Raw genomic sequence first — 72,089 nt, forward strand, 5'->3', positions numbered from 1 at the left:
CTACCTCTTTTGGCCTCTGGTACCTACAAATCTACTAGCTTCATGGGCTCCGCCATTTTGGCTCCCACATATGAATGAGAACATGCAATATTTATCTTTCTGTGCTTGGTTTATTTTACTTAATTTCAGTTCTATTCATGTTGCTGTAAATGACAGGATTTTATTATTTTATGCTGAATTATATACCATTGTGTTGTATATATCAATTCTCTTTAATCCATTTAACAACTGATGAACACTTAAGTTGATTCCATAGTTTGTTCTTATGAATAGTTCTGCAAAACACAGGGGAGTGTAGACAGCTATTTGATATGTTAATTTCCTTTTTTGGATATATGCCCAAAAGTAGAATTGCTAGATCATATGATAGTTGCAATAAAACCCTCAATAAACTGGGTATAGAAGGAACATACCTGAAAAAAAGTAAGTCACCTCAATAATGTTTCCTATAGTGGCTGTACTAATTTTCACTCCCACCAACAGAGTACAAGAGTTCCTTTTCTCTACATCCTCACCAGCATTCATTACTCTCTTTTTGATAAAAACCATATTCACTAGGGTGAGATAATATCTCATTGTGGTTTTGATTCGCATTCATCTGATGATTAATGACATTGAGCATTTTTTTTATATACCTCTTACCCATTTTTATACCTTATTTTGAGAAATACATTTTACACTTTTGTTGATGTTTAAATAAAATTATTTGGCCTTTTTGCTGTTGGGTTTGAGCTCCTTTTATATTCTGGTTATTAATCCCTTGATGATAGAGAGTTTGCAAATAGTTTCTTTTATTCTATAGTTTGGCTCTTTTCTTTGTATCTTTTGCTGTGCAGAAGCCTTTTCTTTTGATATAACCTCATTTGTCTATTTTTTCTTTTGTTCCCTTTAGCTTTCTTGTATTAGTTTTATAATTTCAAGCCTTAGATTTAAGACTTTAATCTATTTTGATTTTATTTTGTATATGGTGAGAAGAGGGATATAGTTTTATTCTTCCGCATATTAACCACCAGTATTTATTTAAAAGACTGTTGTTTCCCATCGGATGCTCTCGGTACCTTTGTCAAAACTGAATTGGCTGGAAATGTGTGGATTTATATCTGGGTTCTCTATCATGTTCCATTGCTCTATGTGTCTGTTTTTATGCCAGTACCATGTTGATTTGGCTACTATAGCCTTGTAATATATTTTGAAATCAGGTATTGTAACACCTTTCCTTTTGTCCTTTATGTTCAGGATTGCTTTGGTTATTTGGAGTCTTTTGTGGATGCACATAAATTATAGGCTTTTTTTTTTTTCTCTATTTCCCTATAGAATGTCGTTGGTGTTTTGATAGGGACGTCATTGAATCTGTAAATTGCTTTAAATAATATTTTAATTTTAACAGTAAAATTTTCTATTAATTAGCATATACTACCATTTTTTGTTGCCTCTTCAGTTTATTTCATTATCGTTTTATAGTACTTTTGTATAGTTCTTTCACATCTTTGATTAAATTGAATCCTAGGTATTTTATATTATTTGTAGCTCTTGTAAACAGGAATGCTTTCTTGATTTCTTTTCAGATTGTTTGCTTTTGGAGTATATAAATGCTACTGATTTCTGCATCCTGAAATTGTATTGAAATGAGCAGTTTTAACAGTTTTTGGTAGACTCTACAGGTTCTTATAAGATCATGTCATAGACAAACAAGGTTAATTTGACTTCTTCCATCCCAATTTAAATTTTCTTTCTTTTATATGATTGATTGCCCTGGTGAGGAATTCCAGTATGATGATGAATAAAATTGGTGCAAGCAAAATTTTCTTGTTTCAGATCTTAAAGGCTTTCAGTTTTTCCCAGTTCAGCAGGGCACTGGCTGTGGCTTTGTCACATATGGCTTTTATTATTTTGAGCTACTTTCCTTCTAAACCCAGTTTTTTGAGGGTTTTTTTTTTTTTAATCATGAAAGAATATTGAATTTTATAAAATTATTTTTAGGATATATTTGAAGTGATCATATTGTTTTGTTCTTGGTTCTGTTAAAGTGTTTTATCTTGTATATTGCATTGCAATTTTATTGCACTGTAATCAGTAATAGTGTAATTATTGATTTATTGAGCCATTCTTGCATTCCTAGGATGAATCCCACTTAATCCTGGTGAATAATCTTTCTAATATGTTGTGAAATTAAATTTCCTACTGTTTTTGTTGAGGATTTTTATATCTATGTTAATCAGTGATATTGGCCTGTGGTTTTTTTTTAATTAATGAATTTTGTTGTTTTTGTTGTTGTTGTTGTGTCTTAATCTGGTATTTGTCATGAAAGAAGTGTTGGCTTTGTAGAATGAGTTTGGAAGTATTATCTCCCTGACATTTTTTTTTTTTTGAAGAGTTTGAGTAGAATTGATATTCTTATTAAATGTTTGGTATAATTCAGTATTAAAGCCATCAGATCTTGGACTTCTCTTTGATGGGGGACATTTTATTGTAGCTTCAATCTTGTTTTTATTGATTTATAGATGTTTTTTATTTCTTCATATTTCAATCTTGGGGGATTTTATGTGTCCAATAATTTATGAATTTCTTCTAAGTTTTCCAATTTGTTGGCATAAAGTTGTTCCCAATAGTCTCTAATGATTTTTTGTATTTCTGTAGTCTCAGTTTTATGTCATCTATTTTACTTCTGATTTTATTTGGGTCTTCTCTTTTTTCATAATTAAGTTTTTCCAATTTTACTTATTTTTTCAAGAAAAAAATCTTTTTATTTATATGGGTTTCTGTATTTTTTAGCCTTAATTTTATTTATTTCTGCTCTGATCTTAATTCTTTTCTTCCACTAATTTTGGATTTGGTTTGTTCTCAATTTTCTAGTTCCTTGAGAGGCGTCATTAGATTGTTTATTTAAAGTCTTTCTATTTTTTTTTGCAAATATTTTTTGCTATAAACTTCATGCTTAGTACTACTTTTGCTGTATCTCAGAATTTTTTTTTATGTTGTCATTTAAGAAATTTTAAATTTTTCCTTCTTTACTTATTCATTGACCCATTGGTTATTCAGGAGCATGTTTAATTTTGATGTGTTTGTGTAGTTCTTGAGTTTTCTCTTATTATGTATTTCTAGTTGTATTAAAATGTGTTCAGAAAAAATAATATTATTTCTTGTTTTTGAATTTATTGACACTTGTTTTGTAGCCTAAGATATAGCCTGTTCTGAAAACTTTTCCATGTGTTGTTGAAAAGAAGGTGTATTATGTTGTCATTGGGTAAAATATTCTGTAAATTCCAGTTACTCCTATTTGATCTAGTGTGTAGTTTAATTCTGATGTTTCCTTGTTGATTTTTTGTTGTAATGATCAGTCCATTACTGTAAGTGGGGTGTTGAAGTTTTCAACAGTTATTAAATTGAAGTCAGTAATTCCCTTTGGATTAATTAGTGTTTCTTTTATATACTCGGGTGTTTCATGTTGTGTGCATTAGTATTTATAGTGGATATATCCTCTATGCTGAATTTATATATTTATCATTATGTAGTGACATTTTTGTCTTTTACAGTCTTTGACTTCTATTCTGTTTTATCTAGGTATAGCTACTCCTAGTTTTTTGGTATACACTAGAATGGAATATATTTTATTTTGCATCCCTTTACTTGCAGTCTATGTATGTCTTTACAGGTGAAATCGTTTTCTTGTAGACAGTATAGCTGGATCTTGTTTTTTTATTCAGTCAGCTACTCTTTTTTTTATAACTGGGAAATTAAGTTCATTTACATTCAATGTTGTTAGTAGTAATAAAAAAGGACTTACTAGTGACATTTTGTTGCTTGTTTTATATTTCATTTGAAACTCCTTTTTTCCCTTTTTTCATTTTTTATTGTATTTCTTTGTGATTAAGTGATTTTCTCAGGTAGTATGTTTTAATTCATTGCTTTTTATTTCTAATGTACCTATTACAGGTTTATGCATTGTGGTTAACATGAGGCTTACAAAAACCTATTATAGATGTAGTAAGTCATTTTAAATAGATGACAACTTATACCATAAAAAAGAAAAACGTGTTTAAAACTAACTATGTATTAACTCCATTCCCCTCCAACATTTTGACTTTTTTTGTCTCAATTTACATATTTTAATGTTGCGTATTTCTGCACGGCTTTCTCTAACTATTTTTGGTTTTGATATATTTGTCTTTTAGGCTTCATACTAGAGATAGGAGTGGATTGCATTTCACAAAACACAGCATCAAAGTATTATAAGGTGGTCTATTTAGTTAACTTTTTCTGTGGGTTTTATACCTCTAAATTTTTTCTTTTTGCACATTAGTGTTTTTTGTTTTTTGTTTTTTCCAGATTGAAGCACACTTGTTAGTATTTCTTGGAAGATGTGTCTGCTGGTGATAAATTCTTTCAACCATTTGGCTGCAAGAGGTTTTCTCTCTCCTTTATATTTGAAGGCTAGCTTTGCTGGATACAGTATTTTTGAATGGTAGTGTTTTTTTCTTTCTTTCAGTACTTTGAAAATGTTATCCCATTCTCTGCCTGTATGGTTTCCATGGAGACATCTGTTGCCACATGAATTGGAGCTCCTTTATAGGCTATTTGCTTCTTTTATCTTGCTACCTTTCAGATCCTTTCTTTGTCCTTGACTTTCAAGGGTTTTTTGATTATTAGTCTAAGGCATCTGCCTTGGGGTCATCTTATTTAGGATGACTCTGTTCGGTATTCTCTGATCTTGTACCTGAATATTTAAATCGTTCTCGAGTTTGGAAAGGTTTAGTTATTATTATTTCTTTGAATAACCTTTCTTTTCCTTCCTGTTGCTAAATTCCCTCGAGTATTAATTATTCTTACTTAGTTCTGGTCTTTTTGAGGTATTTCTTCTGTATTCTATAGTCAGTCTTTCTACTGTTTTAATTTTTTTTTTTGTCCTTTTTTCTTATATGTGTTTTCAGATATCCTAATTTTGAGCTCACTGATTCTTTCTTCTTAATTCATTTTGATATTGCAGGCTTTTAATATATTTTTAAGTCTAGCAATTGTATTCTTTTGTTCTAAGAATTCTGCTTTATTTTAAAATAAAATTATTTTAATATCCTTGTTAAATTTCTCTGATAAATGTATAAATTGATTTTCTATGTTACCTTGGGGATCACTGAGTTTTCTTAAAATTGCTACTTTGAATATTTGGTCAGAGAGCTCACATATCACAATCTCACTAGGGTCAGCCACTGACTTCTTGCTTTGTTAATTTGAGGAGATCCTCCTGTCTGGTTTATTTTGAGTTTTACTTGGATATGTTTGCATAGAGAGTTTTTGTAATTTACCAGTTGAGTTTCTTTCTTTTCCCCCCTGCTGGGTCTCTATCTCCTTTTTGGCACTAGATGTATGTTTCACCCAGGTTTGTCTTGGCTCTAGTACCTGATCAGAGTACTCACGGTTTCAAATGATAGAAGTCCCTAAGAAGATACCCCAGTAGTGTGGGAAGGCTCGCTAAGGGTTCATCCCCAGGGAAACTAAGGAATGTGCCTTCTACAACACAGTGAAGCTGAAAAGTCTATTTGATTTCGTGTGTCCCTTGCTTATGGATAGAGCAAAGTTTCCAGGGCTGAGGATAGTAGTGTCACTCTCTGTCCCGTCTCTATATGTCCAAATGGATATTTTGCACTTCAGATACTTCTGATACTTCTTGTGGATGTGGCAGGAAAAGGTTTCCTGTCAGGTAACCAAGATGGCTAGAAAGCTGGTTGTCACCAGAGTTTTACTTTTTGTAGTGTAAAAATTGTGAGTCAGGGGAAAATGCCTACATACTTGATGCCAAGCAGATTGGAGGAGTGATACCATGAATATGAAAATCCAATTATTTTACTGTCTGCTTGGAGACTTTTTACTTCTCTGTGGTTGTGAGAACTGTCTCATCCTCATATTTCAGATTTCGTATATTACTGGTGACAGCATTAATGCTGTATTTTTGTTTTTGTTGATCTGTGCTGGGGAATAAAGCCAGTTTGCATATATGCTGCTACTTTGTAACTTGAAAGTTCCAGTATCTTCATAAAATAAAATAATATAAATGTTTTGAGAAAATTCTCACATTACCTTTTAGATAACATTCAGAAGATGTTTGGGATTTTAGAAATAAATCCATTCTTTTTTGTGTCATAGAAAATCATTCTTATTTTTTCTATAGGCCCTGAGAAACATTTCATAAGAGCAATTAGTTTTGTTTTGAACAATGAATTAATGAAACATGTTTTGTAATTTCAGTGGCAAAAGTTAGTTTAGTATAGAACATCCTAATTGATGTTTGACAAAGAACAATTTATTTAATTCCCATAATGTGAGTTAAAGATCTTGTTTTGATTATGTAGCAACTGAGGCTAAAAAGAGTTGAAGCAATTCACTGAAGTCCCACAGTGATCAAAGGATATAGTCAGGAGCCAAATCCAGGCTAATGTAACTCCCAGACCCCTTATCCTCCGCTCTAGCAATAGGTATGTCCAATTTTTCCAGACTATTTTTAATAGGATGCTTATCTCTAACATGTTAGATCTGGTGTGTTAACTATAACATTTTTCTACTTATTTTAATAAAATACACATACACACACACATAGAGAGAGAGAGAGTAAAAAAACTGTGAAATCAATTATAGTATCAAAACTTCTAACAGCATCTTTGCATCCAGATATGTAACTATTTTATATGCTAATCTAAATGAAAGGAACATGAAACTCTATTCAACTGAAACCCTTCATGGTCACAAATATAAGAAAGCATTTTTGGTACTTGCCATGAATTCCTAAATCTCCTAGAGATATGAAAGCATCTTCAAGACATCTCACAAACCTCCCATTATCTGTTAAAGATGAAATCCAAAATTTGTATCTTTGGGTTATTTTTACAGTGACATTTTCTAAACATATAAGCAGATGTGCAGGGACCTTAGGGAGGAAATAAACTCCACTCATAATTACCTTTCCACTGCGAAGCCAGAGTACACCTGTGAAAATCTTTGCAGAACCAAGTTTATAAGCAGGAAATGTTCAAATTTAGAATGAATTCATATATATCTATATGTTTTATCTTTTCTAAATGTTAGGTGACAAATTAAGCACTAAATTAATAAATATTTCTATATTAGTATAAATGTTACTTAAAATTATTTGTAAATAAGATATTAGATAGCTAGTGCGAGCCCTCATTTCCCTATAGAGATACCAGCATAAAAATAACATATGGACCAAAATACCTTTTGAGAACACCAAAACCTAATTAAGTTGCAGTACCCAAAGTGTAGTGTAAAGCTACAAACAGCCACATTGAAATAGATAAGAAGAGACAATTTGATTTACCTGCAATTACCTTACCCCCAAACTGGCTTGGCTGAATTTCATCAGGATAGAAGCCCAGTATGCAGTTTCTTCAAGGGCAAGGAAAAGAAAATTGGAAGGTGTATTATGGCTTTTTGGAAGGCTGACCTTGTGACCAGTTTCTGCCTTACCTGACTCAGAAAATTTATGGAATTATGAGAGTTTGGGTGGCTGGGAACACCGAAAACAAGGGAGAGTGGGGGTGGTATAGTGCAGAACCAAAGAAATTGGAGTGCCTTTATAAACACACTAGTACAGCTCAGCACAACTGGGAGGATGTACCCAATTTGAGGTTTCTACCTCAGGAGGGAGAGGGATGAGTAGAACATGTGTCTGGCCTTCTGGTTTTCCAAAGGGCTGTCTAAAGAACTGGTTTCTGTCTTGCCTGACTTAGAGTATTGACAAGGAGCCAACATACTTTGGATGTCTTAGACCACTGAGAATACAAGAATACAGGGACACTTGTTGCTGCAGCACCACAGAACCTGCAGTACTGCAGGCAAACACCAGAAATAGCAAGAGATTACCAGCTCCTGAAAAGAAAACCGGCAACTCCCTCTAATTGGGGTTGCATGCACAGGCCCAGAAAAGTTAAAACCCCCACCAAAAGGTTTTATTGGTCCCCAGAATCTCTAACCAGATTACCTGCTGAAGATATTACCAAGTATGAAGCCACCCATAAGAACTTGCAGAAGAATATATTTTTCTAATGCATAAATCTAAGCAACCAAAAGAATAAGGCAAATGAGAAAAATCAACAACAACAACAAAACAGAGAAACAAAGCCTAGCAAAAAAAAAAAAAGCAACAACAAGTCTCTGAGAACTAAACCCCCAAAATGGAGATCTCTGAATTACTTGACAAGTAATTCAAAATATTTATCTTTAAAAAATATTCCATAATCTATAAGAGAATACAGATCAGCAATTAAACAAAATCAGGAAAATAATTTAAAACTAAAATCAGATTATTAAGAAAATGGAATATATGCAGAAGAACCAAACAAATTCTGAAGTTTAAGAATACAATAAATGAATTTAAAATTTTACTAGTATAGTTCAACAGCAGATTGGCAGAAATCGGTGAACTTGAAGATAATTCATCTGAAATTATTAAATCAGGGAAGAATAAAAAGGATAAAGTAAAGAAAGGCTAAAGAATTTTTGATCATCAAGCCAACCAATAAATTGATTATGAAAATTTCAGAAAAGTGAAATGAACGGAATGGTTATTTTAAGAAATAATAGAAACTTCAGAAAGAAATGGACATTCAAGGGATTTTATGATATGAGTTTTATGTTTAAATCTTTAATCCATCTGGAGTTAATATTAGTGTAAGGTATAAGGAAGGGGTCCAGTTTCAGCTTTTAAACCAGCAGCCACATAATGGGAAAAAATCTTTGCAATCTACCCATCTGACAAAGCCTAATATCCAGAATCTACAAAGAACTAAAGCAGACTTACAAGAAAAAAAAAAAAAAAAACAGTTCAAAAGTGGATGAAGAATATTAACAGACACTTTTCAAAAGAAGACATTTACGAGGCCAACAAACACGTGAAAAAATGTTCATCATCACTAGTCATCAGAGAAATGCAAATCAATACCACATTGAGATACCATCTCATGCCAGTTAGAATGGCAATCATTAGAAAATCAGGAGACAACAGATGTTGGAGAGGATGTGGAGAAAAAGGAACACTTATACACTGTTGGTGGGAGTGCAAATTAATTCAACCATTGTGGAAGACAGTGCGGCGATACCTCAAGGATCTAGAAATAGAAACTGCATTTGACCCAGCAATTAAATTACTGGGTATATACCCAAAGGAATATAAATCATTCTGTTATAAAGACACATGCACATATATATTCACTGCGGCACTGTTTACAATAGCAAAGATCTGAAACCAACCCAAATACCCATCAATGATAGAACGGACAAATAAATTGTGGCACATACGTACCATGGAATACTACACAGCCATAAAAAAGTATGAGTTCATGACCTTTGCAAGGACATGGATAAATCTGGAAACCATCATTCTCAGCAAACTGACATAAGAACAGAAAACCAAACACTGCATGTTCTCACTCATAGGTGAGTGTTAAACAATGAGAACACATGGACACAGGGAAGGGAGCATTACACACTGGGGTCAGTGGGAGAGGGCTAATAGAGGGACAGTGGGGAGGGTGAAGAGGCTAAGAAGGATAACACGGGGAGAAATGCCAGTTACAAGTGACGGGGGATGGAGGAAGCAAACCACCTTGCCAAGTAAGCACCTATGCAACAATCCTGCATGATCAGCACATGTACCCCAGAACCTGAAGTACAATCAAACATAAAGAAAAGAAATGAACATTCAAATTAAGTAATCTTAAAGAATTATTAATAGCATGAATACACAGAGATTCACACCTAGAAACATTATAATCAAATTCACAAAAGTCAAAAGACAAATAGCATCTGAAAGCAACAAGAGAAAAGTGACTCATAACCTAAAAGAGAGCTTCTATATAAGTAACACAAGATTTCTCAGCTGAATAATTTCAGGCTAGAGGAATTGAAATAAACATTCAAAGTGCTGAAAGAAAAAAATAAATTTTCTACTAAAAATAGTATATCCAGCAAAACTGTCATTCAGAAAAAAAGGGGAAAATAAATACTTTGTTAGTTAAATAATACCTGAGAGAGTTCATCACCAACCACTGCACTTGTATTATAAGAAATGACAAAGGCAATCTTACAATTTGAGGCAGAAGAGAACTAGATAGCAACTTAAAATCTCATGAAAATATAAAACTCACTACTACAGGTAAATATGTAGATAAATAGAGAATATTGCATTATTGCCATAGTGGTTCATAAAATATTTTAAATTTTTATATAGAATCTGAAACACAAAGGCATAAAAATAATTTACTCTAAATATATAATTAGAAGTACTACATATATAGATATAATTTGTGGTATCAATAAATGGGAGTGAAGATACATGAAAGGGAAGATGTTTTGTGTATGATTGAATTTTTTCTGCTCAAAATAGTTATATCTTTAAAATGTGTTAGGTATTCTCCATGGTAGATCCAAAGACAATATCTACAGATCATAATTCAAAAGGAAATGATAAAGAAATCAAAACATGACAACAGAGAAAAATCAATACAGCACAAAAAATGCAGCAGGAGAACCAAAGAAGAGCAAAAGAAATAGAAAAATATTTTTAATGTAATAGTAAGTTCTTTCTTAAAATCAGTAATTACATGAAATGTAAATCAACTAAACTCCCCCATCAAAAGAAACAGAGTGGCTGAGTAAATTTTAAAAGAAGAAGATGCATTATATCTATAAGAAACTCAATCTTAAACATAATACATGGAGACTAAAAGTGAAAGAGTTGGGGAAAGTTCCTGTAAATCATGTAAAACCAAAAGAGATCAGGGATGGTTATGTTTATAACATAAATAAACTTTAGCTAAAAAACAATCACAAGGGACAAAGAGTGACATTATATAATGAGAAAAGAATAAAGATACCAGAAAATATAACAATTATAAATGTATCTCCATTTACAATTCAAGCAACTGAAATTTAAGAAGCATGTTTTGACAGAATATAAGAATAGAAGAGTAGTAACACAGTAATAATAGGTTAATTCAGTATCTTGCTTTCAGTAATGGCTAGAAAAACCAGATAGAAGACAAATAAAGAAATGGAAGATGAGAAAAATATAGACAAAATGGACCCAACAGACATATACAAAATCCTCAACTCAACAGTATCGGAATATACATTCTTCTCAAGTATACCGTACATGAAACATTCTTAGAGATGGACCTCGTTAGAAAACCAAACACATCTTAACAAATTTAGGAATTTTGAATAGTATCTAATCTGACTTCAGTGGAACCAAACTAGAATTCAATTGCTGTAGGAAAACTAGAAATTTACAGGTAATAGAAAGTTAAACAATGCCCTCTTAAATAATCAATGAATCAAAGAAAAAAAAAAAAACAAGTAAATTAGAAAATATCTTCAGACAAGTAAAAATAAAAACACAATAAACAAAAACTTATGGGTTTAAGAAAGAAGCAGTACTAATAAGGGAAGTGTATTACAATAAATGCTTACATTGCAAAAGAACAATTTTTATTTTATTTATTTTTATTATACTTTAAGTTCTGGGGTATGTGTGCAGAACATGCAGGTTTGTTACATGGGTATACACGTGCCATGGTTGTTTGCTGCACCCATCAACCAGTCATCTGCATTAGCTATTTCTCCTAATGCTATCCTCTCCTAGTCTCCCATCCCCTGACAGGCCCTGGTGTGTGATGTTCTCCTCCCTGTATCCATGTGCTCTCATTGTTTAACTCCCACTTACGAATGACAACATGCGGTTTTTGGTTTTATGTTCTTGTGTTAGTTTGCTGAGAATGATGGTTTCCAGTTTCATATATGTCCCTGCAAAGGACATGAACTCATCCTTTTTGTGGCTGCATAGTATTCCATGGTATATATGTGCCACATTTTCTTTATCTGGTCTATCATTGATGGGCATTTGGGTAGGTTCCAGGTCTTTGCTATTGTAAACAGTGCCACAATAAACATATGTGTGCGTGTGTCTTTATAACAGAATGATTTATAATCCTTTGGGTATATACGCAGTAATGGGATTGCTGGGTCAAATGATATTTCTGGTTGCAAATCCTTGAAGAATCACCACACTGTCTTCCATAATGGATGAACTAATTTACACTCCTACCAACTGTGTGAAAGTGTTTCTCCACATCCTCTCCAGCATCTGTTGTATCCTGATTTTTTAATGATCGCCACTCTAAATGGCATGAGATGATATCTCAATGTGGTTTTGATTTGGATTTTTCTAATGACCAGTGATGATGAGCTTTTTTTCATGTTTGTTGGTTGCATAAATGTCTTCTTTTGAGAAGTGTCTGTTTATATCCTTCACCCACTTTTTAATGGGGTTGTCTTATTCTTGTAAATTTGTTTATGTTCTTTATAGATTCTGGATATTAGCCCTTTGTCAGATGGGTAGATTGCAAAACTTATTTCCCGTTCTGTTGATTGCCGGGTCCCTCTAGTGATAATTTCTTTTGCTGTACAGAAGTTCTTCAGTTTAACTAGATCTCATTTGTCAATTTTGCCTTTTGTTGTCATTGCTTTTGGTGTCTTAGTCATGAAGCACTTGTCCATGCCTATGTCCTGAATGATATTGCTTAGGTTTTCTTCTAGGGTTTTTATGGTGTTAGGTCTTACATTTAAATCTTTAATCCATCTGGAGTTAATTTTAGTGTAAGGTGTCAGGAAGGGGTCCAGTTTCAGCTTTCTGAACATGGCTAGCTAGATCGCCCCTACAGCCATGCTTTGGTGGCTGGAATTTACCGCTGTCCCCACAAAGTGACAGCTGCCATGGGCAAGAAGAAGATCGCCAAGAGGTCAAAGATCAAGTCTTTTGTGAAAGTTTATAACTACAATCACCTGATGCCCACAAGGTACTCTGTGGACATCCCCTTGGACAAAACTGTCGTCAATAAGGATGTCTTCAGAGACCCTGCCCTTAAACACAAGGCCCAACAAGAGGCCAAGGTCAAGTTTGAGGAGAGATACAAGACAGGCAAGAACAAGTGGTTCTTCCAGAAGCTGCGGTTTTAGATGCTTTGCTTTGGTCATTAAAAAATAAAAAGAAAAAAAATGATTCTGCCATCCAGGGCATTGTAACATCATTTATTAAATAGGGAATCCTTTCCGCATTGCTTGTTTTTGTCAGGTTTGTCAAAGATCAGATGGTTGTAGATGTGTGGTGTTATTTCTGAGGCCTCTGTTCTGTTCCATTGTTCTGTATTTCTGTTTGGGTACCAGTAGTACTTCACACCTCAATAAAGTATAATGAGAATAGCAATCTATACCCATAGTTAGAAGAAGGGAAACAAATATGAGAGCAGACATAAAGAATGAAAAAAAAAAGAAACAGTTTTTTTAAATTCAGTTTTTAGATTCAGGGTTACATGTGCAGGTTTGTTACATGGGTGTATTGTGTAATGCTAAGGTGTGGGAAATGAATGATTCTGCCATCCAGAGCATAGTAACTAACAGTTAGTTATACCACCCCTGCCTTGCTTCCTCCATCCTAACTTAGGTGGTCCAAAGTGTCTATTGTTACCATATGTGGCTATGAGTGCCCAGTCTTTAGTTCCCACTTATAAGTGAGAACATGTGGTAATTGGTTTTCTGTTTCTTCATTAATTTATTTAGAATAATGACCTCCAGCTGCATCTGTATTGCTGTAAGTGATATAATTTTGTTCTTTTCAATGGCTTCCCAGTATTTCACTGTGTATATGTACCACATTTTCTTTATTCAGTCCACCATTGATGGGCACCTAGATTGAATCCATGTCTTTGCTATTGTGAATAATGCTGTGATGAACATGCAAGTGCAGTGCAGTGTCTCTGGTAGAATGATTTATTTTCCTTTGGATACATATCTAGTAATTGGATTGCTGGGTCAAATGGTAGCTCAATTTTAATTTGTTTGAGAAATTCCCAAACTAGTTTCTATAATGGTTGAACCACATTTGTCACTAGCAGTGTATAAGCATTCCCTTTATCTGCAATTCCATCAACATCTGTAATTTATTTATTTATTGTTTTTACTAATAGGTGGTATCTCACTGTGGTTTTGCATTGACTTTCTCTGATGATTTGTGATGTGGAGGATTTTTTTTAATGTTTGTCGGCCATTTATATATCTTTTCAAAAGTGTCTGTTATGCTTTTTGTCTATTTTTTGTTGAGGTTATTGGTTTTAATTTTTTGTTGTTGGATTCATAGTTTGCAAATATTTTTCCCATTCTCTAGGTTATCTGCTTACTCAGTTGACAGTTTCTTTAGCTGTACAGAAGCTCTTTAGTTTAATTAGATCCAACTTGTCAATTTTAGTTTTTGTTGCAATAATTTTTGAGGACTTTGTCATTAATTCTTTTCCAAGGCTGATGTCCACAATGGTATTTCCTACATTTTCATCTAGAATTCTTTTGGTTTGATGTCTTACATTTAAATTTGTAATCCATCTTTATTTAATTTTTGTAGATGATTAATGGTAGGCATCCAATTTCATACTTTTGCTTGCTATCCCAGCACAATGTATTGAATAGGGAGCCTATTCCCCATTGCTTATTTTTGTTGAGTTCAGCTCAGTGTCTAAAGCTCAGATGGCGGTAGGTGCGCAGCTTTTTTTCTCGGTTCTCTATTCTGTACTGTTAGTGTATGTGTCTGTTTTTGTACCAGTACTATACTGTTTTGATTACCGTAGACTTATAGTTTAGTTTGAAGTTGGGTCATGTGATGCCTCTGGCTTTCTTCTTTTTGCTTAGGATTCGTTTTGTCATTTGGGCTTTTTGTAGTCCCATGTTAATTTTAGAATCTTTTTTTGTAATTCTATTAAAAAATTGCATTGATAGTTTGATAGAAACAGTGCTAAATTTGTAGACTGCTTTGGGTAGTGTGACAATTTTCATGATAATGATTTTTCCAATCAATGAACCTGGAACATTTTTCCATTTATTTATGTAATCTATGATGTCTTTTAGCAGTGTTTTAGAGTTCTCCTTGCAGAGATCTTTCACCTTCTTGGTTAGATGTATTTTTAGGTATTTTTATTTTTTATGGATTTTGTATATGGGATTGCATTCTTGACTCACAGTTTCAAAATGATTAGTGTATAGAAATGCTGCTGAATCTTTTACATTGATTTTGCACCCCGATTCTTTACTAAAGTTGTTTCCAAATTTCAGGAGTCATTTAATAGAGTGTTTAGGATTTTCTAGGTAATAATTTCATCTGTGAAGAGAGATATTTTGGTTTCTTCATTTTTCTATTTGAATGCCTTTTATTTGATTTTCTTCACTGATTGTTCTGGCAAAGACTTCCTGTAGTATACTTTATAGGAGTGATGAGAGTGGGCATCTTTGTCTTTTCCAGTTCTTAAGAGGAATGTTTCCAGCTTTTGTCTGATTAGTTAGTATGATGTTGGCATTGGATTTGTCATACATAGCTCTTATTTTTTTGCAGGTATGTTCCTTCAGTGTTGGTTAATGATTTTTATCATGTAAGGATGCTGGGTTTTATCAAAGGCATTTACTGAGATGATCCTATGGGTTTTATTTTTAATTTTTTTATGTGATAAATAACATTGATTGATTAGTATACATTGAACCAACTTAGTATTCCAGGAATGAGCCTACTTGATCCCAGCGAATTAACTTTTTGATGTGCTACTAGATTCAGTTGGCTAGTATTTGGTTTATGATTTTTGTGTGTATGTTCATCAGGAGCATGGGCTTGGCCTATAATTTTCTCTTTTCATTGTATTTTTGCCAGTTGTAGTGATGTCGGCTTCATAGAATGAGTTGAGGAAGCATGTCTCCTTCTTGAATTTTTGAAATAGTTTCATTAGACTTGGTATCAGCCCTCCAACTGAATTGGTATAATTCAGCTATGAATTCATCTAGTCTTGGGCTTTTTTGTTGCTGTTAGGTTTTTTTTTTTTTAATGGAGATATTTTTTCTTTATTGAGAAATGTAAGACTTGGGTACATCAAATGAAACCAGTTTCTGGGGGGAAAATTCAAAACCCACACCAGAAAAAACAGAGTAACACTATCTTGGCCACAGCAGAACCCAGAGAACATATTTGTATAATTGAAAAAATTTCTAGATGCTTCATAATTGGCCTTTTGACACAAAATGACCTATCAAATTTGCAATTTCTAGTTCTTGGTGTTGAGGTCCATAGGACAAGCTCGGAGTCTTCAAACCTTGAGCTGAATTCCATGAGGGGTTATTTGGCGTTTGAATTGGTTTTTCCTTGTCTAAGAGGTAGCAGCAACAACAGCACCTACTTTCTGGGCAGTTTCTTTCTTGGCCTGCTGAGCCTGTAGAACTGCTACAGCTTCATCTGCCTTGGAGCAGAGATTCAGGGGACTCTAACACGTGAAGCAGCTCAGAGTTTCCATCTCTAGCAGCATTCCCGTCATCTTCCCAGCCAGGTTTTTTTTTTTTTTTTTTTTTCTTCTCCTGTTTGTTTGTTTTTTGTTTTTGTTTTTTTTGCCTTTTAATTTTAGAAATAAGTTTATATGTGTGATCTGTTTTCAGGTGGTACAGGGAGGGAAGGAAGGGCAAAACAGTTGCTCTCAGCTCTGCACTGTCCTAGCCAGGTCCTTTGCGGAGCCGACAGCAGGGCCCACGCTGTCGTGGATTCGCGCACATGTTTAAGTCAAAGTTTCTGTAAAACTCTTTGCTGCAAGTGGTGCACGTGAAAGGCTTCTTGTCGTTGTGGGTGTGCATATGGAAGGTTAGGTTGTAGACCTGGTGGAAGGCCTTATTGCAGATGGTGCATTTGTACTGCTTCTCGCCCCTGAGGGTCAACTTGTGGTTCTTGTGCTTCCCGTTTTTGATGAAAGCCTTTGCCACCAAATTTGCCGACGAAGGGCTTGTACAAGCCCACGTGGTTGTGGATATGCGTGGTGAGCCGCGAGCTGTGGTTGAGCGTTTTGCTGCACTGCTTGCATTTATGCAGCTTTTCCTGGTTGTGAATCATTTTGTGCCTGCAGAGCGTGCTGGCCTGGCGAAAGCCTTTACCGCAGACTTTGCACACTAACGATCTAGCTCCGATGTGGACCGCATGTGTCTGGTGAGGTTATAATGAGCGTTATACACCTGACCGCACACCTCTCACGTGAGGTTTTTGGGTTTGCCATCTATGGCGCCCCCTGGCAGCTTGCTGTGGCCCTTGACGCCTCCGCGCTCAGCAGTCAGGGCCGAGTTCTCTGTCAGTACCTGCTCCAGTGGCGCAGGCAAGCGCTCCTTATGGGAATAGGGAGCCGGGTGGGAGAACTTGTCCATCGCCAGGCAAGTTACTACTGATTCAATTGCCGAACTCTATATTTATTTGCTCATGGTTTCAATTTCTTCCTAATTCAATATGACAGTTTATGTGTGGCCAGAATTTTTCTATTTTTTCTAGATTTTCCAGTTTGTGTACATAGAAGTAAGTATTCATATTTATCTCTGAAATACTTTTGTATTTATGTGGGATTGGTTGTAATACCATTTTCGTCATTCCAAATTTTGCTTATTTGTATCTTATCTTTTTTGTTGTTGTTAATCTAGCTATGGTTCTGTTGATCTTGTCTTTTCTTTGGAAGAAGCAACCTTTGGTTCCATCCATTTCTTTTCTGAATGTTTTGGTCTCAGTTTTGTTTAATTCCACTCTAATTTAGTTATTTCATTTATCCTGCTAGTTTTGGAGTTGATTTGTTCTTGTTTTTCTAGTTCGTCTAGGTGTGATGTTATAGCATTAAGATATTTCTATCTTTTAGAGGTAGTTGTGTAGACTATAAAGTTTTAACACTGATTTTGCTGCATCCCAGAAATTTGGGTATGTTGTATCTTCGTTTTCATTTATTTGAATAAATTTTTATTTCTTCCTTTTGTTTTTTACCCAAAAGTGATTCAGAAGCAGATTGTTTAATTTCCATGTAATTTTGTGGTTGTGGGAGTTCTTCCTGGTATTGATTTCTATTTTTCTGCCACTGTGGTCTGAGGGTATGGTTGCTATTATATATTTTTTAAATATTTATTGAGACTTGCTTAATTGCTGAGCATGTTATTAGTCTTAGGTATGTTCCATATTCAGAAGATAATATATTAAACGATTGATAGGTGGAGTGTTCTGTAGCTGTTTGTTAGTCCAGTTAGTCAAGTGTCAAATTTAAATTTAAATTCAGAATTTCCTTATTAGCTTTTACCTTGAGATCTGTCTAACATTGTCAGTGGTTTATTTAAAACTCCTCACTATTATTGCCTGCTGTCTAAGTCTTCTTGTACATGTAAAAGTAGTTAGTTTATGAATCTGGGTGCTCCAGTGTTCATATACATTTAGAATAGTTAAGCCTTTTTGTTGAATTGAACCCATTATCATTATGTAATGTTCTTTTTCATTTTTACACTTGGTGGTTTAAAGTCTCTTTTATCTGATATAAGAATATTGACCTCTGCTTTTTTTCTTGTTTGTTTTTCATTTGTGTGACATTCCTCCATCCCTTTACTTTGAGCCTATCGGTGTGTTGATACATGTCAGATGGGTTTCTTGAAGATAGCAGATTGACTTGTCTTGTTTCTGCTTGTTTTTAATACAACTTGTTATACTATGCTTTTTAAATGGAGGTCATTTAAACCATTTACATTCAAGATTTGTTTATATGTGAGGTTTTAATAGTATGATAAGTCTATTAGCTTGTCACTTTGTAGTTTCTATTGTCCGGTTCCTTGATAAGGTCTGTGGGCTATGTACTTAAAGGTGTTTCTATAGTAGCAGGTATCATGCTTTTGTTTCCATGTTTAGAACTTCCAAGTATCTCTTGTAAGGTTGGCCCAGTGGTAACAAATTAGCTTAGTGCTTTCTTGTTTGGAAAAGTCTTTGTTTCTCTGTTTCTGAAGCTTAATTTGGTATCTTAAGAAATTCATGGTTGAAATTTCTTTTTTTATGAATGCTGAAAATAGGCCCCCAATCTCCTGCCTTATAAGGTTGCTACTCAAAAGTTAGCTGCTAGCCAGATCATGTTCCCCTTTGCTCTAATCTCATTTTTTCTCTAGCTCCCTTTAAGATTTTTCTTCATCATTGACCTTAGACAGTCTGGTGACTAGATGGCTTGGTGATATTCATTTTGTGCAGTATGGCACAGGTGTTCTTTTATCTGGTTCCTTGTATCTGGATGTCTATTTTTCTAGCAAGAGTAGGAAATTTTCTTGAATTATTCCCTCAAATATGTTTTCCAGGTTGTTTACCTTTTCTCTCTCAGGAATGCCATTAAGTCATAGGTTTAGTCACTTTACATAATCCTACATTTTTCCAAAGATCTTGTCCATTTTTAAATTCTTTTCTCTTTAATTTTATCTGCCTAGGTTAATTTGAATGACTGGTCTTAAAGATCTGAAATTATTTCCTCTACTTGGTTGTCTATTTATAAAACTTTCAATTGCATTTTGAAATTTCTTATGAGTTTTTCAATTCCAGAAGCTCTGATTGATGTACTTTTGAGATGCTTATCTCTTTCTTCATTTCCTGGATTCATTTAGAAGTTTTTGTGTGTGTGTGTGTGTGTGTTGATTTTCAGATTTGTCTTGAAGATCATTAACCTTCCTTATAATCCATGCTTTGAATTATTTATTTGTCACTTTTACCTTTCCATTTTGGTTGGGGACTATGGCTGGAGAGCTCATGTGATCCCTTGTTAGTGTCACTACATTCGGAATTTTTATGGTGCTAGAATTCTTGAGCTGATTGCTTCTCATCTAGAGTGCTGACACTTAATTTTTGTAATTATTTTCCTGAGGTTAGGCCTTTTTTCTGTCTTTATAATCATTTTTCTTTTCATTTCTTTTTTCCTTCTCCATCAGAACTATGATTATAGAAAATATTGGGTAGAGTCTTTTTGTCTTCACCTCTAAATACTTAAGTATTTCATTCAGCAAGTTTTATATAGAGATGTGCAGTTTGACCTAAAAGCCAGTAGATGGTACTTATAGATAAGAACTGACTGCAGGCAATATGACTAGACAAAGTTCTTTTCCCTAATATATGTTGCTTGGATTCCCAGTAGAAAGATGAGTCACAGAGGGAGGCTCTCTGCTTCTCTCATGTACTAGAGTTTCACTCACTCATTTCAGCCAGATGCTGTCACAGGGGCTGTTGGCCAGCATTATCTTCCTAAGGATCTGGGGTGCTCCTCATGATTCTGGTTGATGCTCATTTTCATTTTTCGCTTAAAGCTCAGATAATTAATCTTTATGCACTATCTTGCTATTTCCACGTGGCAGAGGTGCACTGAAAGCCTCTAATTCTTCATCCTGGAAAATAACAACAACAAAGAGTTGTTTTATTTAAAGAATCAACAACACTTGCAAATACTTAGGTAGATGAAGAAATGAGATGACTCAAATCATTAAAATCAGAAATGAAAGAGGAGACATTACAACTGATGCCACAGATATAAAAATGATTCTGAGAGTACTACAAACAATATATGCCAACAAATTGTATAGTTCAGAAAAAAAAATTCCTAGAAACATACAGTGTGCTAGAGTAAATCATAAATGGAAAAACTGAACATACCAATAACAAGGAGATTAACTTAATTATCAAAACTTCCAACAAAGGAAACACTAGGACCAAATAGCTTTGCTGGAGAATTCTACCAAACATTTAAATAAGAATTAGCACAAATCCTCCTGAAACCTTTTCAAATAAATGAATAGAAGGGAACATTTTTAAAATTAATTCTATGAGTCCAACATTACCCTGATACTTAAGCCAGACAAAGATACTATTTAAAAATCCAGACTAATAACCCTGATGAATATTGATGCAAAAACTTCAAAAGAATAGGAGCAAACCAAATGCAGTAGCACATTAAAAGCATTATACACTATGTCCAAATGGGATTTACTAACGGGTTGCAAGGATGTTTCAGCATATTAATATCAACAAGTGTAATTTATTACATTAACAAAACAAAGAACAAAACTGACTATTCAGAAAACACATTTTTCAAAATTCAATTCTCTTTTATAATAAAAACACTAAGCATGCTAGAAATATAAGAAAATTACTTCAAAATAATAAAAGTTTTATGTGAAAAGCTCTTAGCTAACATCATACCAAATAGTAAAAATGATAAATAAAAGCTTTTTTTTTTTTGAGACCAAGAATAAGAAAACAATGCACACTCTTGCCTCTTGTATTTATCATTGTACTCAAGGTCATAATAAAGCAATTAGGTAATAAAAATAAAGAGTATATTTAGCCAAATTTGAAAAGGAAGAAGTAAAATTTACATATCTTACAGATGACATAATTTTGTATGTAGAACACCCAAAGTATTTCATGCAGAAATACTGTCAGAAATAATAAATTTAGCAAAGTTGCATCATACAAAATCAACATCCAAAAATTAATTACATTTACACACAGCAAAGAGCAATCTGAAAATAATTTTTTAAAATTCATTTAGAATAACATCAAAAATAATAAAATACTGAGGAATAAATTTGAGCAGGTGAAAGATTTGTGTACTGGAAATTGTAAAACAATGCTGAAAGAAATTTAAAAATGCAAAAAGGAATAAAAAGATATGCTGTGTTTATGGATTAAAATAAATAATATTGTTAAAATGTCCATATTACCAAAAGCAATCTATGGATACAGTGCAGTCCATATTAAAATCCCAATGGCAGTTTTGGCAGAAATAGGACAAACATCCAAAAATGTATATGGAATCTTTGGGAACTCTACATAGTCATAACAGTTTTGAGAAAGAGCAAAGCATCAGGCCCCACTGAAGTTTAGACACTGTTTAAACTTCCTGGTTTAAAACATATTGCAAAGTGATATCCATTATAACAGTATGATGCTGGCATAAAGACCATCAATGGAACAGGTTAGAGAGCCCAAAACGTAACCTTCACTCATATGGTCAAGTGACAAAAGTGCCAATAGGACACAATGGGGAAAGGACAGTCTGTTCAACAATTAGTGTTGGGAAAACTAGATACACACAGTGGAAAAGAAGGCAGATGTACCTTTATCTTACTCTGTACATACAAATTAATTAAAAATGAAAGACCTAAATGTAAGACCTGAACTATAAAACTCCTAAAATATGACAAAGCGAAAGTTATTTATGACGTTGGAATGGGTGATGATTTTTTTTTTTGGATATGATACCGAAAGCTTAGACAACAAAAGCAAAAATAGACAAATGTGACTTTATCAAATTTTAAAACTCCTGCACAGCAAAGGAAACTAGACAGTTAAAAGGACAGTCATGAAATAGAAAATATTTGCAAATCATATATCAGATAAAGCATTAAGTCTATTATATATAAGAAACAAATCATTAACAAAAACCCTCAAAAATTAATAGATACTTATTTAAAGAAGATAAGCAGCTAACAGGCATATGAAAAGTTGCACAACATCACTAATCATTATAAAAATGCCAATCAAACCCACCAGCAGATAACATCTCACATTATTTAGGATGCCCTCTATCACAAAAAGGGGGGAAAAAAAGTAAGTATGGCAAAGGTGTGGAGAGTTTGGATCCCTTGTGCACTGTTGATATGATTGTAAAATGGTGTAGCTACTATGCAAAAAAGAGTATGGAGATTCCTTAGACGATTACCATATTAAGAGAACTATCATATTATTCAGCAATCCTATTTCTGGGTATACCTTCAAAATAATTGAATACAGAATCTCTAAGAAATATTTGCATGGCCACATTTGTTGCAGCGTTATTCATAATAGCCAAGATTTAGAAACCAAATGTCCATCTGAGAATAATGAAAATGCAGCATATACATTCAATGTAATATTACTTAACTTGAAAAAAAGAAGGAATACTGATCAATGATATGACATGGAAGAAACTTGCATACATTATGTTAAGTGAAATAAACCAATAACAAAATGACAAATATTGCAGGATTCTACTTATATGAGATATCCGAAGTAATTAAACTCAAAGAAATAGAAAATAGAACGTTGATTGCCAGGAGTGTATAGGAGGGGGAAATGGGGAGCTGTCCAATGGATATAGAATTTCAGTCATGCAAGATGAGATAGTCCTAGACGTCTGTTTCAACAATAAGTATATAGTTAACAATACTACAGTGTACATTTAACATTTTTTAAGAGGTAAAGTTTATGTTATATATTTTTACCACTATAAAATTATATGTATGTTTGTGTATACACACACACACATTAATACATAAATTTATGGGTTTATAATACCTAATGTGTTTATATATGAATATATAAATGTATATGACATATAGATACACACATATTGATCCATATTCCTATGTGATATATAAATACATGCCATATATGATACAATATAATACATATGATATATATGATACATATGTAATATAGATATCACATATTTTAATATATGATAACTATAATTATGAAGCTCTAGTCTGTGAACATTGGACACTTACCCACAATTTCAGTCTTGGGCTATGGTTTTATTCCATAATGGAAGAAAATAATCTGCTCTGAAAAATTTTCTCTTACCCAAGCTCAAACCAGCTTTGCATTTTTGTCACAATATTTAATAAAATCAGGAATAGAACTATTTACTTTTTTATTTATAGTATATATACTATACTTATATATACATTCTCCTGTTATTTGTTACTTATTTAAAAGTAACATTTTAAAATCATTTTAAACTTTTAAATGATTTTATTTTTATTTTATAATGAATTAACATCTCTTTTTTTTTCCCATTTATTTATTTTATTGCATTTTAGGTTTTGGGGTACATGTGAAGAACATGCAAAATTGTTGCATAGGAACACATGTGGCAGTGTGATTTGCTGCCTTTCTCCCCATCACCTGCATCTGGCATTTCTCCGCCTGCTATCCCTCCCCAGCTCCCCACCCCCCACCGTCCCTCCCCTATTTCCCCCCAACTGACCCCAGTGTGTAGTGCTCCCCTCCCTGTGTCCATGTGCTCTCATCGTTCAACACCCGCCTATGAGTGAGAACATGTGGTGTTTGATCTTCTGCTCCTCTGTCAGTTTGCTGAGAATGATGGTTTCCAGGTTCATCCATGTCCCCACAAAGGACCCAAACTCATCGTTTTTGATGGCTGCATAATATTCCATGCTGTATATGTGCCACATTTTCCCTATCCAGTCTATCGTCAATGGGCATTTGGGTTGGTTCCAGGTCCTTGCTATTGTAAACAGTGCTGCAATGAACATTCGTGTACACGTGTCCTTATAGTAGAACGATTTGTTATCCTTTGGATACATACCCAGTAATGGGATTGCTGGGTCAAATGGAATTTCTATTTCTATGTCCTTGAGGAATCGCCACACTGTCTTTCACAATGGTTGAACTAATTTACACTCCCACCAACAGTGCAAAAGTGTTCCTACTTCTCCACATCCTCTCCAGCATCAGCTGTCTCCAGATTTTTTAATGTTCGCCATTCTTACCGGCGTGAGATGGTATCTCAATGTAGTTTTGATTTGCATTTCTCTGATGACCAGTGATGATGAGCATTTTTTCATATGTTTGTTGGCCTCACGTATGTCTTCTTTTGTAAAGTGTCTGTTCATATCCTTTGCCCACTTTTGAATGGGCTTGTTAGTTTTTTTCTTGTAAATCTGTTTTAGTTCTTTGTAAATTTTGGATATCAGCCCTTTGTCAGATGGGTAAACTGCAAAATTTTTTTCCCAATCTGTTGGTTGCCGATTCACTCTAATGATTGTTTCTTTTGCTGTGCAGAAGCTGTGGAGTTTGATTAGGTCCCATTTGTCTATTTTGCCTTTTGTTGTCAATGCTTTTGGTGTTTTGGTCATGAAGTCCTTGCCTACACGTACGTCCTGAATGGTTTTGCCTAGATTTTCTTCTAGGGTTTTTATGGTGTTAGGTCTTATGTTTAAGTCTTTAATCCATCTGGAGTTAATTTTCGTGTAAGGTGTCAGGAAGGGGTCCAGTTTCTGCTTTCTGCACATGGCTAGCCAGCTTTCCCAACACCATTTATTGAACAGGGAATCCTTTCCCCATTGCTTGTTTTTGACTGGTTTGTCAAAGATCAGATGGTTGTAGATATGTTGTGTTGCCTCCGAGACCTCTGTTCTGTTCCATTGGTCTATATCTCTGTTTTGGTACCAGTACCATGCTGTTTTGATTACTGCAGCCTTGTAGTATAGTTTGAAGTCTGGTAGTGTGATGCCCCCCACTTTGTTCTTTTTGCTTAGAATTGACTTGGCTATGCGGGCTCTCTTTTGGTTCCATATGAAGTTTAAGGTGTTTTTTTCCAGTTCTGCGAAGAAGGTCATTGGTAGCTTGATGGGGATAGCATTGAATCTGTAAATTACTTTGGGCAGTATGGCCATTTTCACGATATTGATTCTTCCTAACCGTGAACATGGAATGTTTCTCCATGTGTTTGTGTCCTCTCTTATTTCCTTGAGCAGTGGCTTGTAGTTCTCCTTGAAGCAGTCCTTTACATTCCTTGTTAGTTGTATTCCTAGGTATTTTATTCTCTTTGTGGCAATTGTGAATGGAAGTTTGTTCTTGATTTGGCTCTCTTTAAGTCTGTTATTGGTGTATAGGAATGCATGTGATTTTTGCACATTGATTTTGTATCCTGAGACTTTGCTGAACTTGCTTATCAGTTTCAGGAGGTTTGGGGCTGAGACGATGGGGTCTTGTAGATATACAATCATGTCGTCTGCAAATAGAGACAATTTGACTTCCTCCTTTCCTATTTGAATGCCCTTTATTTCTTTTTCTTGCCTGATTGCTCTGGCTAGAACTTCTAATACTATACTGAATAGCAGTGGTGAGAGCGGGCATCCTTGTCTGGTGCCACATTTCAAGGGGAATGCTTCCAGTTTTTGCCCATTCAGTATGATATTGGCTGTTGGTTTGTCATAAATAGCTTTTATTATTTTGAGATACGTTCCATTGATACCTAGCTTATTGAGTGTTTTTAGCATAAAGGGCTGTTGAATTTTGTCAAAGGCCTTCTCTGCATCAATTGAGATAATCATGTGGTTTTTGTCTTTGGTTCTGTTTATGTGGTGAATTACGTTTATAGACTTGCGTATGTTGAACCAGCCTTGCATCCCCGGGATGAAGCCTACTTGATCATAATGGATAAGCTTTTTGATGTGCTGTTGCAATCGGCTTGTCAGTATTTTATTGAAGATTTTTGCATCTATGTTCATCATGGATATTGGCCTGTAGTTTTCTTTTCTTGTTGAGTCTCTGCCGGGTTTTGGAATCAGGATGATGTTGGTCTCATAAAATGATTTGGGAAGAATTCCCTCTTTTTGTATTGTTTGGAATAGTTTCAGAAGAAATGGTACCAGCTCCTCTTTGTATGTCTGGTAGAATTCAGCTGTGAACCCATCTGGACCTGGGCTTTTTTTGGGTGGTAAGCTCTTAATTGCTGCCTCAACTTCAGACCTTGTTATGGGTCTGTTCAGGGTTTTGGCTTCTTCCTGGTTTAGGCTTGGCAGGAGGCAAGTGTCCAGGAATTTATCCATTTCTTCCAGGTTTATTAATTTGTGTGCATAGAGTTGTTTGTAATCATCTCTGATGATGGTTTGAATTTCTGTGGAATCTGTGGTGATATCCCCTTTATCGTTTTTTATTACATCAATTTGGTTATTCTCTCTTTTCTTTTTTATTAATCTGGCTAGTGGTCTGTCTATTTTGTTGATCTTTTCAAAAAACCAGCTCCTGGATTTATTGATTTTTTGAAGGTTTTTTTTGTGTCTCTATCTCCTTCAGTTCTGCTCTGATCTTAGCTATTTCTTGTCTTCTGCTAGACTTTGAGTTTTTTTGATCTTGCTCCTCTAACTCTTTCAGTTTTGAAGATAGGGTGTCAATTTTTGATCTCTCCTTGCTTCTCATGTGGGCACTTATTGCTATATATTTTCCTCTAGAGACTGCTTTAAATGTGTCCCAGAGATTCTGGTATGTTGTGTCTTCATTCTCGTTGGTTTCGAAGAACATCTTTATTTCTGCCTTCATTTCATTGTTTATCCAGTCAACATTCAAGAGCAAGTTGTTCAGTTTCCATGAAGCTGTGTGGTTCTGAGTTAGTTTTTGAATTCTGAGTTCTAACTTGATTGCACTGTGGTCTGAGAGACTGTTTGTTACGATTTCCATTCTTTTGCATTTGCTGAGGAGTGATTTACTTCCAATTATGTGGTCAGTTTTAGAGTAGGTGTGATGTGGTGCTGAGAAGAATGTATATTCTGTGGCTTTGGGGTGGAGAGTTCCGTAAATGTCTATTAGGTTTGCTTGGTCCAGGTCTGAGTTCAAGTCCTGGATATCCTTGTTAATTTTCTGTCTGGTTGATCTAATGTTGACAATGGGGTGTTAAAGTCTCCCACTATTATTGTGTGGGAGTCTATGTCTCTTTGTAAGTCATTAAGAACTTGCCTTATGTATCTGGGTGCTCCTGTATTGGGTGCATATATATTTAGGATCGTTAGCTCTTCTTGTTGCATTGATCCTTTTACCATTATGTAATGTCCCTCTTTGTCTCTTATGATCTTTGTTGCTTTAAAGTCTAATTTATCAGAGATGAGAATTGCAACTCCTGCTTTTTTTTTGCTCTCCATTTGCTTGGTAAATCTTCCTCCATCCCTTTATTTTGAGCCTTTGTGTATCCTTGCATGTGAGATGGGTTTCCTGGATACAGCACACTGATGGGTTTTGTCTTTTTATCCAATTTGCCAGTCTGTGTCTTTTGATTGGGGCATTTAGTCCATTTACATTTAGGGTTAATATTGTTATGTGCGAATTTGATACTGCCATTTTGGTGCTAGCTGGCTGTTTTGCCCTTTAGTTGAGCTGGTACTTGTTGTTCCTTTATATGTGTAGAGCCTCTTTTAGGAGCTCTTGTAGAGCTGGCCTGGTGGTGACGAAACCTCTGAGTACTTGCATGTTCCCAAAGGATTTTATTTTTCCTTCACTTATGAAGCTTAGTTTGGCTGGATAGGAGATTCTGGGTTGAAAGTTCTTTTCTTTAAGGATGTTGAATATTGGCCCCCATTCTCTTCTGGCTTGTAGGGTTTCTGCTGAGAGATCTGCTGTGAGTCTGATGGGCTTCCCTTTATGGGTAACCTGACCTTTCTCTCTGGCTGCCCTAAGTATTTTCTCCTTCATTTCAACCCTGGTGAATCTGACGATTATGTGCCTTGGGGTTGCTCTTCTTGACGAATATCTTTGTGGTGTTCTCTGTATTTCCTGGACTTGAATGTTTGCCTGCCTTGCTAGGTTGGGGAAGTTTTCCTGGATAATATCCTGAAGAGTATTTTCCAGCTTGGATTCATTCTCTTCGTCGCATTCGGGTACGCCTATCAAACGTAGATTAGGTCTTTTCACATAGTCCCACATTTCTTGGAGACTTTGTTCATTCCTTTTTACCCTTTTTTCTCCAGTCTTGCCTTCCCGTTTTATTTCATTGAGTTGATCTTCGACCTCTGATATCCTTTCTTCTGCTTGGTCCATTCGGCTGTTGATACTTGTGCATGCTTCACGAAGTTCTCGTGTTGCGTTTTTCAGCTCCATCAATTCACTTATATTCCTTTCTATTTTGTCTATTCTTGTTAGCATTTCATCAAATCTTTTTTCAAGGTTCTTAGTTTCTTGGCATTTGGTTAGAACATGTTCTTTAAGTTCACAGAAGTTTCTTACTACCCACCTTCTGAAGTCTGATTCTGTCATTTCATCACACTCGTTCTCCATCCAACCTTGTTCCCTTGCTGGTGAGGAGTTGTGATCCCTTTTAGGAGGAGAGGTGTTCTGGTTTCGGGTGTTTTCATCCTTTTTGTGCTGGTTTCTTCCCATCTTTAAGGATTTATCCACCTGTTGACTTTGTAGTTGCTGGCTTTCAGATTGGGTCTCAAATCTTTCAGATTGACGTTCTGTTTGTTGATGATGAGGTTATTTCTGTTTCTTGGTTTCCTTCTGACAGTCTGGCCCCTCTGCTGTAGGTCTGCTGAGGTTCACTCCAGGCCCTGCTTGCCTGGGATTCACCTGCAGCAGCTGCTGAACAGCAAGGGTTGTTACCAGTTTTCTTCTTCTGCTATCTTTGTCCCAGAAGGATACCCGCCTAGTGTCAATCTGATCTCTCTTTTATGAGGTGTCTTTTTGGATATATAGGGGTCAGGTAGCTGCTTGAGGAGACGGTCTCTTCTTTATAGGAGCTCAAATGGTGAGCTGCGAGCTCTGTTGTTGTTCATTCAAAGCTGCTAGGCAGGTACTTTTAGGTCTTCTGCAGGAGAACTCATAAACTGCTTTTTGTTCCCAGGTGCTCTGTCCCAGGGATTTAGGGCTTTATTTATGAGTTTCCGTTATGCTGCCGCCTTCTTTTTTTTTTTTTTTTCCTTCAGACCTGCCCAGCCCAGCAAGGAGGCAGCCTAGTCACTGTCGGCCTATAGCAGCTTTGCTGAGCTGCTGTGGGCTGCGCCCCGCTGCCGAGTGAACTTCCCTGCAGTCCTGTTTATATGGGTGTAGTTAGAACTGCTTTGGCGATGGTGGCCCGCCTCTGTTGGGGCGGAGTCTCTGCTGTGGCGGGTTGCCTTGGCAACGGCGGGCTGCCTCGGTAATGCGGACGCCCATCCCCCACAGAGCTGGACCGTCCCAGGTTCAGCTGTGCTTGCTGTGAAACTCTCAATCCAGAGTTTCTGGTTGCTGTTCTTTCGTGGGGGTGGGACCAGCCGAGCCTGATCGCCTGGCTCCCTGCCTCAGAGCCTTTTTTAAGTTGGTGTTCCAGTCGCCTGTTGAAGAGGCGCCGGGGTCTGTTTGTTTTCCCCTGCGGCCACTCACTGTGCTGGCTTAAACAGCGGCACTGAGGTTTGTGGCGCTTTTTTTTCTTTTTTTTTTGCCCTGGAATCTACTGTCCTGGTTCTCTGCTCAGTCCCCTTTCTGAACCAGCGTATGGGCGACTTCCCCTGGCTCCAATCGCCAGCCAAAAGGGCCCCCGGACCAGTGTATTTTGTATGGAGAACCGCAGCTCCCGGGCGCCGACAAAGCAGCCGCGTGGGGCAAAGCAGCGGCGCCGGCCGGCACAGCCGCGCTGGCCGAAACATCCGCGCTGGCGACCGTGGAGCACCTCTGCCCGGGAATTTCCTAGTCTGTGGGCAATAAAAACACGGCGTCCACTCACCCTCTGTGCTTTCACTGGGAGCTGCAATCCTGAGCTGTTCCTAAACGGCCATCTTGGATCGTCCACCAGTGCTTTATCTTAACATCTCTTTTAAACTTTAGTTAATTTATCTTTCTTCTTTCTTTAGTTTTCAAACAGTGAAGTAATACTGCACTTTTCTATTTCATAATTTACAGCTCTGAATTTTACAGACAGGTACCACTCTATAATTTGATATGTAATTCTGAAATGATTCATGTGTTCTAAGGAGGATATAATCAGAGCTTTGGCACAAGTGAGTGAGGGTAAAATTTATCAATTGTCAATTAACAATATTTGTTATGATATATAAGGTTGTGTCATTTATATTGTATTAATTCTGCCTTTTGAACTTTGCTAAAAATTTCTTTATACCCTCATCATGCCACAGGCTGAAAAGGAGGAAAGATAAATATTTTCAGCAGTACGTATCCCAAGAACTCCATCCATATTTTTCTCCAGGAATTTTGTCAAGAATGATTGTTTTCTCTCTCACATTTATGTATTTGCCTACTTCTTTATCTTAAGTAGTAAATTTGATGAGATGAGAATGATCCAGTAGCTGCGAAGGGTTGACGGATTGCAGAAAGGAACAGGGTCACTAAGGAGGTATGAAGAAAAGTAAGAGTCCGATAAATGGATAACTTGGACAGCAGCTAAGACATGTCTCATTGTATAAAATGAAATAGTACATTATGGTGTTGAAAACAGATATTTGTTGGTATTGTTGTTTTTGTTGTTATTAGCAAGAAGTTGATAGCATTTCTGTATAATAGTTGCTGGTTTTACAGAAAGTACAACTGAAATTCTGGAATTAAACATTTGTCTATGAAAGTTTTTCATTGGACATATTAAATCAAAATTTCTTACAGTAGTTGTCACAAGTCTATAATTTTTACTTGTTCTTTGTTTTCAGCTCTCATTAAGTATATAATGATATACATTCTCTGGTCCAGTTACGAAGCACACTTTTTAAGTTGGGAATGTAATGTGGTTACATCTTCATACCTTAGAATATGCTCTTTCTTCTGCCAGAAATACTTTCTTATATCTTCAAAAGGTTAACTCCTGTTCACACTTCAAGACACAACTCAATTGGCCCCTTCTATAACATTCCCAAGCAAACTTCTATTTTGTCTTATTATTATGCTTTCATAATGCATTGTATTTGCCTCTATTGCAACATTTTTAGGTAGGTTTAGTTTTTTTTCTTTTTCTTTCTTTTTTTCACTCTTCTGGTTTTTATATTAAATACAAACTCTTCAAAGTCATAGTCATCAAAGAATTTTAATCTCTAGTGTGAAATATAAGGTCAATATACAATGAATATTTGTCAAATAAATAAATGAGTAGATTATTAATCCATACCTAAGGCTGAATTAGAATGTAGTTAATATACCTGCATAAAGGTATATATGAACCAAAAAAAATCAGAATAAATCAAAGTGATTATAGAATATATATGCACATAGACTAAAAATGTTATTATTTTAGAGTAATAAATATAAAAATTTAAATAGGATTTGTGTGAAGTCTTGTCTTATGAAATAAATAAAGCGAATGTGAACCTAAATTCGTTCACTGAGTCTGAGCAGACAAAAATAGCAACCTAGTCTCTGCACCCACCAAATCCCTATCAACACTCACACATGAACACTTGAGAAGCTTGCAGGAGACACTTTTTGGAACAGATAAATTTGTCAATTCGTTTATGGTACTAATTAACCCTAGAGTTTCATAGAGATGATATACAGGTAGTTTAAATAAGGGTTATGAAAAGTAATGACTGCTCCCTGGAACTATGAACAATATTGTAACAGTGATTGTTAATAGTAATTTATAGCCACAATAATGATAATAGAGTGAATTTCAAGACTAATTCTAAAGGTAACTACTTTAATCATTAAATACACAGCAAAAAGAAGTTCACAAAATGAAAGTTCATAGAGTCAGTGTCTGGAAACCTGAATCTCATATGTATGAAGAGATGACTGTGGTAATCTCACTGTTTCCTCCAGGTCTTGTTAATTGTAAAATTAACCAACAAATTCTTCCAAGATCAAATAGTCTTTGCCTTGAAAGACTACTAATAATATAATAAATTATCCATATGACTTTCTCTAAGCAAATTACTCCGAGTAAATTTCTTATATTATGGTTAAGATCATTAGCAAACAAAACTCTTGGGGGAATCCCATCAAAATATTTATGAAAACAGAATCAGCTTACCATTTTATTATTGCCAGAGCTTGCCACTCTGAAATGCAGTATCTAGGATCAAATCTATAGATAAAGGATATTGGACAATTTTGTTCACTGCTGTATCTCTACTGTATTAAGGATAACTGGCTCATATCAGGCACATTTTTTCTGTTTGATACAGGGTCCCTCTCTGTTGCCCAGATTGGATGCAATGGCACAATTGCAGCTCAGCTCACTACAGCCTTGATCTCCGAGGCTCAAAATATCCTCCCACTTAAGCTTCCCAACCAACTAACTGGGACTATAGGCCCCTACCACCCTACCCATTTTTTTTGTTGTTGTTTGGTTTTTTTTTGTTTGTTTTGTTTTGTTTTGTTTTTTGTAGAGACAGGGACCTGCTATGTTGCCCAGGCTGGCCTTGAATCCCTGGGCTCAAGTGATCCTCCTGCCTTGGGCTCCCAAAGTGCTGGGATTACACGTGTGAGCCACTGTGCCAGGTTTTCATATCAAGCACTTCATATGATGTGCATTATGATGTCAAAGTCAGAACAAATGTCTGAATATGAAATTTTGTGCAAGAAAAGTGCTTCAGTGAGGCTAAGAGCTATATGCTAAGAAATAGTTACAAAGTTACATATGTAGTAAAAAATACTGTAGTCAGACAAATTAGGTGCACAAATACCTTGAGGGAAGAAAGTACTTGGAAAGTTCATGTAATTAAATAAAAACATGTATAGCTGGATTAGAGACACCAAGAACACATTGGGCTGAAGAGGTATCCTGGAGTATTATCCTGGAGGGTCTTTTGAATCATAATAACAATTTTGTGTTTCACTCTGAGAGTTTGGGAAATTTTCAATGATTTTAATCAAGAATGGCATTATGTTAGAAGCAGAAAGTGCTCAAGGGTACAATTTTGAAATTCAACAATTATGTTACAAAGCTTAAAAATATGTTTGAAATGGAAATATTATAGCTAAAACACTAATTTAACTTAATGTGTAATTTTAGTTAATGTAAAATATATTGAAGATATCAAATCATAAATGCAGACTTCTGGAATGTGAATTATCTGATGATTTTGAGTCAGAGTTGAAATTTAAATTTGAAGTGTCTCTGTAGAACTTTACTTACTGCAAAGTTTGCCAAAATAAGTGATAATTTATATTATAGCTCATAGTATAAATGAATAATATATCAAAACCAGAAAACCAAATATAAATTAAATAGTAGCTATTCCACCCCTTTGTGAATTAAGTCCTAGCAGCATGAGTTATTTTCCCCATATTCCATCTACTTTTATAATTACTGTTTATTTTTTTGAGGTGCATTTTTTGTTGACTTTTAAAAAAACAAAAGTACCTATATTTAAACAGAATCACAACAATATTAAACAAAGGAAATTTCTTGCCATTATTTTAGCTTTTAGCAAATCATTATAAGCATTTAATAAAATTTTCCTGCTATAAAACACAGTCAAATTTGCTCAGAAAAACTGTTGAGCAGTGTGTCTAATTTTGGTCTGGGATTGAAGGGTCTCAAATGGAAGTCTACCCACTTTTAAATTAAATCACATTATTTCATTACAGACCTCCTCATGAAGCAGGGCAGCCAATGTCACAAGCTTCAACATTGAGCTGACTGGGATTTAAATGTTGATATGTTCATTGAATACCTGTGTAGCTTCAAGGATGTCACTTAATCTTTGAGTCTCAGTTTTTGCCTCTGTAAAATAGAGTCAGCAATATTTCCATCATAGGCTTTTTGTGTCTCAATAAGATATTGTTACATATTTTTTAATATATAATTTATCTATTACTTAAAAGTACTTAATAAATGGTCAGTGTTAGAAAAAATATTTGACTTCTTAATCTTTTTTTAACATTTCTTGAAAATTCAATGAATAAGTTATAGAAAAGAATATTCAAATTCTGTTCATACTAAATGAGTGTCCTTTTATATTTTTTCAGTTCATATTTATACTCTTTTGTTTTATGATTTCCATGTGTAAACATCTTGCTTTCCTACCGAAACAATGAACTTGTCAAAGGAAAGGTTTCTTTTACTTAACAATAAGAACAGAGAAATTTTGTTTTAAAAAAACTTTCTAATATTAGGAATCACAATTAACAGCATGCAGCGTGTCCAGAAATATATAGTTTACAAGAAAAAAACCACAAAGTATAATGTTGTTATTAAGTATGCCTTTTTGTCTTGCTTTTCAATTTTAAACTGAAGTTGTAATTATTTTTCAGCAATTATTTTAAATTGGTTGATTAAATTTTCTAATAATTTCAAATATGTTATACAGCTATCATCAAACCCAACATTTGAAATAAAGGAGCAGTCAATGTCAACTATTTTATACAGAGATGAGTCAGTTTAAATATTTATAACTAGCCTATGTTCAAACAGCTGGTAATGTGTCATAGTCATATTTTTTAACCTACAAGTCATATGTGCTATGAAAATGCCATATTATCTTACATGTCAAATTAATATACTAAGAAGTTAATTTAAATAAAATAGAAAATGTAAACTAGATCCCAAAGCTAAAAAAGAGGTTCCATTGAGATACTTGGGGAAGAAGTTTAAATCGCTAATGTAGCAAATGAGGTATTTCATCACTGATCCAAGTAAAAAATGAGGAGTTATCTAAAACTTTTTTTTGCTATCTCCAAACATTTTGAAAAGTGGAAATCTTTCATCTTATAGTCTAGTGAAAGCTCCTACTATTTTCTTGATCAGAATAAGACAGGATTGAAGGCCACAGACCTGAGATTATTTAAAAAATAATTCTTAGAGGAAGAAAGGAAAACACTAAGCATCTGATGATATATGGCAGCAGGTCTTTTAGACAAGGAGGGATTTCAGGTGATGGAAATTGAAGAAACTAATATAGAAGAGTGGACATTGAGTGAGATTTGACTCAAATAGAAAAGATTTCCATAGAACATGAGAAGACAAATTTATATCTCAATTTAGAATGTTCATCTCTAATTTACTGTATGAAAATATTTGTTGCTTTTGGTAAATAGAATAACATTCCCTCAAAAATGTCCATGTCTTAATCTCTAGAACCTGTGAATTAATACTTAATTATTTAATAATTAATAATATTTAATATTTAATAATCATTACATGGTAAAAAGTAGGCCAAACTTAATCACATGATTAAGCAGAGAAACTTTCCAAGCCAGGTCTAAGAGGGAGACATGACTATATAGAAGGGTCAGAGAGATGCAATATTACTGGTTGTAAGGATGGAGAAGACACTACAGGCCAAAAATCTGGATGGCCTTTAGTTGTTGTTAGAAGAAAGAAAAGAGATTGCTTCTAGGATGCTCTGCAGACCATGAACATCATATTTTTAGCACAATGAGAACTGTTAAGTCTTGTAACCTGCAGAACTGTAAGATGTTAAATTTGTGTTGTTTAAGCCAACAAGGTTTGTTAATTTTTTAGGACACCAATAGGAAACTAATACAAGCCAGTCTCCCTTCATCTGGACTGCATTGTAGACTCTCATTATTAGCAGTGGAGGGTCTTGACTATGAGTGGTCCCCTCTTGGCATTTTGAACAAAGAATTGGACAAAATGCACAGAAAAGCAATGAAAGAATGAAACAGGCACACTTATGAAAATGAAAGTACACTCCACAGAGTGGGAGTGGGGTTGAGCAAGTGGCTCATGACCACTGGTTACAGAATAATCTGGGATTTAAGTACCTTCTAGAGGTTTTCCATTGGTTACTTGGTTATACCCTATCTAAATGAGGGAGTGGCCAACAACCAGTCTGATTGCTTGCAGGAGGTGACCAATCAGAGACTGAAGTAAAGTTACAAATTTAAGCATGAAGACTTGGCCCACGACCAGTCTGTTTGGTTGTGGGAGGGTACAAATCAGAGGTACTCTTCATTTTTCATATGCAACACAGTGCAAAGGGGGTTACTGCTGATCCTTTTGCTACTTGAGTGTGGAGAGGTGGAGTTTTCCTTTTGATTTGGTTCCAGAAAGTCAGCATATGGGTCTTATGTTCCCTGCCTCCGGACCTTATTCTCCTGCCTCAGCACCCATAGCAGTGGTTCTTAAACACTTTCAGGTTACTCTCCCCTAGCATAATGTGAAAAAAGTTCCAGACTCAAAATGGTATCCATTACTTTAAGAAGAATACAGATGCCAGCACAAGAATCCTGTCCTATCATAAAAGATAGACTGAACTGTGTTGGAAGATTCTCAAATGAAGGTCAGAGAAGAGATCTATAACACCAATGAAAAGAATATACATAATAAAAATTGACAAAATATTTGTCAATTAGCACTGGGACAAACTGTCAAAGGACCATATGAATACATTAAATTGTGTAAGCCTTAAAAAGAAACACACGTTATCTGAAAAGGTAAGGTACTTTTGGCAGTTTAATCTACTCATCACATGAAAATGTCTTCGTAACGAATTTCAAAAGCAAATTGCTCTAGACCACTAACCTGAGAGTCAGCTTCCAAAGTACATGTGATTTTTCACATGTATATTATAATCTGTATACGACAATGAGTTGTCTTATTTATGGTTCTACACTGTCATTAAGAACTTTGATAACATAGAACCATAGATCCTAAATCAGAAGTATGTGTGTTTTACTTCTCTTAAAGTCCAGAAAAGATGGACTTTAGTTGATAATAGGCCTAAGCGCTTTCAACAAGATTAAAGAAAAATTGTTCTATCGATAGAAATAGAAATATTAAAAAAATAAAAAATAAACTGTTCTGACATTTCAAATGTCATTAGTACTTAATTTACCAGAAGTCATTCTTTACACTTCTTATAACCATTTATGAGTCTGTAGATACTTACATTTGTACTGTTTTTACTTAGAACAAAAACTAATTTTAAATTGCATTTTTCCATTTTTACATGTAAATAGATAATTTCCATAGAATGTTTGTTGTCTGCTGAGATATACCTCTTCTGTAAATTAGTAGCTTAAAGTTTATGCTTTGAAATCATTTCCCCTGGTTTTATTTTCTGCAAATGAAAGTATATTCTTTGCTAAATCATTTATTTTCATTTTCTGACATTAACATAAATCTTTTCAAAAGTATGTTGAAGAAACAAGTAGCTTCTCATGAAAATTCTGAAATCGGCAAAGCAATAACATACATTAAACTTTTTTGAATTAATTTGCAATATATTTGAATATTATTTCAGATAATGGTACCTCATATTTTATTTCACATTACAAAGTAGATCTTGAACATACTTAACGAATACTTGAAAGTAAAAATCACTCATGCAAGTATCATTTTGCTTAAGTTTAATATAAAAGTCACTGAACTTAGAATAGTAGAAAAACTGGCAATAAGATATCTTTGATGTGATAATATAATATTGGGACAAAAACATTTGCCTGATTAGGTTTTCAAAGATTTGAAAGTTAAGAAAGATTTAAATTTCATATACTAATTTGTTTAGAAAATCTGGAGAAACAATGTCCTTCATGTTTAAATTATAATTTTAAATTAACAAAGTGTTTCATGTGAAGATGAAGGTAATTGGAGAATTTCTGCCTGTGCTCTTGAAACTCAGACAATGTTTCTGTTGCCATTTGATGATATTTTAAACATTTTCATTGGAATATTGGTATATTTTCACTAGAATTGGTGATTTTTGTTGTAATTTTTCCAACAGATTTGATGTTAGAAGCAAAAAGATTAGTGTTCTACAGAAAAATGAATTAAAATAGCTGGCAATGTTTATACTATTTTGTTGAAACTATTACTTAGAGAAGTAACCTAATTTTTTGACTCTTTTTTTTTTTTTTTGTCTTTCTAATCTCAATCAGCAAAGATGTGTTTGGCAGAGATTTATGAGGGCAGGAGTCCTCTTTTAAGTGGCTTAAGTATTTTTCACCCCCAATAAAGTTTGTATATCAGCTTTAATGAGTGATTCCTAAGTAAATAAGTGTTTACTAACAGATACACACAAAGATAGTATAATGAAATTTATGTTTATTTCTTTGGGTGGTACACCCAATGCAATCTAATGATAGAACAGAAATATTTAATATTAAGAAAAACTCGTGGACTTCTCTTTATAGGAATAGTCAATTTATCTATTTTTATCACTAGTTTACTTGTGGACTGTGACTACCACAGAGATGGTCTATAGTAGAAAGATTGTTCAACTTCAACAACGATTTATCCTCAGATTCATGCCTGTATTCACTCAACAATTACCAAATCCTAGCCACTAAAAGCAATGAAAGGAAGTGTTCAAAAGAGAATATATTTGATTGACTTGAGGTTGTTCATTTATTCAACCAACAACCCTAGCAGGCTGAACCTATCAGCCCTCAGAACCATGAAAGGAGATGAGCCAGTGTTATGTAAGTCACTAGGGTTTTGGTCTTAAAACTGTTTTGCTATGCAGTAATAAAGGGAACATACATTTTAATGGATGTTGTGACCCTTCTATTAGCAAACATCTAGAGTTAATGAAATAATTTTACTTTGTGAATTTTCAGGTAACTGTGTAGTCTCTACTTGAATAGACAGGTATTCAGCATTCTTACCTGTGTCAAACTAAACTCTAAACAATGAACTCTGAGCAAATAAACAATAATGCCTTTGTCCCTTTCCTTCTAGTATGTTAGAAACATTGGCATAAATCAGCTTTGATATCCATACTTCTAGCTACCTTCTAAGACAGGATCTCATGTTTTATGAGTGAAGAATAGATGAGACTGGTTAAGACCTGCTTTTGCAGAGTAGATAGGTCCTACTACATTCCCAAGAGAAGGCACCATAGGGAATCCTAAGTGCCTGAGATTAACCAGAGGTAATTAACTTCCAGAAAATTTTACTGAGTGAGTAAAAAACTATCCAGAATGATTGTATTCTGTATAATTCCACTTATACAACATTTTTGGAAAATGACACGATTGTAGAACTGAAGAACAATTGCCTGGGAGTACTACATAGGGGTGAATGTGAGATTGAAGTGGATGTGGCTGTAAAAGAGCCACATGAGGGACATGTGAAAAAGAAAAAGAAAAGTAAATATACTTGAGTGTTTCAAATAGGCCAATTTGAAACAGGAGGAAGAAGACAGAAACTCTTAGTGTTCATGAATGGAGTTAGGTGTATTTTCAAACTAAAGTCAGTAGCAGTTTATCTGAGTCTATAAGAGTTCAGACCCTTAATATTTGTTATGTGTTGTTGTATGATCTAAAAGTTACTTTTAAATTATATTATTGGCTTTGCGATAATTGTAGATTTATATACTGCTATTAGATAACAATACAGTAAGATCCTATGTAACATTTACTAGTTGTTTAAAGGACAATAATTTGCAAGACTATAGTGCAACAACATTTTCATCCATTTTCCATATTCCAACATTCGCAGAATATTGCCGTTACCACAGGGCTTCCTCTTGTGGCCCTTTGATAGCCACACCAACTTCAATCTCACCTATAATTCAAATGCAGTAACCCCAGGCAATTGTTCTTTATATCTATAATTTTGTCATTTCAAAAGTGTTGTGTAAGTGGCATGATACAGTACAAAATCTTTTAGAATTGGTTTTTTATTCACTCAGCATAATTCTCTGGAGGCTTATCCAAGCTGTTGCCTGTAACAGTGATTAATTTCTTTTTTGGTAGTAGTATTCCATGGTGTGGGTATACCGTACTTTGTTTAGCAATTTACCTGTTGAAGGACGTCTGGAATGTTTCTGTTTTTTGGTTATTTACAAAAAAGAAGCTGCTATAAATATTCATATATAGGTTTTGTGTAAACACAAACTCTCACTACTCTGGGCTGGATATTTAGGAGTACAATTGGTAGTGGATATCATAGTCCAAGGTTTACACTTTTAAGAAACTATCAAAATGTTTTGCAGAGTCGCTATATCATTTTGCATTCCTACCAAAAATGTATGTGTGATTCAGTTGCCCACATGCTCACTAGCATTTGGTGTAGTCACCATTTTTTACTTTTGCCATTCTGATAAACGTGTAGTGATATGGCCTTATAGTTTTAATTTGCATTCCACTAATGGCTACTGATGTTGAATACCTTTTCATGTACTTATTTCCCACATACATAGCCTCTTTGTGAAAATGTCATTATACTCTTTGCTCATTTTCTAATCAGATTATTTCTTTATTATTAGAATTTTTATTTCTATATTCTAGCCACTAGCTTTTTGTCATATATGTTATTTGTGATTATTTCACTGTAATCTGTACCTTGTACTTTCTTAACAGTGTCCTAGGCAGAGAAAAAGTTTTAATGTAATGAAATCAAATATAACAAGTTTGCTTTGTAAGGATTATACTTTTGATTATGAAACCCAAGAACACTTTGCCTGGCATTAGTTCCTAAAGATTTTCTCCTTTTTTTCCAAAAGTTTTATGGTACTTTATTTTTCCTTCATTTATGAAAAGGCTTACTTTCTTACATTGATTGTTTTTTGTGCCTTTGTAAGAAATCCACTAGATATATTTGTATGGGTGTTTCTCTGGGTCAGTTTTACTGAACTTTCCAAAGAAATTAATTTTATTTTTGGTTTATCCACTTTTTCTTTATGGTTGGCACATATATATATATATGTATGATTTATTATTATACTTTAAGTTCTGGGATACATGTGTAGAATGTGCATTTATTACATAGGTATACATGTGCCATGGTGGTTTGCTGCACCCATCAACCTGTCATCTACATTAGGTATTTCTTCTAATGCTATCCCCCCTCTAACCCGAATCCCCAACAGGCCTTGGTGTGTGATGTTCCCCTCCCCGTGCCCATATGTTTTTCCTGTTCAACTCTCACTTGTGAGTGCGAATATGCGGTGTATGGTTTTCTGTTCCTGTGTTAGTTTGCTGAGAATGATGGTTTCTTGCTTTATCCATGTCCTTGCAAAAGACATGAACTCGTTATTTTTTTATGGCTTCAGAGTATTCCATTCTGTATATGTGCCACATTTCCTTAAGGCTAATATTGATCGTTTGGGTTGGTTCCAAGTCTTTACTACAGGGAATGGTGCTGCAATAAACATATGTGTGCATGTGTCTTAATAGTAGAATGATTTATATTCCTTTGGGTATATACTCAGTAATGGGATGGCTCAGTCAAATAGTATTTCTAGTTCTACATACATGAGGAATTGCCATACTGCCTTCTATAATGGTTGAACTAATTTACACTCCCAACAACAGTGTAAAAGTGTTCCTATTTCTCCACATCCTCTCCAGCATCTGTGATTTCTTGACTTTTTAATGATCACCATTCGAAGTGGCATGAGATGGTATCTCATTGGGGTTCTGATTTCCATTTCTCTAATGACCAGTGATGATGAGTTTTTGTTTTTTTTTTTTCATGCTTGTTGGCTGCATAAGTGTCTTCTTTTGAAAAGTATCTGTTCATATCCTTCGCCCACTTTTTGACATGGTTGTTTTTTTCTTGTAAATTTAAGTTCCTTGTAGATTCTGGGTATTAGCCTTTTTTCATATGGATAGATTGCAAAAATTTTCTCCCATTCTGTTGGTTGCTGGTTCACTCTAATGATTGTTTCTTTTGCTGTGCAGAGGCTCTTTAGTTTAATTAGATCCCATTTGTCAATTTTGGCTTTTGTTGCAATTGCCTTTGGTGCTTTAATCACAAGCATTCCTATACACCAATAATAGGCAAACAGAGACCCAAATCATAAATAAAATCCCATTCACAATGGCTACAAAAAATAAAACACTGGAATACAGCTTACAAGGGATGTGAAGAACCTCTTCAAAGAGAACTACAAACCTCTGCTCAAGGAAATAAGAGAGGGCACAAATAAATGGAAAAATGTTCCATGCTCATGGATAGGAAGAATCAGTATCATGAAAATGCCCATACTACCCAAAGGAATTTATAGATTCAATGCTATTCTCATCAAGCTACCACTGATTTTTTTAACAGAATTAGAAAAAACTACATTAAATTTCATATGTAATCAAAAAAGAACCTGTATAGCAAATACAATCTGAAGCAAAAAGAACAAAGTTGGAGGCATCACCCTACCCAACCTCAAACTATTCTGTAAGGCTACAATAACCAAAACAGCATGGTAGTGGTACCAAAACAGATATATAGACCAATGGAATAGAACAGAGGCCTCAGAAATAAGACCACACATCTACAACCGTCTGATTTTGACAAACCTCACAAAAACAAGCAATGGGGAAATGATTCTCTATTTAATAAATGGTTTTGGGAAAATTGGCTGGCCATATACAGAAAACTAAAACTGGACCTCTTCCTTACATCTTATACAAAAATTAACTCATGATAGATTAAATATTTAAATGTAAGACCTTACATCATAAAAATCCTAGAAGAAAATCTAGACAATACCATTTAGAACATATGCATGGGCAAAGGTCTTACTTCACTATCTTTTAATCTATTATTTTTGTATTTTTCAATTTCATTCATTTCTGCTCTTTGATATTTTCTTCTTCATGCTTGCTTTGGGTTTATTTTTTACTTAGTTTTCAAGTTTCTTAAAGGGGTTGCTTAAATTATTGATTTGAGAGGTTTAATCTTATATTTGCAGATAGTACCATAAATACATCTCTTAACACTGCCTTAATTACTTTCTATACATTTTATATATTGTATTTTTATGTTCATTTATTTCTATAAATGTTTACTTCTTTTGTATTTTTCTCTTTGACCTACAGATTATTTAGGAATATTGTGTAATTTTAAGTGTTTTGAGATTTCCCTGCTGTTGATTTTTAGTTTGATTTCTTTGTAGTCACGGAATGCACTCTATATGATTTGATATCCTTTAAATGTATTGAGATTTGTTTTATGGCTCAGGGTATAGTTTTTTGTTGTTGTTTTTGGTGTGTGTTTGGTGGGCCCTTGAAAATGATTATCTTTTTGCCATTTTTGGTAAACATTCTATAGATGTTCATTAGATACTTAAATACCCTAGCTTGGCTGTGATGAATACATTTTAAACAATCCTGCCAACTCCATTTTACCCACCCTGAGCTATGTAGGGCATTCTGTTCCAAGAATTTGTAATCTGAGATACCTGACATCTTTGTAACCAATTTTCTGAGAAACAGGGCCCACTGGCCCATACATCCTGTATCTGCAACTGTGTAACTGCCTACCCCACATCCTGAGTGCAAAACAACTTTAAGTAGAATTTTGTTATTAGGCACCCCCTCTTGCCCTAATCTGCTCCTTCTACTTCTGCAATAATCTGCTTACCGCCCCCTGACCCTAAACCAATATAAAAATGTTGACCGCCCTTTGTTCTGGGCTGAGAGGTTTGAGCTCTAGCTGACTCTCGGACGCCAGCCATTAAAGCGGACTCTGAACAAACTCAGAGCGTGATGCTCCTGTTTAAACTCACTTGGGTATAACAATACTTGTCGTTGATGGTGTTCTTGACTCCTTTTATGTCCTGGCTGACTTTCTGTCTAGTTAATCTATCAATTGCTGAAAGAAGGGTATTGAAATCTCCAGCTACTATTGTGAATTTGTCTATCAAGTTTCATCTGTTTTTTGTGTCATATATTTTGCAACACTGTTGTTTGTTGCATACATGTATAGGGTTACTGTATGCTCTGATAGGTTGGTGCTTTTATTTTTATGATGTATCCCTCTCTGATAATTTTCTTTGTAGCTTCTCTTGCTTTCTTTTGATTAATGTTTTCATGGCGTGTCTTGTATCCTTTAACTTCCAACCTATTTCTTTTTATTTGAAGTGAGATTCATCACTGGTCATAAGAGAAATGCAAATCAAAACTACATTGAGCTACCATCTCATACCAGTTAGAATGGCAATCATTAAAAAATCTGGAGACAACAGATGCTGGAGAGGATGTGGAGAAATAGGAACACTTTTACATTGTTGGTGGGAGTGTAAATTAGTTCAACCATTGTGGAAGACAGTGTGGCGATTCCTTAAGGACCTAGAAATAGAAATTCCATTTGACCCAGCAATCCCATTACTGGGTATATATCCAAAGGATTATAAATCGTTCTACTATAAGGACACATGCACACGAATGTTCATTGCAGCACTGTTTACAATAGCAAAGACCTGGAACCACCCCAAATGCCCATCGATGATAGACTGGACAGGGAAAATGTGGTACATATACACCATGGAATATTATGCAGCCATCAAAAATGATTAGTTTGTGTCCTTTGTAGGGACATTGATGAACCTGGAAACCATCATTCTCAGCAAACTGACACAAGAGCAGAAAATCAAACACCGCATGTTCTCACTCATAGGCGGGCGTTGAACAATGAGAACACATGGACAGAGGGAGGGGAGCACTACACACTTGGGTCTGTTGGGGGGAAATGGGGGAGGGACGGGGGTGGGGAGATGGGGAGAGATAGGATGGGGAGAAATGCCAGATATAGTTGAAGGGGAGGAAGGCAGCAAATCACACTGCCATGTGTGTACCTATGCAACAATCTTGCATGTTCTTCACAAGTACCCCAAAACCTAAAATGCAATAAAAAAAAGAACAAATGAACTAATAATTGTAGTTCATTCTCCTTATTTCTGTCTTTTAGTTAGCTTATTTAGCCTATTTACATTTAATGTAATTATTGATCTGTTTGGTCTAAGTCCACCATTCTATTTTGGCATTTGTTTGTTTACTCTGGTTTTTGTTTCTCTGTTTTGTTTGTTGGTTTTCCTTCTTGTATGTTATCTGAACCAAGCTTCACAATCCCATTTTGATATGTCTATTGTGTTTTGGAATATTTTTTTATGACAGCTATTTTAAAATACTTCTAACATTTCTGGCATCTCAGTTTTGACATGTTTTGATTATCCTTTTACACTCATCTTGACATCTTCTTGCTTCTTGGTGTGGCGAATACTTTTCTCTTGAAACCTGAACATTTTGTGCACTATGAGACTTGGATCGCATGTAAACCTTCTGTCTTACCTGACTTTTTTCTGTTGCTGTCTGACAAAGGAAGGAAGTATGCTACTTTGTTACTGCCAAATGAGGATACAAGTCCAGGCTTCCTGCTTCATTCCTATTATCAATGAGGTCTGTAGTTCCTATTCTCTGCTAGGTAGATGTAGGAGTGCTGGTTCCCACTAGGTCTTACTGATACCCCCCTGGCTTGGAGGGTAAGAGTTGTGGCTTCTTATTAGTTCCCATGTTGCCTTCACTAACAGCGCAGGGGAATGGGAATGAATCAGTCTGTTTTCATGCTGAAGATACAGACATACCTGAGACTGGGAAATTTATAAAATAAAAAGATTTATTGGACTTACAGTTCCACATGGCTGGGGAGGCCTCACAATCATTGCTGAATGCAAGGAGGAGCAAGTCACAGCAGGCAAAGAGAGAGCTTGTGCAGAGAAACTCCCGTCTTTGAAGCTATCACATCTCATGATACCCATTCACTATCACTAGAACAGCATGGGAAAGACACTCCCCTATGGTCTGTCATCTCCAATTCCATCAATCCCACAACGTATGGGAATTATGGGAGCTACAAATGAGATTTGGGTGGGGACACAGAGCCAAACCATATCAGGTAGAGACCTCATCACTGTTAAAATGAGGTGAAAGTCTGACCTGCCAATTCAGCCTCCTCTTACATCACAGCAGCAGGAAGAGAAAGAGGCACCTATGATACTGCCTGGTGAAAGTGGAAATGCAGTTTCCTCATGTGTTCTCTGAAGACACAGCAGGGTGGGACCTCATTACTACTCAGCAGGAATGAAAGTCCATGCTCCCCATGCAGTCTTCACTTACACAGCATGACAACAGGTATTTGGGGTGCCTTTTTACAGTCTTTTGAGGGTGGAAATTTAGTCTCTCTAGTCAGCATTTGCTGTTGGGGTAGCAATGGGACCACTGTTTTTTTTTTTTTTTTTTCTGTAGTGTTTAGGTGGTTTAAGGCCATTATTTCTAAGTGTTTTCTGCCCTCTTAGGCTACTCCCCTCCTGGTCTTTTGACTAGAGAGAATAGGGGTTCTGTATTTGTGTATATATGTACACAAGCACACGTGTGCCCAAAGGTGTTTTCCGATTACTGGCTTATCTGGGACCAAATCTGGGTCATGTGAGGCAAAGAGAAAACCTAGAAAACTCGCCACCATTATTCCTTGGGTTCTGGGATAACTAGGCAGTCTTTACTTTTCATCTCCATCTCAGCATTCTTATGTATTGTTTTATATATAATGTCCAGGATTTCTAGTTGTAGTTACCTGGAAGTATGGAAAAATTATGACTGCTTTATATAAGCAAAAGTCTATAGAATTAAAATGCATTAACAGAGACATTGAAATACTCTGTAATCTTTAGCTGGATTAAACAATATGCTCAGGAAAATTAGTTGCTCTAATTCGTAATTTGTACTCCAAAAGTAGTATTTTATGTTTTATAAAAAGAGCACATTGTAAGAGCAGCTACTATAAGTGCTTCAGCCATCATTATCTCTGGCAAAGATAACTTCTCAATTTATTCATGAGCATGCTGCCTAAGGTTAGGGGAGCCCACCTCTTGCATTAGTGTGACCTGGCTGTGAGACATGGAGTCAAAGGAGATACTTGCATGAGGCTTGTAGCATCTTCGTTTTGGCCAATTTCTCCCATTTGGAATGGGTACATTTATCTAATCCCTGCATCTCTATTTTGTCTTGGAAGTAACTAATTTGCATTTGATTTTACAGGCTTTTAGGCAGAAGGGGCTTACCTTGTCTCAGATAAAAATATGGATTTGAACATTTTGCTCAAATGAGTTAAGACTTTGGGGAACTTTTGGGAATGCAGAATTGTGTTTTGAAATGTGAGAAAGATGAAATTTGGAAAGGCTACAGGTGAAATAACATGGTCTGGCCCTGTGTCCCCACCCGAATCCCATCTTGAATTGTAGTCTAAATTGTCTTCACCATGCATAGGAGGAGAAACCCCATGGGAGGTGATTAGATCATGGTGGCAGTTTCCCATGCTGTTCTTATGATAGTGAGTGAGTTCTCATGGGATCTGAGGATTTTTTAAGGGGCTTTTCCCAGTTCTTTCTGCACTTATCTCTTCTGCTGCCTTGTGAAGAAGGATTCTTGCTTCCCCTTTGCCTTCTGCCATGATGATAAGTTTCCTGAGGCCTTCTCATCCATACTGAACTGTGAATCAATTAAACCTCTTTCCTTTATAAATTACCCACTCTCGGGTATTTTTTATAGCAATGTAGGAAGAGACTAATACAATAAATTGGCACCAAGGTAATGGGGCATTACTATAAGATACCTGAGAATGTGAAAATGGCTTTGAAACTAGGTAATGAGCTGAGATTGGAACAGTTTTTAGAACTCAGAAGAAGACAGGAAGATGTGAAAAAGATTGGCGCTTCCTAGAAACTTCTTGAATGGCTTCGACCAAAATGCCAATAGTGATATGGATGTGAGCGTCATGGAGTCAAATGAAGTCCAGGCTGAGGTGGTCTCAGATGCAGGTAATAAGCTTGTTGGGAACTGGAATAAAGCTATTTCTTGTTATACTTTGGAGAGAGACTGGGAACGTTTTGCTTCTGCCCTGGAGATCTGCGGAGTGTTGAACTTGAGAGAGATGATTTAGGGTATCTGGCAGAAGAAATTTGTAAGCAGCAAAGCATTCTAGAGGTGACAGAGCATACAAGATTGAAAAAAGTGCAGCCTGACAATGCAGTAGAAAAGAAAACCTATTTTCTGGGGAGAATTTCAAGCCAGCTGCATAAATTTGCATATATAACGAAGAGTCAAATATGAATCCCCAAGACAATGAGGAAAATGTCTCCAAGGCATACCAGGTCTTTGCAGCAATTCCTCAGATCACAGGCCTGGAGGCCTAGGAGGAAAAAATATTTCATGGGCCAGGTCCAGGTTTCCCTGCTGTATGCAGCCTGGGACTTCATGTCCTATGTCCCACTTCAGTTATGGCTAAAAGGGGCCAAGGTACAGCTCAGGTCATAGCTTCACAGGGTGCAAATTTGGCAGCTTCCTCCTGGGGTTGGTCCTTTGGGTTCATAGAAGACAAGAATTGAGGTTTGGAAACCTAGGCCTAGATTTCAGAGGATATATGGAAATGCCTGTAAACTACCTTTGAATGAACAAAATGTGAGTCCCATAGCCACTTCAACGTTGACTACTTAGCTTGATTGATCAACAGCTCTGTGCTGAGGCACTCATTTGTTGAACAACTCATAGTTGTTCAACTTGACTAATGGTGAGCTCAGTCCTGCCATTAAAAAACTGTCACATTTACCTCAGGCTAATCTTCCATGCAGAGTGATTTGGATGAGCCTGAATGTTGCTACATTTACAAAAGGAATGGCTACACTGTTTTTTGCCTGTTTTAAGTGTCTGTATACTTAGTAGAGTTTGATCCAACCGTTGCTTTGGATAGAAACTATAAGGGAGCTTACAGGAGACACATGAATGTCTACATATCTCTACATATTAGTTTTCACCTATATTTAACAAAACGTATACAATGATTGTGAATTCCAGTTTGTCTCTTTCATTTTGCAATGGAATACATGTCAAAGCATATCTCTGTTTAATTAAAGATAGTAATTTTGCTTACGGAGCTTATCTAAAATATCAGATTTTCTAAGAGCTTTGAGAGCTGAGGAACTATATCACCTAGCAGTATTCCATGATTCTAATTAACTGGGAGGAATCTCATTAAGAAATGTATTTTCTACCACGTCTGTTAATGGATTTTAGTGTTTCAGATTTTTTTTTAAAGGTGTGATTTAAGAAACAATTTATAGTGTCAACTTTCTTACCTACTCTGACATTTTACACTTATAATTACTTGTAAAATTCCCAGTTGTAATCTTCTGAAATATGTTTAGATATGTACTCCCAAAACTACAAATTTGCCTTTAGATAGCATGCAGGATTGAACAATTACCCTTTATATGTCCAAATAAAAGGAACGGTATTAAAACTGCTGACCAGATGTGATGGCTCACGCCTATAATCCTAGCACTTTGGGAGGCCAAGGAAGGTGGATCACCTGAGGCTGGGAGATTGAGAGCAGCCTGACCAACATGGAGAAACCCCATCTCTACTAAAAATACAAAATTAGCCGGGTGTGGCGGCACATGTCTGTAATCCCAGCTACTCGGGAGGCTGAAGCAGGAGAATCACTTGAACCCAGGAGGCAGAGGTTGCAGTGAGCCAAGATTGTGCCACTGCATTTCAGCCTGGGCAACAAGAATGAAACTCTGTTTCAAAAACAAAACAAAAAAAAAACTGCTAAACTTTTTTTACTTATTTTTCCAAGCATGAGCTTGAATATTTAAAAACCTCAAATTATTTCCCAATATGTAAATTATTGCCTTTGTAACCTGTTACATTTGATTAATGTTGGTTATATAATAGGTCAATTTTATTTATTTTAATGCATGCCTGTATAGAGCATTATAACTAAATGCCTCTCAAAGTTCAGCTTAACCCTAGTAGCACTGGGCATTTCCAAGGGACTTTCAGCAGTAATTTTATATATGCTTTCCTAATAACTGTTTTCAGAAATCATTAAGGTCCAAAAGGAGTTATGCATAGATGCAAACTATCATCGCATTACATAGTAAATACTCATCAGAAACAAAAGCCAAACCCTGTTGCTGGGTTTCTCCCCCTGGGCAATACATTGTTTAATAAAACTGTAAAGAAACATATCTTACATAAGCCTGAAGATTTCTAACCAAACTACAAATTTATGGAAGAGTGACCCTGTTTAAACTTACAGTTTGAAAATATAATCCATTTTTATGTAACCAGCATTATTACTAATCACTGCTAAATCCTAATCTGATATTGAGAAGAAATATCAAGAAATGTGAATTATAACTGGGACTGAAGACACTGAGAAATAACAGCAGGATGCAAATTTCAGAAGTTCCAAATGGCATCCATTTCAAATATTTTTCACGGATGCCTAACTTGGTGATGAGCATGGATAATTTTAGTTGCAACCTAACTAAGCAATAGAACAAAACAACATGTAAAACTAATTCATTCATATAAAGTCCAGGAATAAAGCAGCTCTAGAGTTGGTTAATTAATTGGTAAAATGAGGTAATCAAAAACCTAGCTGTTTGCCATGGTTTTGTTCCGCCATGCTTAGTATGTTGGATTTCTTCATGAGAAATCACAGTTGTATTTATAGGCATCATTTGCAAATTTGAAAATATTAAGTGAAAAAATCTGTTTTTGACAAGGTGTGCTTTCTTTAAAAGTTAGTAAACCTTTCTTAGAAACCTCTAAAACCCTTTATTACATTTCATGAGCCAAAACTATGTCACATACTCACCATTAAAATAACATTAACAAAGGATTTCTATGATTGATTTAAATTTCTCTTAAGAGGAAGATATCTCGACACAATTAGGGTTTGGGTAACAAGGAATAGGGGAAAATTTTTGCACAGGCAACAATGGGTATCTTCTATAAACTTAGTAAATATTTGGTCAGTCACCCAGCATGTACCCATGTACCAGGAATCCTCAATAAACTAGGAAGTATGCAAGGGTTTATATAAGATTTTAAATAAAGAAAAAAATAAGTTCTATACTAATAATATTTTCCCCTTGAGTGACTTTGTCATGCAAATGTCTGAGAGACTCAGCTTCTTTAAAAAAAAATAACAAAAAAAAGAAACTCTACAAGTTAGCTGTAAAACCTGACTGACAAAAATCCCTTTCAATTATCAATGGCTTCTATAGTCCTAACAAATCATTATATGTGTTAATTGTTGCATAGTTTTAGCTTGTGAATGGTGTTTATATGTCCAGCCAGAGAACACTAAACACTATAAATACTTTTCTTTTTATCAGTAGAGAGGGATTGGTAGAAGGATATAATTTTCTGGTTTGGGTAGTTGCTATTGTTCTTTTCTACTCAGATTTTCTGTATTATCTTACCAGTTTTTTATTTTCAATATAATTGTTTAATTGTATATTATATGAGGGGAGTTTGAATAAGGATCGAAGAATCGGTAGAAGGTAATGACAAGGAGGAGGGTAAAGCAGCCAAATGTTTTGAGGTAAACAGAGGGGTTTAGGTTAGCGAATCTTTCAGTTCAGTCATTCTTCATGGTGTGTGACCCTCCCAGTGTGGTGTGTGGCCCCTAGTACTAACCTTCGAATTTTCAAGCATCAACAGGGAGACGAGGACAGAAATTGAGAGTGACCCTTGAAAAGCACATGGCAGGAACATCCAAATAAGGCTTCTTGATACAGACCCACTCAGGTGTGGTTGAACTTATGTGCTAAATTACATCGAATGTGAACAGCATTTATAGGCTGATGATGAATTAGAAACTTAAAAGATTAAAAACAAAACTTGTCTTCCACCACAAAGAGCTCAAGAAGTATTGTTGCGTAAAATTTAAAAAGACAGGTTCTCTTTAGTCTTTAATAAATGACCCATAAAAATGTGTTCATGAATGAATAAGTTATATAGTAGTTGTAAGTGTAAGGCATAAAACAGCACAGAACATTTATAATTAATGAGTATGGTCACACAAATATCAAAGAAGCTATCAATCTCATAATATTTTCAAAAGTTATATGACAAGGTTCTACCTCTAAAGCCTTTGTTTCAGTAGTTGAGGAAGTAGGTTCTATCTGTGGGACTGAAAAATCAACAAAAAACAATAATACTTTTCTGTTTGTTTTTCTGGAGACCAAAGCTTGAGACTCTGTCCACTAAGCCCTAAAGAGTCAAGTTTATCCAAGGGAGATATAAGTAAGACCTTAGAGGTTCACGATTAGCACCAGCCAGAATTGAGTTCCTGAGGTCAGTCCAAGATAGTCTCAATATGCCAGGAAGAATCCACAAAGTTTGAGTGCAGGTTTCTGTGTAACTGAGATGGGTTGACTTGTGAAGAAAGGAAGTTCACTTATAGAGAATAAAAAACAAAAGAAGAAGCAAAGATAAAAATGTATTTAATGAAGCTGGTAGTCTTGCAATAGTGGAAAAAATAAATCATTTACAGGAAATATATTTTCATAAAAATAAATATTAAAGATATGTATCCTATAATTATTTCAGTGCTATTATCAATTTTCACATTATCTTTTTTCTGCTTTTATTTCTTGGTGTTTGGCATATATTCTAATTTTTAAAACAAGTATATTTAGAAATACATGAAATTAGGATAACACAAAAGGCAGAAATGATATTCATTGTTATAAAGTGGTATACAGGCAAAAATATTTTGAAAATTTCTATTTTTTAGGGGGCAGGAAATTCAAACTTTCATACATTTTAAATTGAGATTTGTGAACTCTTAAATTTTGGAGAATAATATGGCAACATTAATAGAAGTATTCATTTTTACTCATCCTGATTATTTGGAAGTCTCTTGTTTTTTTAATTAAAGAAGTACTAGTTCTAGGTGTATATAGATGTATAAATATATATGTATAAATTATATATATGTACACACACATAAACACAACAATGATATTTATTGCAGCATCGTGAGAGTGGAAAATGATTAGCAAATTTCAAACAGCTAAAGAAATGGTTGGATAATGAGTGGATAATATACTCTGATATTAAGCAACTAGTGAGGCAAAGAAGTCATTTTTATATGTAGTAAGCAGGACATTTTTATATATTATCCACATTCCAGAGTAACGTGCAATTATTTGTGAAAACAAAAATATTACACGTATGCATTCATGAGAACATCTATGTATATATTTGGATGAGCATTATCATAAGGATGCAACTTTTCTGCTTACATTTACTATCTCAGGAAAAGAATAGAGGAAGATGGTTAGAATTTAAAATTTTTTTCATACATTTTTGGAGGATTTCATTTGTTACAAAAAAGATCACATTGCTATTCCAGTTTGAAAGCTTTGGTTAATTTTTGTTTATTTTGAGAAAATTTTAAACAAAAATTGGCAAGAGTGGCATGAATAGCTCCTATGTACCATGGTTCAACGGTTGTTAATATTTCGACACAATGCATGCTTCTCACTCTACACCTTCCATACACTATTTTCCAAGAGCATGCTTTTTATATAACAGCAAATATCAAAATAAAATTTAACATTGATAATGCTATTATGAATGCACAATCCATCTTGAAAATTCACCAGATTTCCCAGTATTGTCTTTCAGAGAATGTTTTTCTATACAGGATATAATTGAGAACCTGAGAGCTACACTGTCATTTTTCTATAGTCTCTTGTTGTCTTTCAAGACACTTGTATTTTTACATAGATCAATTTTGCAGAATGTTCCCGACTTTGGATTTATCTGATGTTTCCTCATGATTAAAGTTATGCATTTTTTGTCAAGGACATCATAAAAGACTCGTTATTCATGGTGTTAAACTTTAATCACTTGGTTAAAGAGGTATCTGCCAGGTTTCTTCACTATACAGTTACTATTTTTTCTTGTATTATTAATAGATAATTTGTGAGGAGATATTTTGTTGTTATGTGAATATCCTATTCTTCATTCAATGCCAATGTCTTAATTTTAACATCCACTAGTAATTCTTGCTTAAATTAACTATTATAATTGTTATAAAATATTGATTTTTAACTTTATAATTTCTTCCACAGATATTAGTGTCCTACTTTGAAATTTTCTAAAAAACGGTTATAGAGAAAATAACAAGTGAATATAGAGATAATAACAAGTGAAATTCCATATGCTTGAAGCTGTTGAGGACTGACCAGACATAAAGCCAGGCAAGGACCATGGTCGGCAAGTCCTAGCTTTAATGAGGATACATAAAATATATCTCTTAATCATCCCATGCCTTTGTTCCATCCCTAACAAAATGAAATAAGTATTTTGATTCTACAAGATTTTCAGAATTATCATTCTGCAAGATCTGCTGGAATTGATTCATTTCCAGCAATTTTTGCACTGAAAAATGTAACTTACATTTAAGAGTTTTGATGAACAAAGACCAAGGCAATTTGCCTCCTTGCTATGCTTCAGTGGCCACGACTCCTCACATGACGCAGTGAACAAAGGAGTGGGATTCTGAGTAACTACACTACAGTATAATTTTTCTGACAGTCGATCAAAGTATATGTTTTGAAGCAGGCTAAAACAGTAATTTGAAGAGACAGGGGCAATCTGAACATTTAAATATTTGTTTTAAAATATTACAATGATTATTCCCCCCAGTTTCTCCATGCTTCTGAAAAATTGAATTGCATATAAAGGAAGCATTTACTGTGAAAAATAAACCTCCTCTTCATGGAAGGGATAATAAAGTATAAGTGAAATCACACCTCAAAGGAACATGTCTTTTTCACAATAAAGTTTAAATTTTCCTTGTAGAAAAGAGAAAGCTGATGCTCCACATAATTATACAGCTGGTAGGAATCTCAGACGTTATGAGGTTTATGATGTCTGGGGTCCAAGTAAATACTATGGGGTCTTCATTTCACAGCAGATGAATTGAGGCCAGTGAGATGAACTGTTGAGGGTCATGGATGTGAATGCAGGTCCTGGGTTGTCTTGTCCATGTCAGTTCTCATGATCTGTTCTTCCTTTCCCAACTAAAGCTTAGTCATTATAGTGTTCCAGAAATAACATTTCAGGAGAAAGGTATGAACCCATTTCCCAGGCAGTGTGACATTAAAAAATACAGAAAAAGCTCTATTTCCATATTATCCTCCACCTAGATGTTTTATTTTTCTGAAATTTTCACTTTACAGTTTTGTTTTTGAAAATTCATTTTACAGCAGCTCCCACCTTTTCCACAGTCTCTTTCCCCAGTTTCAGTTACCCGCATTCAACTGTAGCCTGAAAATACCAAATGGGAAATTCCAAAAATAAATAGTTTATGAGGGTTTTTTGTTTTATTATTTAAAGGCATTTTTATTTTTTAAATAATTTGTAAGTTTTAAATTGTGTGCTATTCTGAGTGATAAAATGTCACATCAGCCTGCTCCATCCCACCCAGGGATGAATCATCCCCTGGTCCAGCATCTCCACAATGTATGTGCTCCTCTCCCATTAGTCAGTAGCCTCCTGGGTGATCAGTGGTCACAGTATCTTGGTGTAGATAAATAAAATAGGGTTCTTTCTTTTATTTAGCAATGGCCTCAAAGCACAGGAGTAGTGATGCTGAAAATTCAGATATAATAAAAGCCAAATGTGCTTTCTTCAAATGAAAAGGCACAAGTTCTTGACTCAATAAGGAAGGAAAATAATCATAGGCTGAGGTTGCCAAGATCTCTGGTAAACATGAATCTTTTATTGGTGCAGTTGTGAAGGAGAAAAAACTTTGTGCAGCGTCCATATAGGGTTCAGCGCTATTGTGCCATATTCCATCTTGCTTACTCATGATTTTCAGCCATATTGCCTTTCTGGATGTTTCTAGAGCACACTCAACCTGCTTGCATCTCAGAGTATTTGAACTTTTCCCCCTCTGCTTGAATCATTCTTATTTCAGAGACACAAAAGGCTTGTTTTCTCACTTCCTTCAATATTTAACTTACGCATCCTCTAGGCTTTTTCTCAACAACTTGTATCACGCTTGCTCTATCCGCCTTACCCTGCTTGACTTCTCTTTGTTGGACTTACTGTCATTTGATACATATTTTCTCATTTATTTACCATTTTTCTCCCATTAGAATGTAAATTCCTTTAGAGCAATAGGTGTTGTGCAAAGATGTATCCTCAGGTATTCTTTATTTACTGCTGCAGGTGTTAGTTGCTGTTGTTGCTGTAACATATAACCACAAACGTAGTAGCTTAAAGCAACAACAAAACATTTTATTACCATTTTATTACAGTAGTGAGGGGCAGAAGTCCAATATCATTTTCACTCACTTAATATCCCAGTATTTGCAGGCCTGCATTCATTCTAGAGAGTCCAAGGAATAATCCCTTTCTTTGCTCTTTTAAGCTCCTAGAGGCTGCCAACATCTTTTGGTCCACGGGGCTTCCTCCATCTTCAAAGTCGTTAATAGCCAGTCAAGTCCTTCACTTGCTTTCTTATCCTAACACTTCTTGCGTAATCAAGTCTACTACTACTCACTCTGATCCTCTGCCTCCTTCCCTGGTATAAAGATCCTTGTAATGACATTGAACTCTTGCATATAATTCAGGATTATCTCCCCATTTAAAATCTTTAACTTCACCTGTAATTCCAGCACTTTGGGAGGCCAAGGTGGGTGGACCAGATGAGGTCAGGAATGTAAGACCAGCCTGGCCAACATGGTGAAATCCAGTCTCTACTACAAATACAAAAAAAAAAAAAAAAAAAAAAAAACAAAACTAGCTGATCTTGGTGGTGGGTGCCTTTAGTCCCAGCTACTCAGGAGGCTGAGTCAGGAGAATTGCCTGAAATAAGGCAGAGGTTGCAGTAAGCCAAGATCCCACAATTGCACTCCAGCCTGGGCAGCAAGAGTGAAATTCCATCTCAAAAAAAAAAAAAAAAAAAAAAATCTTAATTGCACCTGCAAATTTCACATAAAGTAACATATTCACAGGTTCCAGAGATTAGAACATGGACATCTTTGAGTGGGGAAATTATTCATCTCTCAACACTTTATAACAAGTTATGTGAAAACTTAGTAGCTTAAAACAAAACTATTCACTATCACACACTTTTTCTAATAGGAATCTAGACGAAGCTCTCTGTGTAGATCTGGCACAGCATCTCATGAATGTGCAGTCAAGCTGTCAGCTAAGGTTGCCTGCATCCATAACTTTACTAAGGATGGGGAATCCACTTCCAAACTCTGACACAGTTGTTGGCAGGCATCTGTTTCTCCCCACAGGGCAGGGCATAGCTCTATGTACAACATGACAGCTGGCTTCCCCTCAAGTGATTGATTGAAGAGAAAGGATGACTTTGCAGAAGAGTTAACACAGCAGTTCTTTGACTGCAATCCTTAGAAAGGCCTGCTTGGAAGTTTGGCCCATGGCTGGCATTTCGCAATTTGACTGTTAATCAGTTCTTTACACTAAGCTGCCTTTGTACCTAACTGATAAGTACCAGTAGCTCATTGGACCTAAAACTATTTGTGTAAACAATATGGTTTATGCTGAACACCTGCTTTCCTTCTGGGTGTCAGGAATTTTGGTGCTAGTCAGAGACTGCCTCTGTCCCCAACCTGCAATAAAAAACTTTGGGTACTGAATCTTTCCTTCTAGTGAACACTCATGTGTTGTCACAATTCATTGCAGAAAGAATTAAGTGTGTCCTGTGTGACTCTACTGTGAGACAACTCTTGAAAATTTGTACCTGGTTTCTTTAAGCTTTCATCCCATGTCCCCTTTTCTTTACTAACTTTGCTGCATATCATTTTGCTTTGATAAATCTTAGCCCTGAATACAACTATATACAACTCCTGTGAGTTCTTCTAGTGAATAACCAAATCTGGGGCTGGCTCTAGAGACCTCTGACACAGTAACAATGATGGAAGCAGCAGTATCTTATATAACCTGATCCTGAAAGTGACACACCAAGACGTCTGCCATATACTATTGGTTGCACAGATCGATTCTGATACTTTGAGGGACAGGAGTGTGACTAACAGGTGGCAGGGATCACTGGGGACCATCTTGGAGGCTGCCATAAGAATTGCAGCCCTTTGTTTCACAAATTTTAAGTAAAGCATTGGTAAGGTTACTATACATACGTGTTTACTGCAGTAGTCCTGGTTTACAAATATTTTCTTCCATTCGTGATACTGTCCTATAAAACCTCCATGAAAAAATTATAAAGTCCAATTTATCTATCTTTAAAAATTTTATTGCTGTGCCTTTTGGGTCATATGTAAGAATCCATTGCCAATTCTGAAGTCATGAATTAGTTTGTTTTCTTCTAATAATTGTATAGTTTATACTTACATTTAGGTCTTTAATCCACTTGGAATACGTTTTTATACATGGTGTGAGGTAAGAGCCTGATTTCTTTCTTTGGCATATGGCTACCTAGTTGTCCCAGGCCCATTAATTGGAAAGGCACTTTTTATCCCATTAAATGGTCTTGATTATAAAAATATGGGCTTATTTCTGGACTCTCAATTCTGTTTCAGTGATCTGTATGTCTATCTTGGTGCTTGTTACCACACACTTTTAATTACTGTTGCCTGGTAGTACTTTTAAAAAGAGGAACCTATGTGTCCCCCAACTTGGTTTTTCTAGTTTTTAGGGTATACACTTATACTTCCTTTATTAAATTTATTTTTTGAAAGTGTTTTATCTCTTTGATATTATTGAAAATGGATTTTAAAAGTTTTTTATTGTTCATTGCAATTATATGAAAACAATTGTTTTTGTATATTAATTTTGTGTCCTTCAAACTTGATGGCCATGTCTCACTTTGTGTGCATGTGCTGCTCTTGTTTTGCATTCACCTATATTAAGGCATGTTCTTGGAAAAAAACAAAAAAACAGCAACAATTTTATCAAATATATGAGTCAGTATTAGATTTTATTTCTTTAATGTTATAAATGTTTAATATAACATTATACTGTTGCAATGTTTTAAAAGTTTGTTTCACTATGTTTTCTTTTTTTAAATTTATTTTATTGCATTTTAGGTTTTGGGGTACATGTGAAGAACATGCAAGATTGTTGCATACGTACGCACATGGCAGTGTGATTTGCTGCCTTCCTCCCCTTCAACTATATCTGCCATTTCTCCCTATGCTATCTCTCCCTAACTCCCCACCCCGGCTGTCCCTCCCCTACTTCCCCCCAACAGACCCAAGTGTGTAGTGCTCCCCTCCCTGTGTCCATGTGTTCTCATTGTTCAACACCCGCCTATAAATGAGAACATGCGGTGTTTGATCTTCTGCTCTTCTGTCAGTTTGCTGAGAATGATGCTTTCCAGGTTCATCCATGTCCCTACAAAGGACACAAACTAATCATTTTTGATGGCTGCATTAATATTCCATGGTGTATATGTACCACATTTTCCCTGTCCAGTCTATCATCGATGGGCATTTGGGTTGGTTCCAGGTCTTTGCTATTGTAAACAGTGCTGCAATGAACATTGGTGTGCACGTGTCCTTATAATAGAACAATTTATAATCCTTTGGATATATACACAGTAATGGGATTGCTGGGTCAAATGGAATTTCTATTTCTAGGTCCTTGAGGAATCACCACACTGTCTTCCACAATGGTTGAACTACTTTACACTCCCACCAACAGTGTAAAAGTGTTCCTATTTCTCCACATCCTCTCCAGCATCTGTTGTCTCTAGATTTTTGAATGATCGCCATTCTAACTGGCATGAGATGGTATCTCAATGTAGTTTTGATTTGCATTTCTCTAATGACCAGTGATGATGAGCATTTTTTCATATGTTTGTTGGCCTCATGTATGTCTTCCTTTGTAAAGTATCTTTTCATATCCTTTGCCCACTTTTGAATGGGCTTGTTTGTTTTTTTCTTGTAAATCTGTTTTAGTTCTTTGTAAATTCTGGATATCAGCCCTTTGTCAGATGGGTAAACTGCAAAATTTTTTTCCCATTCTATTGGTTGCCAATTCACTCTAATGACTGTTTCTTTTGCTGTGCAGAAGCTGTGGAGTTTGATTAGGTCCCATTTGTCTATTTTGGCTTTTGTTGCCAATGTTTTTGGTGTTTTGGTCATGAAGTCCTTGCCTACGCCTATGTCCTGAATGGTTTTGCCTAGATTTTCTTCTAGGGTTTTTATGGTGTTAGGTCTTATGTTTAAGTCTTTAATCCATCTGGAGTTAAATTTTAGTGTAAGGTGTCAGGAAGGGGTCCATTTTCTGCTTTCTTCTGCACATGGCTAGCCAGTTTTCCCAACACCATTTATTAAAGAGGAAATCCTTTCCCATTGCTTGTTTTTGTCAGGTTTGTCAAAGATCAGATAGTTGTAGATATGTTGTGTTGCCTTCGAGGTCTCTGTTCTGTTCCATTGACCTAAATCTCTGTTTTGGTACCAGTACCATGCTGTTTTGATTACTGTAGCCTTGTAGTATAGTTTGAAGTCCAGTAGTGTGATGCCTCCCGCTTTGTTCTTTTTGCTTAGAATTGACTTGGCTATGCGGGCTCTCTTTTGGTTCCATATGAAGTTTAAGGTATTTTTTTCCAGTTCTGTGAAGAAGGTCATTGGTAGCTTGATGGGGATAGTGTTGGATCTGTAAATTACTTTGGGCAGTATGGCCATTTTCACGATATTGATTCTTCCTAACCATGAACATGGACTGTTTCTCCATCTGTTTGTGTCCTCTCTTATTTCCTTGAGCAGTGGCTTGTAGTTCTCCTTGAAGCAGTCCTTTACATTCCTTGTTAGTTGTATTCCTAGGTATTTAATTCTCTTTGTGGCAATTGTGAATGGCAGTCTGTTCTTGATGTGGCTCTCTTTAAGTCTGTTATTTGGTGTATAGAAATGCATGTGATTTTTGCACATTGCTTTTGTATCCTGAGACTTTGCTGAAGTTGCTTATCAGTTTCAGGAGATTTGGGGCTGAGATGATGGGGTCTTCTAGATATACAATGATGTCGTCTGCAAATAGAGACAGTTTGACTTCCTCCTTTCCTATTTGAATACCCTTTATTTCTTTTTCTTGCCTGATTGCTCTGGCTAGAACTTCCAGTACTATATTGAATAGGAGTGTTGAGAGAGGGCATCCTTGTCTAGTGCAATATTTCAAAGGGAATGCTTCCAGTTTTTGCTCATTCAGTATGATATTGGCAGTTGGTTTGTCGTAAATAGCTTTTATTATTTTGAGATACGTTCCATCAATACCTAACTGATTGAGGGTTTTTAGCATAAAGGGCTTTTGAATTTTGTCAAAGTCCATCTCTGCATCAGTTGAGATAATTATGTGGTTTTTGTCTTTGGTTCTGTTTATGTGGTGAATTGCGTTTATAGACTTGCGTATGTTGAACCAGCCTTGCATCCCTGGGATGAAGCGTACTTGATCATGGTGGATAAGCTTTTTGATGTGCTGCTGCAATTGGCTTGCCTGTATTCTATTGAAGATTTTTGCATCTATGTTCATCATGGATATTGGCCTGAAGTTTTCTTTTCTTGTTGAGTCTCTGCCGGGTTTTAGTATCAGGTTGATGTTGGTCTCATAAAATGATTTGGGAAGGATTCCCTCTTTTTGGATTGTTTGGAATAGTTTCAGAAGGAATGGTACCAGCTCCTCTTTGTATGTCTGGTAGATTTCGGCTGTGAACCCATCTGGACCTGGGTTTTTTTTTTTTTGGTGGTAGGCTCTTAATTGCTGCCTCAACTTCAGACCTTGTTATGGGTCTCTTCAGGTTTTCAGCTTCTTCCTGGTTTAGGCGTGGGAGGAGGCAAGTGTCCAGGAATTTATGCATTTCTTCCAGGTTTACTAGTTTATGTGCATAGAGTTGTCTGTAATAATCTCTGATGGTGGTTTGAATTTCTGTGGAATCTGTGTTGATATCCCCTTTATCATTTTTTATTGCATCAATTTGGTTATTCTCTCTTTTCTTTTTTATTAACCTGGCTATTGGTCTATTTTGTTGATCTTTTCAAAAAACCAGCTCCTGGATTTATTGATTTTTTGAAGGGTTTTTTTGTGTCTCTGTCTCCTTCAGTTCTGCTCTGATCTTAGGTATTTCTTGTCTTCTGCTAGGTTTTGAGTTTTTTTGATCTTGTTCCTCTAGCTCTTTCAATTTTGACAATAGTTGTCAATTTTAGATCTCTCCTTTGTTCTCATGTGGGCACTTATTGCTATATACTTTCCTCTAGAGACTGCTTTAAATGTGTCCCAGAGGTTCTGGTATGTTGTGTCTTCATTCTTGTTGGTTTCAGAGAACATCTTTATTTCTGTCTTCATTTCATTGTTTATCCAGTCAACATTCAAGAGCAAGTTGTTCAGTTTCCATGAAGCTGTGCAGTTCTGAGTTAGTTTTTGAATTCTGAGTTCTAACTTGATTGTACTCTGGTTTGAGAGACCGTTTGTTATGATTTCCATTCTTTTGCATTTGCTGAGGCGTGATTTACTCCCTATTATGTGGTCAATTTTAGAGTAGGTGTGATGTGGGGCTGAGGAGAATGTATATTCTGTAGATTTGGGGTGGAGAGTTCTGTAAATATCTATTAGGTTTGCTTGTTCCAGGTCTGAGTTCAGGTCCTGGATATCCTTGTTAATTTTCTGTCTGGTTGATCTAATATTGACAATGGGGTGTTAAAGTCTCCCACTATAATTGTGTGGGAGTGTAAGTCTCTTTGTAAGTCATTAAGAACTTGCCTTATGTATATGGGTGCTCCTGTATTGGGTGCGTATATATTTAGGATCCTTAGCCCTTCTTGTTGCATTGTTGCTTTTACCATTATGTAATGGCCTTCTTTGTCTCCTCCCGCACAGAGCTGGACCCTCCCAGGTTCAGCTGCGCTTGCTGTGAAACTGTCAATCCAGAGAACTTCTGATTGCTGTTCTTTTGTCGGGGTGGGACCGAGCCTGATCACCTGGCTCCCTGCCTCCGAGGCTTTTTTTTTTCTTTTTTTAGTTGAATAGTCGACTCTATCCCCATTGCCTCTTGAAAGGGTGCCAGGATCTGTTTGATTTCCCGTGCAGCGAATCAGTGCACCAGCTTAAACAGCGGCGCTGAGATTCGTGGCGCTTTTTTTTGCCCAGGAATCTCCTGGCCTGGCTCCCTGTTCAGTCCCCTCTTTAATCAGATGAATGGGCGACTTCCTGGGTCTCCAATTGCCAGCCAGAAGGGCACCCAGACCAGTGTATTTTGCATGGAGAACTGCCGGCTGGGGCGCCGACAAAGCAACCGCGCAGGGCAAAGCAGCTGCGACGACCAAAACAACTGCGCCAGAACCTCCTGGTCTGTGGGCAGTAAAAATGCTGCGTCCACTCACCCTCTGCTCTTTCTCTGGTGGGAATTGCAACTCTGAGCTGTTCCTAATCCACCCCCCTGCATTTCTCTATGTTTTCTAATGACAATACAGTAATAGTATAAATGGGATACTGATTTAGTATGCTACAAGCTTGCTAAACTTCCTTATTGGTTCCATTAATTTTTTTGCATATTATTTTGGATTGTCTACTTACCCAGTCATATCATCTGTGAGAAAACAATTTTATTTTTTTCGTTACAATTTTCTCTACTGAACTCACTTCCAGTAAAATATTAAATAGAAGTAGTAGAAACAACTATATTTGTCTTATTTCCAACTTTAGAGAAAAAGCATTACATGTTACAACACATCATATGATGTTAGCTATGGAGTTTTTTGCAATTATTCCTTATAAGGGTATTTCCTATTTCTAGTTTGCTGAGAGTTTTGTCATGAGTAGGCGATATACTTTGTAAAATACAATTTCTGTACCGCTTCTAAGATAATCATATATGGTTTCTTCTAAAATATGTTAATTGATGATACTATGGATTTTCTAATGTTAAACCAATCACTTTGTAATGCTGAATAATCTTTTTAGTATAGATGTCCATTGTAATTCATTTGATAATACTTTTGTTAAAAATTATTACATAATGGGATTTTTTTCATTTTTTTTCTTATATTTAACTGGTTTGGTTTAATGTCACCCTGGCCTCAAAATACAAGTCAGGAATATATATATTAGGAATATATATGAGAATATATAAGTTATATATATTCTCATATATATGAGAAAAAAATATACATGTACACACACATACATACTTGCACACACATACACTTTCACATCATCCTATCTATGTAAACATTTTCCCTGGACGTTCTTAAAGATATCATCTCACAATAGAAAATATCCTTAAAAACTTTGAAACTTCTCCCCCGCTTCTTGTACCTGAAAACTGTTTCTATCATGAGGATAGTTTTTACTGAAGTTTTCTCCAGTGCTGATTATTTTTATAACCACATCCCTCCTATCAGCGTTGCTTAAGGAAGTATAATTGTTTCTTATTTCTAATTTGAGCATTGTCCTTCTTTAGCTCCTTCCTAGTAAAGAAAAAAAATCTAGGAACATGACAAATTTCTTGGAGCAGCATTAAAGCTGAGGTTGTCAGATTATTACTCCTTCTGTTCCTCTTGTTGAAACAACATAAAACACATAAATATAATAAAATTCATTATGTCACAACTTTCTTCATAATCTTTGCATAGATTCCACTTGCCTGCAGAAAGTTCTACACAATTTTCAATCATAGATTTCATGTTCCTCATAATTTGGCCCTAACTTAACCTGTTAATATTGGTATCTCAATAATAACTGAGAGCAGGTTTATTTTATTGCTCTAAACACATATAGCAGTAATATATTCTTATGCCATTTACTAGGAGTCCAGATAGAGCATGTTAGCCAATTAAAGTTATAAACAAGTTTTAAAGAGAAATTAAGCAATTTTGTTAAGCTTTAAGCATGTTATGTGAACCAAAAAATTTAAAAATACATATGTATACATAGAAGTTTACGTATATATACATGTATACATAAATGCGTGTGTGTATGCATGCACACACACACACACACACACACACACACACACACACACACAGTTGGGGAAGAGAAAGAGAAGAAATTTTACAATTTGGATCTGATATAGGGATACCTGTTTGTTTATAGACATATAATTTGTGGACTTATCTAAACAGATAAGAATATCCATATGCTTTTATGTAGCAAGCAAGAAAATTAACAGCGAAAAGACTGTGTAGAAAATCTTTCATTCAAGTACCTTAATTTATTTCAATACAAAATTCAGGTTTAAAAAACTTTGTCTTAAGTGCAGCAGTCCCCACTTACTGGCAGTTTTGCTTCCTGTGGTTTCAGATATCAGCAGTCAAACATATTCCAAAATTATTAAGTTAAAAATTCCAGAAATAATTTATAAATTTTATATCACACGCCACTCCATTATAATTGTTCTAGTTTATTATATTGTGGTTATTAATCTCTTACTGTGCCTAATTTATAAATTAAGCTCTATCAAATAGGTATGTATGTACAGGACAATACATTGTATATAGAGAGTTCAGTACTTTCCATGGTTTTCGGTATCTACTGGAGGTCGTGGATTGTAGCCCAAATGAATAACGGGGGATTATTGTGTGCGTATAATTATAGAGATGGTTTGAAAACTGAAAATCATGTCACAAATATAAATGCAGTTATTTTTATCTGATAATTTTTTGCATATGTATTCAGCTTTTACAAATCTTACTTGAATTAATTGAAATATGCATAAAAGAAATAGTGATTCATTTTAACTGACAATATTAGAATTTGTGACTATTTTATAAGCTTTTTATTTAACCTTGTCAACCAATAAATCTGGGAACACATTTTTAAGCTTTAAACAGCTAATTTATCAAATTAGCTTCTTTTCCTTTAAAATTATTTACACTGAAAACTATTGAAGAAGCCAGTAACATGTTTTCCACTTTTTTTACTTCTTCGGTGATGTAGTAAATTTTCTTCCAAAATTATTACTTTGCAGTGAATATTTTGATAATAGCATGTATATGTACGTATTATTTTGTTTTATTATCTCAATATGTAAATATGTGTGGTATTTCGATACTGGATATTCTGTACTGGGTAAAAATCCTTTTATCTCAATATTAGTTTTTTCCAACTATTCAGTTTTGCACATGATACTTATCTTTACTAGGCTTCCATCTCCTCATCTGCAAGTTGAAGATAGCACACACAGTAGACATGACTGTTCTGAAAATTAAGTGAGATAATGTATGCACAGACTTACTACAGTGCTGGTTGGCACAATGAAGACCCCATCTCATAAAATAAAATCTTATAATTACCATTATTAATTTTTACTCATTTTCATAGTTTGCCAGTAAAATTATTCCAATTGCACTTGACCAATTATTGCACTTTATTCTGCATATTGCCTCAAATCAAATGTATAATGACATATGGACTAAGATAAACTGGTTCAGATAAGTCACAAATAATACACATGTATTTTCATATCTGTTACTACAGAAACCCTATATTAATCAGCAAGTTTCAAATAAATATCCAGCTCTTTTAAAATAATGACTATATTTTTGTTTCATTAACTTCTTGTAAAACAAGGCTGAGTAAATGGCATTAATTTTGTAACATTATAAACTCTGCTATTTTTTCTCTTATATGCCTTTGTATGAATCCTTGGTGGCTAAGTGCAGGATATGCATAGGCAAAGCGGTTAGAAATTAGTTTTATTTCAGTTATTCGCATCACCATTTCCTCCACTGACAGATAATAGAAGTTGACCATTTTATGACATTTATCTGATTCTATTATCACCTAATACTTTCAAATATAACTGAATATCATTTTGTTGGCAGCAATAATATCTGATAGAGCATCCTTTCTATCGATTTTGTGTGTCTATTTTTCATATTTTATATCATGGCGAAGCTGAATTGTGTCATCTTTCCTGCATTTCAATAACTGGAAAATTATTATTAATGATCTTGATATTCACAATATTTTTACCTACTGCTTCATAGGGGACAGAGATGGATATGTTTATATTGTCATCAATTTCAGGAGGTTCCCATCTGACTGCAGTAATTCAGGCAATATTATAAAACTGTGCTTTTGGAAATTACATAGAATGCAAGCTTGTTCTTTTCTAATGCACAACTACATGGATGGCATGAGAAGATTCCACTTGCTACTGCAATAAAATATGTCTTGCTCCTTAGAACAATATTTGCTTGCTGAAATGTCAATCCTTCATGCTAAAATTACAGTTTTTATCCATTGAGCTTTTCCTTTCCATGTTCAGCTCTGCACTTTGAATCTTGGCCCCTACATATCCTTGACTTACAAATAGTGGAATGATCATAAAATAGGCTCTAGAATAAAATCTGGCAATACTACATGTACACTTTATGTTTCAGAATTACATTCTAATGGAATAAAACTAGTTGTTAATTTGCTTTCCATCGTCTTTTCTTTCAGTGAACTAATCTATACCAGCCCCTCATTCTTAAACCTTAATGCTGCCCTTTTTGCTTAAGTCTTGAATACAGTCATACCTCAAATATATCAGAACCATTTCCAGACTCCTGCAATAAAGTAAGTTACACAAATTTTTGGTTTCTTAGTGCACATAAAAGTTACCTTTACACTATAATATAGTCGATTAAGTGTGCAATAGCATTTTTTAATAAAACAATATATACGCTTAAATTATAAATATTTTGTTGCTAAAAGTACTAATAATAGTCTGAGCCTTCAGGGAGTTATCTGGTGGAGGATCTTGCATCAGTACTGGTAGCTGCTAACTGTGGTGATCATAGTGATGGTTTCTGAAAATTCAGGTAGCTGTGGCAGTTTCTTAAAATAAGACAAAATGGAGTTTTGCCACCTCAATTGACCCTTTAATGAGATATTTGTCTATAGCATGCAATTCTGTTTGATAGCATTTACCCGCAGTAGAACTTCTATCAAAATTGGATTCAATTCTCTCCAACCCTACCACTGCTTGATCACCTAAGTTTACATAATATTCAGAATCCTTTGTTGTCTTTTTAACTGTGCTATTTTGATCTCCCATAGATCACGAATGATCTTAATGGCACCTACAATGGTGAATTCTTTATGGAAGGTTTTCAGTTTCCTTTTTCTAGATCCATTAATCACCATCTATGACAGCTAAAGTATTATGAAATAAATTTATTAAATAAGAAGACTTGGAAATTGAAATTACTCTTTGATCCAAAATAAATGTTGTGTTATTAAGCATGAAATCAATATGAGTTTCAAATGTTTTTTCTTTTTAAATTTATGTCTTAATTTCATTGTTTACCCTAAGTCATTCAGGAGAAGCACATTTAATTTCTATGTAATTGTATGGTTATGAGATATCTTCTTGGTATTGATTTATTTTTGCTGCTCTGTAATCCGAGAATGTAGTTGGTATGATTTCAGTTCTTTTGAATTTGTTGAGAATTGCCTTATGGCCAAGCATGTTGTTGATTTTTGAGTATGAGCCGTGTATAGATGAGAATATCGACTTGTGGTTGATGGGTGGAGTGTTCTGTAGATATCTGTTAGGATCACTTGGTCAGGTGTTGAGTTTAAGTTCTAGATTTTCTTCCTCAGTGATCTGTCGAATAATGTCCATGGTTGAGGTTCAGGTTTCCCATATTATTGTGTGGTTATCTAAGGCTCTTCACAGGTTTCTAAGAATTTGTTTTATGAATCTAGGTGCTCCTGTGTTGGGTACATGTATATTTAGGATAGTTAAGTTTTCTTATTGAATAAAACCTGTTAATATAGCATGGGGAGAAATGCCAGATATAGGTGATGGGGAAGAAGGCAGCAAATCACATTGCCATGTGTGGACCTATGCAATAATCTTGGATGTTCTTCACATGTACCGCAAAACCTAAAATGCAGTTAAAAAAAAAAAATTAGGTAATGTTCTTTGTCCTTTCTGATCATTGTTGTTATAAAATCTGTTTTGTATGAAATGAGAAGAGCAGTGTCTGCTCTTCTTTTTCTACTTGCTTGATAGAGAAAATCACTTTCCCTGTAAAAATGGTGCATGTTTATTACAAGACCTTTATAACATGCAGGAGCAAAAATAGACAAACTGCATTTCATCACCAACTACAAATTACTACACATTCCATACATATTTTTTTCTGTGCAGATAGAGAGTATTAAATTAAAATTTATTTGAATTTCCCTTAAGTTAAACATTATCCTCCATTACATCAAACCTGGGCTATTACAATGCCCATGAAAGTGGTTTTCGGCTTTCTGCAGTTCCCGCACAGCCACAATAGTAATATTTTTCAAAAGGAATTGGGTATTTTTATCTTATATAAAATATGTCAGGTTTCTCATCAATATTATCATAAACTTCAAAACACTTCCTTGGCCCATAAGGCCCTATAAATCTGACCCTCCCTATCTCTTTGATTTTTCCTTTTTCATCTCCTACTATACCCTAGAATCACTAAACTCTTTTTTTTCTTTCTAAAATTTATTTTTGTGGATGCATAATACATGTACATAGCTTTTGGGTACATGTAATAATTTTAATAATTTAATATATTTGTACAATTTGAAAGATAATATTAATGAAAGATCATTACCGTAAACATTTATCTTTATCCTAGAAACATTAAAATTATTCCCCTTTGGCTATTTTGAAATGTGCAGTAGATAGCTAGTCTCTCAACATCTAACAATAGGTCGTATTTCTTCTGCCAAACCATATATTTGTACCTTTGATCAACTTCTATTCAATGTTCTCCCTCCCCGCTACCCTTTCTAGCTTGTGGTAACCACCCATCTACTCTCTATCTTCATGTGATCCACCTTTTTAGCTCACACCTGTGAGTGAAAACACATCATATTTGTCTTTCTGTGCTTAATGACCTTTGTACATTTCATTTTCTGTGTGTCTTAGGGTCTTTGTGGTTTATGTTTCCTAAGCCTCCCATGCTATTGCTCTGCATATTTACTTGTCTCCTTAAGTCTCAGCATAAATATTTCCCCAAAATAGCCCTTTGTTTAACCACCTTATCAAAAGAGTTGTGTCTAAAATAACACTTTATTGCAGTCCTCTATTTTATGTTAAAATAAATATAGCTATTTGAAAATATTTTTTTCAAAAATGTATTCATTTTGTTTTTATCTTTTCCTGCTCCAATATCATTGAAGCTTTATAAAAGGAGAGACAGTTATTGCTCTTACCACTGTATCTATAGTACCAGCACAGCTTCTGGCATATATCATAATTATTTCAATCTTATATCTGGAGAAGATAAAAATATCCAAATAGAGGAAAAGAGCTATAATCCAATTATATAATTGGGTGAATGTTGCCTAAAAACGCATGATTACATAGATCAGTAGATAAATGCACAGTGCCAAAATTGTTTTGACCCTTGTTGAGATTTAATTTCTCTAGTATTGTTTAATTGGTTGCCCTTTAAAAAATTGTTAATTGATGTTCTCTTTATACTTTACCATAATTGTCAGTGTATTACCTATAACTTACCTCAAATCCTCTGTGAACCAAACAGCGAAAAAAATTAAGGAGACAACTGGAAAGAATGGAAACTATATAACTCTCAATAAATGGCTTTCTCAGTCATCCATTATTGTTGTCTTTAGAAAAAAAAAAAAGATAGTTTTTTGTGATTAAAGATATCAGTTTAAAATACACTTTTAGAACTTTAAGATGTTTTATGAAATTGCAATTGTAACCAAAAAGAAAATTATATATAGAATATATACAAAGTGAGGTGATAAAGGAATCAAAACACATCACTACAAAAAACATCAACAAAATATAAAAGAAGGCAATGAGAGAGGAAAGGAGTAACAAAAAAGTGACAACACATACAGAAAACAATTAACAAAATGACAGTAGCCCTTGACTATCAGTAATTAATATAAATAAAAATTCAAATTTGTTTAAAAATCTTAGTAAAAGACATTGCTAACATTTCTAAAACAAGGCAAAAATAAGTAGAAAGCGATTCTGTGTTTAGAAGACTTTGTGTTGTTAAAATGTGTATTTTAACTAGTTGTCTACGGATGCAGTTGCTATCAAAATCTCAATGGCAATTTTTTTAAGAAATAGAAAGTAGCACCAAAACTTACAGGAAACTTCAAGAGACCCTGCATAGCCAAAATAGTACTAAAAATATTAACAAATTTGTAGTTCTTACATTTCCTAATTTCAAAACGTTCCATAAGCAATGGAACGCAAGACAGTGTAGCACTGGCATATAGGCTAATATATAGATCTATAGAACAAAAATAGAGCACCTAGAAATAAACCCTTACATATATATAGCCGAAGGATCTTTGACAAGAGACCAAGACTACATAATGGGGAACTGTCAATCCTTTTGTGAAAAAAATCGTTTTGAGAAAATTGGATCTCCAATGAAAAAGAATAAATTTAGGCCCTTACCTAATACCATATACAAAAATTAACTGAAAATGAATTAAAAACCTAAACTTAAGACCAAAAACTATTGAACTCCTAGGAGAAAACATAAGGGAAACATCAGATCATTGAATTTGGCAATGATTTCTTGCATAAGGTACCAAAGGCACAGTAAGCCAAAACAAAAATAGACAAATAGTACTACATCAAACTTAAAAACTCTATCACATGAAATAGTAAAGAAGGTCAAGAGACAATCTATAGAATAGGAGAAAATATTTGCAAATTCTATGTATAATAAAGGATCAATATTCAGAGTACATAAGTAACTCTATAACTCAACAGCAACAACAATAAAAATAACACAATTTAAAAATGAGCAAAAGACTTCAATACACAGTTGACCAAAGATGATGTACAAATAACCAACTAGCATATGAAAAAATGTTCAACATCACTCATCATAAAGTAAAAGCAAATCAAAACCACAATGAGATATTACCTTAGCTCCATTAGGATGGCCACTATCAAAACAATGGAAAACGAATTGGTATGGAAATTGTAATATTTGTGCATTTTAGAAAACAATACTGAGGTTCCTTAAAAAGTTAAATATAGAATTACCATATAATCTAACAGTCTCACTGCTTAGTATATACACAAATTAAAAGCATGATCTAGAAAAAATATTTTCATACTCATGTTTGCTGCAACATTATTCACAGTAAATAAGAGGTATAAGCAACCCAAATGTTGATCATCAAATAAGTGGCTAAAGAAAATGTATTATGTACATGTGACAGAATATTACAGAACCTTAAAGAAGGAAACCCTGTCACC

General features: G+C 35.0%; 1 pseudogene; it reads right to left on the reverse strand.

Moving 5' to 3' along the window:
- Window positions 1-16,559: 16,559 nt before the first annotated feature.
- Window positions 16,560-30,072, reverse strand: LOC116531785 (annotated as a pseudogene).
- Between the last annotated feature and the right edge of the window lie 42,017 nt (window positions 30,073-72,089).

The sequence above is a fragment of the Sapajus apella genome, unplaced genomic scaffold (genome assembly GCF_009761245.1).
Source record: "Sapajus apella isolate SASKATOON/1434 unplaced genomic scaffold, GSC_monkey_1.0 scaffold72, whole genome shotgun sequence".
Classification (NCBI taxonomy): domain Eukaryota; kingdom Metazoa; phylum Chordata; class Mammalia; order Primates; family Cebidae; genus Sapajus; species Sapajus apella.